This window comes from Arachis ipaensis, chromosome B3, assembly GCF_059453495.1.
Source record: "Arachis ipaensis isolate K30076 ecotype BB chromosome B3, ASM5945349v1, whole genome shotgun sequence".
In the NCBI taxonomy this organism is placed as follows: Eukaryota; Viridiplantae; Streptophyta; class Magnoliopsida; order Fabales; family Fabaceae; genus Arachis; species Arachis ipaensis.
In genome coordinates, this window is record NC_142438.1 from 45,498,195 (window position 1) to 45,561,707 (window position 63,513).

At 38.6% G+C, this 63,513-nt stretch overlaps 2 protein-coding genes across 4 annotated transcripts; both read right to left on the minus strand.

The window, feature by feature from the left end:
• Positions 1 to 27,320: 27,320 nt before the first annotated feature.
• On the minus strand, positions 27,321 to 44,150 carry GRV2 (DNAJ heat shock N-terminal domain-containing protein). Of its 3 annotated transcripts, XM_021118832.2 has the most exons (23): positions 43,192 to 44,150; positions 42,524 to 42,760; positions 42,278 to 42,365; positions 41,950 to 42,158; positions 41,370 to 41,471; positions 41,232 to 41,294; positions 38,768 to 41,002; positions 38,304 to 38,666; positions 37,636 to 37,776; positions 36,942 to 37,334; positions 36,330 to 36,824; positions 35,630 to 35,853; positions 35,188 to 35,532; positions 33,325 to 33,619; positions 32,457 to 32,900; positions 32,036 to 32,381; positions 31,601 to 31,944; positions 31,058 to 31,522; positions 30,789 to 30,913; positions 29,533 to 29,656; positions 28,006 to 28,074; positions 27,641 to 27,855; positions 27,321 to 27,461 (listed from the first exon to the last, which is right to left on the minus strand). In XM_021118832.2, the coding sequence occupies exons 1-22, from the start codon at positions 43,633 to 43,635 to the stop codon at positions 27,649 to 27,651; spliced, it is 7,758 nt and encodes a 2,585-aa protein (XP_020974491.2). In that variant the 5' UTR covers positions 43,636 to 44,150; the 3' UTR covers positions 27,321 to 27,461; positions 27,641 to 27,648. The 3 variants fall into 3 exon arrangements, with proteins under 3 accessions (XP_020974491.2, XP_088365489.1, XP_088365490.1); XM_088509363.1 differs by having other exon boundaries at positions 27,321 to 27,855; XM_088509364.1 differs by having other exon boundaries at positions 27,321 to 27,855; positions 41,370 to 41,481; positions 43,192 to 44,090.
• Positions 44,151 to 50,308: 6,158 nt separating this feature from the next.
• Positions 50,309 to 51,007, minus strand: LOC148570486 (uncharacterized). Its single transcript, XM_088507064.1, has one exon. It carries the CDS (start codon positions 51,005 to 51,007, stop codon positions 50,309 to 50,311), a length of 699 nt encoding a protein of 232 aa, XP_088363190.1.
• Positions 51,008 to 63,513: the final 12,506 nt, after the last annotated feature.

A 63,513-nucleotide genomic window follows, 5' to 3' on the forward strand; every position in this document is an offset into this window, starting at 1 on the left:
TTATGCAAAGTTGTGAAGATATGTTTAGACCATGGTTCTGTGCATCCGTTTTTGGTGCCATCGCCAGGGAATCAATTTCGAACAATAATTCACAACCTGAGTAACAATTTCGCATATCAAGGTATCAAATTGCTCGGCTCTGCTATTTTTACCAGGATGTCGTCAACATATACCTCTACCGTCTTGCCGATGAGGTCATGGAAGACTCTGCTTATCAGCCTTTGGTAGTGGCCCCTGCGTTCTTCAGTCCGAAGGGCATTACCTTGAAGCAGTAGGTGCCCCCTGGTGTAATGAAGGTTGTCTTGTCCTCGTCAGGTCGGTGCATCGGGATTTGATTGTAGCTGGAATAGGCATCCATGAAGCTGATGAAACAATATCCCACTGCCGAGTCCACTAGGGTGTCAATGTTGGGGAGGGGAAAGGAGTCTTTTGGACATGCTTTGTTCAGGTCGGAGTAGTCTACACACATCCTCCATTTCCCACTGGCTTTCTTGACTAAGACAACATTGGATAGCCATGTTGAGTACTCGAGTTCCTTGATGAACCCTGCTTCTAGCAGTCCTGCTGTTTGCTTAGCGACTTCCTCCGCCCTTTCTTGTGACATCTTTCTTCGCCGCTGAGCTATTGGTTTGGCTTCGGACTTTATGGTTAGCCGGTGAGACATGACTTCGGGATCTAACCCTGGCATGTCTGATGGGGTCCATGCGAAGAGGTCGCTGTTTGCCCTTACGACTTCTATGAGGGGGCCTTTGAGTTCATGGGGTAGGTTTCTGTTAATGAAGGTAAATTGTTCTGCCGATTTCCCTATCTGGAATTTCTCCATGTCCCCTTCTGGTTCGGGTCTTGGTTTGTCCTCCATCCTGACGTCTAGATCTGATAGGAACACGCCAGCTGCCTTCTTGGATTCTTTCCTTAAGGAGAGACTGGCGCTGTCGCAGGCGACTGCCGTTTCTAGGTCTCCCCTTATGGAGCCGATCGTTCCCTTATCCGTTATAAACTTCATTGTTAGGAATTTGGTGCATATTACAGCTGAGAATTCATTGATAGTTTTCCTTCCTAGGATGATGTTATAGGCGGTGGAGTCTCTAAGGACTACGAAGTCTGCCATAACCGACTTCCTGGCGTCGCCAGTTCCTAGGCTGATTGGGAGAGAGATCGTCCCGTCGGGTTTGATGTAGTTATCACCAAGTCCCATGACTCCGTGTTGGTGACTTTTGAGGTCGGATTCCCTAAGTCCCATGGCGTCGAACACGTTCCTGAATAGGATGTTTGAGTTGGCTCCAGTGTCGACGAGGATGCGCCTAACTATCCCTGTTCCGACCATCGCTGTAACTACCATGGGGGGGTTTCGGGGAGGTCATCAAACCATTTGTCTTCCAGGCCGAATGATATCGTGGGGAGCCTCTCGCTGGTGGTGGGGCTGTCCGTCGAGATGAAGAGCACCCGGGAGTCCTTTCTTGCTGCCGACTTGGATTTAGGGGGAATATCTCGTCCGACTACAATGTTAACTACAAAAGCTGGGGGGGTTACTGGCATCCCCTAGGGGTTCTTGTCTTGGCTTGACAGCCCGGTTTCGGTCTTCCTCGGAGCGTTCCCTTTCTCGCCTCCTCGGCTCCCTGATGAGTCGGGAGAATTCACTCAGTTTCTCCCCTCTGATGGCCTGTTCCAAAGCATCCTTGAGGTCGAAGCAGTCTTGTGTTTTGTGACCAAACCCCTTGTGGTAATCGCAGTAAAGGCTTTTGTTACCTCCCGTTCTCTCCTTCAGGGGCCTAGGTCTGGATAGGATTCCTTTGTCTGTGATTTGCTGGTAGACTTCCACTATGGGCGCCGTAAGTGGCGTGTAGTTCGTGAACCTTCCTACCCGTGGTTGCTTGGGTAACTTGTTTAGGGTGCCGTCTGACAAACCCCAACTTGAGGGTTTATCTTGTGCTGATTTCAGGGGTTTTATCAATGATTCCACACACTTTCTATGTGAAAATACAAGATTTTGCATTCCTTCCCTAGTTTTGCCTCATGAATGAAAACATGCTTGTTTTGCACTAAAATAGATACATTTCTAATCTTCTCTTGATGCCATTCGATGCCGTGACTTGTGTGTTAAGTGGTTTCAGGATATAGAGTAGGAATAGGCCGAAAGAGAGAAGGAAGACGGGTACAAAGGAAGGAAGCATGAGGATTAAGCTTTGGAAATTTCCGCATGGGCGCGTGCGCGCACCTGGCGCGCCCGCGCGGATAGAGCAACGCGAAGCCAAAGCCAAGAGCCAAGTCACGAGCCGGCTTGAAAAGCGGCTAAGCCAGGATCTTCATGGGCGCGCACGCGTACATCACGCCTCCGCGCACATTACAAGACGTCTCAACGACGCGTACGCGTACCTTGCGCGTGCGCGCCGATTTGCGAACATGATTTTTAAGAAGTCACGTGACTTATGCGTGGAGGCAGTTAAGGATCCCACTTTTGGAGAAGCACCTTGGCGGGAAAAGCTTAAGAAGACCAAAGGAACAAGGGTTAAGGACACTTTCAGTTCATTTCTTCTAGATCTAGATATTTTCCTTTTTTTTGGGGAGAAGAGAGAGTTAGTTACATTTTTTGGGAGAAGAAGAGGGAGATTCCAAGCTTCACTAGGGTTCATCCTCATCTAATTTCTGAATTTTCAATGACTTTTTGGTGAGATACACTACAATTCTCACTCCACTTTGTTCATGTCATAGATTTTCTTCTCCAATTTCAAGTAGTAGATACAATTGATCAATTATCATAGATCTAGAATTCAACTTTGTAATTTTGGATTTCATCTCTATTTTGGATTTTCATTGCTACTCTTTGAGACTTGTTGTTAGATCTTTATGTTGCAACACTTTCAATTTGACTTTTCTTCTCATTTTACTATGACTTTCCTTCTTGCTCATCACATGTTTGATAAAATGACAACACTAGCCATGGAGTAGAATTTTCACACTTGGCATAGGGTTTGGTCTTTGGAAGAAGTTGAATAGTTGTATCAATAGTTGATTTGGAATTAGGGATTGCTAGTTGGCTTGGAGTGCACTAAAGCTAGATTCCCATAAGGTGAAGCTAGGACTTGTGACTCAAGTTGATTACTTTCATTTGACCTCCCTCTACACCTAGGGGATAACTAAATGAAGCAAGGCCTAATTGTTATCAACATTGTATGGACTATAAGGATAGAATTTCCAATGCCAACCCTACGCCAAGTCTTTTGATAATTGATTGTTCGTTTCTCATTACTTTGCTAAAACCTTCAAAGAATTCCAACAAAGCTTACTAAATCAATAAGATGCACACTTTGGCAATTCCAAGGGAGAACGACTCGGGAGACTAGTACTCTCGGATATAGATTGTAGATTTGTTTGATGAAGGATTTTGCGTCGGTTTAGACTATACTACGATTGATCATTTGATAATTTCTATACCGGCAAAAAAAAAATTCATTTGTCAAAATGGCGCCGTTGCCGGGGAGTTTGCTTAGTGTGCCATGTTATTGTTTTGGATTAAGCATGTATATATGTACATAGTTGCACTTCATTGTAAATTGCTCAATTGACTAACTCCTCATCGTTACAATGAATTCCATTTCCCCTTCATTGCATGACGCGTTCACAACCGAATCCGAGCTTAGCCCTTTTTGATCCGGAAATAGAACGAACTTTGTTTCACATTAGACAAGCTCGGAGGCGGCTAAGATTTGGAAAAGGTGAAGAGGTTTTCACCACCTCAACCACCTTACTACAAGTGAACATTGAACCGTCACTCAAAGAAGGCATTAATCATACTTCCATCAATCTCACTAACAACTCTTCTTTTGTTTTAGGTACTAATACCATGGACGCTCCAAGAAGAGTTACCATCAAGGAAGCGGGTGCACCGGATTATGTCCTTCAACCCCTTCATGTAACTCACCCCAATTTGAATGCGAACTTTGAATTGAAGACCGCTTTGATCAACCTCCTACCCAAGTTTCACGGGCTTCCCGCACAAGACCCTATTCGACATCTCAAGGACTTCCACCGCATATGCTCGACTACTAGACGGGAAGGGTCCGATGAAGTTGCTATATGGTTGTTTGCTTTCCCTTTCTCTCTTGAGGACAAGGCCAAAGAATGGTTCTACACTCTCTCTAGTGAAGTTACCTCCGATTGGGACCTACTTAGAAGGGGGTTCTTGGATAAATTCTTACCCCCGGAGAAGATGGATAGGCTAAGGAAGGAAATGTCTTGTATTGTGCAAGGTGAGACGGAACCACTCTATGAGTATTGGGAACGGTTTCGCAAACTACTAGATGCATGCCCTAATCACATGCTCGACACCCAAGTATTGCTTGGATACATATGTCAAGGGATGCGAGAGCAAGATAGAACCCTCTTGGACACTTCTAGCAATGGTTCTTTGTCCAAATATAAAACCGCGGAGGAGGCATGGCAACTCATTATTGACTTAGCCGAATCCAATCAACATATGAGGCGAAGAGTCAACTGTCCAAGGACCGTGAACGAGGTATCAACTAGTAGTGAAGCCACCGCTCTAACTCAATCCTTGAATGAGATGACATCCGTCTTGAGGCAACTCCAATTGAACCAACAACAACCACAACAACCTCAATCATATCAACAACATCCTCCACCACCTCAACAACACAACCAACAATTGGTCCCTCAAAGAGTATGTGGCATATGCTCTTGCTACTCTCACCACACGGATGAGTGCCCAAGCCTTCAAGAAGACAACACTTTGGCGGCTACCCATAATTTCTATGACCGCCCTAATCAAGGGTACTACCAAGGAAGTAATTCTAATCAAGGACATCCTTATCAAGGAGGAAGCTACAACCAAGGAAGTGGACACAATAATCAAAATTGGAAAGACAACCATCAACAAGGGAATAGGGATAACAACAACAATGGAGGAGGTCAAAGATGGAATAACAACTCGCAAAATTTCTCACAAAACCGACCATACAACTTACAAAATCAACCATACAATCAACAAAACCCACAAAGAAACTACCAAACATATCAACCACCACATCAAAGACCACCACCCAACCAACCACAAGCCCTTCAACTCACATATGCAACCACCCCCTCCAACCAAGATGAAACACTCCGGACCATTATCCAAGGCCAAAAGGAATTACAAAACACACTTGCTTCCGGCCTCACCGGCCTCACCTCTACACTACAAGCTCTTCTTGCACGTATGGACACACCATCGACCTCTACTCCTCAACCCCCAATCCAAAGTGTCATTCTCTCTCAACCTCAACCAAATCCAAAAGGGGGCATCAATGCCATCACCCTTAGATCCGGTACACAACTAAAAGAAAAGGAAGCAAAGGACCCAAGTCCTATCACAACCGCCCAAGAGGAAGAGAGAATAGATATAGAAGAGGTAGTGGAAGAGGAGGTAGAGGAAGAGGAGACACCACAAGCCATAGTTGAGGATGAAGCCCAACCAACAAGGGAGACAACCAAGACCAAAAGAACCTTGGAAGAAGGAATTGCTCAACCACTTCCATTTCCAACACTTGCAAAGAAAGCTAAAAAGCGCATGGAACTCGACCCCAAAATGGTAGAAATGTTCAAGAAATTTGAGGTAACCATCCCCCTCTTTGATGCCATCCATCAAGTTCCTAGATATGCCAAATTCCTCAAAGATTTATGCATAAACAAGGATAGAATTCTTGAATTGGAAACCATCCCGTTGGGGAGTTCTATTTCCGCTTTGATGGGAACATTACCGGAGAAGTGTGATGACCCGGGCCCTTGTATGGTCACTTGCACCGTCAATGGAGTTCAATTTAGAGATTGCATGTGTGACCTCGGAGCATGTGTTAGCATCATGCCGCTCTCCGTTTATCGGGTATTGAACTTGCCCCCACTAAAAAGGTCGACAGCAAGATTTGTCCTAGCGGATAAAAGCATAATAACCGTAGCGGGTGTTGCGGAAGATGTATTGGTGAATATAAAAGGGTTGGTGTTTCCGATTGACTTCTATGTCCTTGAAATGCCGTCAAGCGAAACCGAAAGAGCATCATCTATCCTACTTGGAAGGCCATTCTTAAGGACTTCTAGATTTAAACTTGATGCTTACTCGGGGAACTACTCATTTGAAATAGATGGGAGAATTGTAAGCTTTAGCCTAGAAGAAGCAATGAAGCATCCACCGGAGAACCACTCTCTATTTCGGTGTGACCCAATCGATAACATAGTAGCCGAAGTGCATCTTGCAAGATTAGATGAGAAGTGCATGGTCAAAGAAGCAAATGAAGAGTCGAGCGAACTAAACACCACACACCATACAAACCATCCGAAAACTCAAACTTCAAAGAATGACAAGAAGATGGAATTGAAGCCACTACCACCTCACTTAAGGTATTCATACCTTGATGAAGCCCAAAAGCTACCCGTGATAATTGCTCAAGAGTTAACTCCTCAACAAGAAGAAAAATTGCTGAATGTATTGAGAAAAAACAAAAGGGCAATTGGGTGGAGTTTGGCGGATCTAGTGGGAATAAGCCCCCAAGTATGCGAGCACCGCATATTTCTTGAAGAAGGAGCAAGACCGGTCCGACAACCTCAAAGGAGACTTAACCCAACCATTCTTGAGGTGGTGAAGAAAGAAGTCACTAAGCTACTTGAAGCGGACATCATCTACCCTATCTCGGATAGCGAATGGATAAACCCGGTCCAAGTAGTGCCAAAGAAGTCCGGCGTGACAACAATCAAAAACGAAAGTGGTGAACTTATAGCAACAAGAGTGCAGAATTCTTGGAGAGTATGCATAGACTACCGAAGATTGAATGCGGCCACAAGAAAAGACCATTTTCCACTACCATTTATCGATCAAATGCTTGATCGGTTAGCCGGTAAATCATACTATTGTTTTCTTGATGGCTACTCCGGATACTTCCAAATTCATATTGCTCTAGAAGACCAAGAAAAAACTACATTTACTTGCCCCTTTGGAACGTATGCTTACAAGCGTATGCCATTTGGCCTATGCAATGCACCGGCAACGTTTCAAAGATGCATGATGAGCCTATTTGCGGACTTTCTAGAGCAATCAATGGAAGTTTTCATGGATGATTTTAGTGTGTATGGTGACTCATTTGAGCATTGCTTAGGTAACCTTGAAAAAGTCTTAGAAAGATGCACCAAAACAAACCTTGTCTTAAATTTTGAAAAATGTCATTTCATGGTCAAACAAGGCATTGTTTTGGGACACATAGTATCAAAGGAAGGCATCTCCGTAGATCCGGCAAAGATAAATGTCATATCCAGTTTACCCTACCCCTCCTCCGAGAGGGAAGTCCGTTCTTTTCTTGGACATGCAGGATTCTACCGGAGATTCATCAAGGACTTTAGCAAGGTGGCCTTACCCCTCTCTCGATTACTACAAAAAGACACCGAATTTGAGATGAGCAAGGAATGTATGGAAGCATATGACAAACTCAAGGTAGCATTGACACAAGCCCCTATTGTACGAGGACCCAATTGGACTCAACCCTTTGAAATCATGTGTGATGCTTCGAATTATGCGATAGGAGCCGCGTTAGCACAACGCGAGGGTAAGATCCCCTATGTCATAGCTTATGCTTCCAAAACATTAGACGGAGCCCAATCCAACTACACTACTACCGAAAAGGAACTTCTAGCTATCGTTTTTGCTTTGGACAAGTTCCGAGCCTATCTTCTTGGTTCCAAGGTAGTAGTATATTCGGATCACGCGGCACTAAAGTACTTGTTGGCAAAAAAGGAATCAAAACCGAGATTAATTCGTTGGGTGCTCTTATTACAAGAATTTGACTTGGAAATCAAAGATAGGAGCGGTGCCCAAAACCTAGTGGCGGATCATTTAAGTCGCCTCGAACACACAAAAGGCGACACCACTCCTATCAATGATTCCTTTCCTTTAGATGCTTTGCATGCAATCTCGGAAGTGGTTCCTTGGTATGCCCCAATAGCAAACTATTTGGTTTCACGCACTTTCCCTCCCAATCTCAACAAACACAAAAAGGATAAGCTGAAAAGCGAATCCAAATACTATATTTGGGATGATCCCTATTTGTGGAGGTGTGGAGTGGACCAAATAGTGCGACGGTGCATACCGCAAACCGAATTCCAAGCAATCTTGGACGCTTGCCATGCTTCCGAAGGAGGTGGTCACTACGGGCCCCAAAGAACGGCAAGAAAAATCCTTGATTGCGGATTTTGGTGGCCAACTCTTCTCAAAGATGCTTCCCTCTATTGCAAATCTTGTCCCCAATGTATTAGGTTTGGAGATATTTCCAAGAAGGACGAAATTCCCCAACAAAATATGCTTTTTTGCGAAATCTTTGACGTATGGGGAATCGACTTCATGGGACCATTTCCAAATTCCAATGGCTTTCTCTACATCTTGTTAGCCGTCGATTATGTGTCAAAATGGGTTGAGGCAATCCCCACCCGAACGGATGACGCTAATATTGTGTATTCTTTTGTGAGGAACAACATCATTTGTCGCTTTGGCGCCCCAAGAGCAATCATAAGTGACCAAGGATCCCACTTTTGCAACAAAAGAATAGACGGCCTCATGAGAAAATATGGCATCATCCACAAAGTCGCCACGGCCTACCACCCTCAGACAAACGGCCAAGCCGAAGTCTCTAACCGGGAAATCAAGTATGTGCTGGAAAGGATTGTAAAGCCGAATAGGAAAGATTGGAGCATTAAACTCTCCGATGCACTATGGGCCTATCGAACGGCCTACAAGACACCTATTGGCATGAGCCCCTTCCGGCTTGTATATGGTAAAGCATGTCACTTACCGGTGGAGATTGAACACAAAGCTTATTGGGCCGTAAAGGAGTGTAATATGAGCTTGGGTGGGGCCGGAGTAGAAAGAAAGCTTCAATTGGCTGAATTAGAATGTATGAGATTGGAAGCTTACGACAACTCCAGACTTTATAAGGAAAAGTTGAAAGCCATACATGACAAGAACATTAGGAGAAGGGAATTCGGACCCGGTGACCTAGTCCTTCTCTACAATTCAAGGTTGAGATTACTACCCGGAAAGCTTAGATCAAGGTGGGATGGGCCCTACCAAGTGGAGAAAGTAGAACCTTATGGAGTCTACCACTTGCGCCACCCATCAAGCCCGGACATCTTCAAGGTAAACGGGCACCGTCTCAAATTGTATCATGGTGAGCAAAGAAAGAACGCCAAGGAATTTGAGGTGTTCCTCTTGAGGGATGCAACTCTTGAACAAACACCATAAGCCACTGAAAGTCCAACTTAAGGACGTTAAACAAAAGTGCTAGGTGGGAGACACCCCACCATGGTAAGATCTTCCTTTGAGATTTGTACATAGACACTTGACTTCATGTTTGTACATAGACACTCCCCTTCATTTGTTGACTTCCTTGATAGTTTACCAAGTAAAATGCCCTGCTATAATGCTTAAGTGGCTGTATGGGGGGGGGGTTTTGAAATGTCAAAAGTGGTGTAAACACTTGCAAATTTAGAAAAAAAAACCACCCTTCTGCGCATGCGCGCACCTGGCGCGTACGCGCCGTTCTGGCACTCAACGATCATCTACGCGGACGCGCACCGTGCACGGACGCATGGATTGCGAATCATAGCCCCCATACATTTATCCGAGAGTTGCGCCCACACCATGCCAGGGCTATGCCTGAAGCACAGGAAGCTCGCGCGCACGCGCGCATGGCGCATCCGCGCACATGAGCGAAATCCGCCAATCGACGCGCAAGCGCATGGTGCGCGTCCGCGCCGATTGCCTTGTTTCCCCCCTAGTACATTTTACAGAGAGTTAAGCCATTCTCAAGCCTACACTAAGCCACCAGCCCAGCACCTTTGCCGCGTGCGCGCACCTGGCGCGCACGCGTCCATACAAAGCGAGCAGAGAATGCGCGCGCGCGCCACAGCCGCGCACGCGCCCTTTCACTCTGCACTCCTCTCTGGGCCATTTCACAGAGAGTTGAGCCCCCTCCAGGCCCCTCTCGTGCCTGGGGCACAACCACGTGGACGCGTACGCGCACTGTGCGCGCGCGCGCCAACACACGCTAAAGCAATCTCTGGTACTTCGTCCAGAGAGTTATGCCACCCCTGTGCCTCCCCTGCGCCACCAGCCCAAGCGCATGGACGCGCACGCGCACTGTGCGCGCGCGCGCTTCTAGTCCACCTCGCTCCCTGCGCGAGCGCGCACCGCGCGCGCACGCGCCGGTGATCGACACCTTCTTTAAACAGAAAGGGGCACACTCACCCCTTCATTCTCATTCCACTTCTCTTCTCCTCCCATATCCTTCTCCATCTTACAAGGTATTATACTAGGCTCCCTCTTAGTCCATTAATCTCTTGTAGTTCTTATTCATTTAGTTGCACCATCTTTTAGGTAGCTTCTTTCTTCTTTTCTCTTCTCTCTTCCCCCTTTCTCTAGTTACTTCCTTCTTTCTTCTTTGTTCTTCATGAGCACTTAGGTCCCAAACTCACTTACATGAGTAGATGAATGGTGTTGCTTACTTTTCCTGCACTCAATATGCATTATAATCATTAATAATGGATTGTGGAAAGTTACATTGCTCTCAATTTCACATAATCACATACTACTTGAGGGATGCACACCAAGTGTTCGATGAAAGGCACACTTGAATTTTGGACTTCTTGTGACTACCTTACCTCTCAACCAATCACTTTTGAGTGCATCCCCACTTTCCACAAACCATTCATCCCCATTTATGGTCCCCAAGGGTGTGTGTTTCTCATGCTTCTTCCTTGCATGCTTAAACTACCCTTGCACCACATGAAAATTATTTGCCTTGCTCTTCACACATTATCCTAGTTACATGTTGCAGCTGTCATGTAACAAAGATACCCATATTTTATGGCATAACTTTCATTACATAGCGCTCATGTACCTCCACTTCCTTGGGTTTGATATTTTCCTTTCTTGCTTCCACAGGATGGTCATCAAAAAGGACAACGGGAAAGGCCCCAAGAAGCCAGCTTCCAATAAAGCACGCCAAGAACTAACGGCCAGGCCCCTCCTGAAGAAGACCAAGGGCCCCGTTGACGTTCTAGAGAAGGACAACCCTCCTAAGGATTCAAACAAGTTTCCCAACCGTTACTGCGAACTTGTCTACTCCAGAATTATTGAAAGGAATTACCATCCGGAACCCCTCCTAGTCTTACCGGCTCACCTCAGTCCGATTGTGATGCCACACATTGACCGGAGGAAATGGAGGTTCCTATTGAGGCAACCAACGGAGGCCAATCTCTCATGGGTGGTGGAATTCTACTCCAACTTCCACTCACCTCATCTCACATCAATATTTGTGCGCCGAAAACAAGTGTTAGTCACAGTGGAAACCATCCGAGAAGTCCTTGGGATTGCACCGTCCACGGATGCATATGATGCCTACCAAGAAGTCTTGGCTACATGCGTTGACCGCGCATTCGATTGGAGCGCGATCCTCCGCGTCATTGCTTTACCCGACGCATCTTGGATCCGGGGGACCATTAAGCGAAGACCCAAGGGTTTAGATGTCCGCCACCTCACTCAAGAAGCCACGGCATGGGCCCAAATTCTAGCTCACTACGTGCTCCCAAGCACCCATGGGTCATCCATCACCGCCGAGCTTGCCCTATTGATATGGTGCATCTTGACTGAGAAACCGGTCGACGCCCCGCGTGCCATCCGCCAATCCATGGGGCGCATTCATGCCAAGGGAAATCTACCATTCCCCGCTTTAGTGACGGCATTAGTTGCGAAAGCCGGCGTCAACCGGGAGACTAAAGATAGGCGAACCTCAATACCGGTCGATGGTGATATCATTCCGACCAAGAGATGCCTCAAGCCTCCGGAAGTCACCAAGGACATTGAACTACCCACACCAACTGGCCACGCTACCACTTCATCTACATCACAAAAATCGGCCGCCCAACGCCTTGAAGACCTTCACAACAAATTAGACCGTTATGAGAGGCGTAACCAACGCCGCTATGCTCATGTGAAGAAGCTTCTAAGCATACTCACCCCACCTATGGAGGAACCCGATATCTCCACCTCCACCGCAACTTCAAGCGGAGATAGCAATGGTGTTGGAGATATGGCACACTCGGAGCTCCACCACCCACTGCGCCTAACCTCTAGCACGGAGGACCGTGCTAAGTTTTAAGTGTGGGGAGGTCGGCCGACCGATCTCCGTAGGTAACATCTGAATAAATCTGAATAAATTAGGATAGGTTGCATGATTAGGTCTTAGTTGTCACCATTCGCATGATAAGCCTGCTTGGTTGGAACAATGAAATTCTCTCTTAAGAAACCAACACTTTGGGACAACCGTGGCATTGCAAATTTTAAATGCTTTGATGCCAAAGTTGCATGAAGAATTATATTTTGGAACATGGTTTTGAGCTAAGAGCACAAGCTTGTGAGATTTGAGCCTAATGGTGTGGTTACATCTTATAACCACTTATTTTTCCTTCTTGTGTGCATTATTCTCCTTCTATGATTGTGATCTTTGATTTGTTTGACTCTTTATGTCCATTATTTGGTGTATTCATGCATTTATATGATTGAGGCCATCATTTCATTAGCTCACTCACCCAAACGGCCCTACCTTCTATCTTCCTTTGTTAGCCAAACTTGAGCCTACGATTAACCCACTTTGTTCTTAATTTAGCACATTACAAGCCTTAAAGCGGAAAACAATAAAAGTCCTTATTTGGATCTTTGATTAGCTTAGGCTAGTGTGTGTGAGTATCATTCAAGTGTGGGAACCTTGGGGCATTGGGTGGATAAAAGGGTATTTTGTATTATTATTGAAATATTGGGAATTGGGTACATACTCATGAATTGATCAAATGTAAAAACTTATGCATTGACGCTCTTGTATAAAAAAAAATGAGAAAAACAAAAGAACAAAAGAAAAAAAGAAGAACAATATGGAAAGGAAAAAATATATAGAAAAAAGAAAGGAAAGAAAAAAAAAAGGGGACAAAATACCCCAAAGTGAAACCCAAGAGGAATCAATGCATAAGTATTGTGAAACGAAAAGAAAATGCATGAGTATGTGGAAAAGTGAGGAATGGGTAGTTAGGATAGTACTTAATTGTATAGGTCATTATATAGGTTAGGTGGGAAAGTTTAAGTTAATCAAGGATTCAAATCCTAAGCCCACTAACCATATACGACCCTACCTTGACCCTAACCCCATTACAACCTAGGAAAAGACCTCATGATAATTGTATGCATGCATTGAACAATTGTTGATTGTTAGATGAAAAGCAAATCTTGGAAAGCATGATTAGGGGAGAATTGAGAGAATAAACCCCAAACACCGAGTGATTAGAGTGCAAACACTTCCGGTGAGGGTTCGATGCTCAATCCTTTGATTCCCGGCTCTCGCGAGCATTCCTCATGCAAGGTTGCACATATTGCATTTGATGCTTAGAAAGTGGCAAGCCCTATGCTTTGACCACCATCATTGTACCCCATGTGCTTGCATATGTCCTAAGAAGATTAATTTGCTCCCAACCAAGTGGATAGTGGCACTAGTCATAGTTGCATGCATATAAGTAGGTTACACTTCATGAGTCTTATAATTTTGCAATCCCTCGGTCTTCTGTGTTTCTTTGTATTTCTCTAAGCATGAGGACATGCTAGGATCTAAGTGTGGGGAGGTTGACAAACCCCAACTTGAGGGTTTATCTTGTGCTGATTTCAGGGGTTTTATCAATGATTCCACACACTTTCTATGTGAAAATACAAGATTTTGCATTCCTTCCCTAGTTTTGCCTCATGAATGAAAACATGCTTGTTTTGCACTAAAATAGATACATTTCTAATCTTCTCTTGATGCCATTCGATGTCGTGACTTGTGTGTTAAGTGGTTTCAGGATATAGAGTAGGAATGGGCCGAAAGAGAGAAGGAAGACGGGTACAAAGGAAGGAAGCATGAGGATTAAGCTTTGGAAATTTCCGCATGGGCGCGTGCGCGCACCTGGCGCGCCCGCGCGGATAGAGCAATGCGAAGCCAAAGCCAAGAGCCAAGTCACGAGCCGGCTTGAAAAGCGGCTAAGCCAGGATCTTCATGGGCGCGCACGCGTACATCACGCCTCCGCGCACATTACAAGACGTCTCAACGACGCGTACGCGTACCTTGCGCGTGCGCGCCGATTTGCGAACATGATTTTTAAGAAGTCACGTGACTTAGGCGTGGAGGCAGTTAAGGATCCCACTTTTGGAGAAGCACCTTGGCGGGAAAAGCTTAAGAAGACCAAAGGAACAAGGGTTAAGGACACTTTCAGTTCATTTCTTCTAGATCTAGATATTTTCCTTTTTTTTGGGGAGAAGAGAGAGTTAGTTACATTTTTTGGGAGAAGAAGAGGGAGATTCCAAGCTTCACTAGGGTTCATCCTCATCTAATTTCTGAATTTTCAATGACTTTTTGGTGAGATCCACTACAATTCTCACTCCACTTTGTTCATGTCATAGATTTTCTTCTCCAATTTCAAGTAGTAGATACAATTGATCAATTCTCATAGATCTAGAATTCAACTTTGTAATTTTGGATTTCATCTCTATTTTGGATTTTCATTGCTACTCTTTGAGACTTGTTGTTAGATCTTTGTGTTGCAACACTTTCAATTTGACTTTTCTTCTCATTTTACTATGACTTTCCTTCTTGCTCATCACATGTTTGATAAAATGACAACACTATCCATGGAGTAGAATTTTCACACTTGGCATAGGGTTTGGTCTTTGGAAGAAGTTGAATAGTTGTATCAATAGTTGATTTGGAATTAGGGATTGCTAGTTGGCTTGGAGTGCACTAAAGCTAGATTCCCATAAGGTGAAGCTAGGACTTGTGACTCAAGTTGATTACTTTCATTTGACCTCCCTCTACACCTAGGGGATAACTAAATGAAGCAAGGCCTAATTGTTATCAACATTGTATGGACTATAAGGATAGAATTTCCAATGCCAACCCTAAGCCAAGTCTTTTGATAATTGATTGTTCGTTTCTCATTACTTTGCTAAAACCTTCAAAGAATTCCAACAAAGCTTACTAAATCAATAAGATGCACACTTTGGCAATTCCAAGGGAGAACGACTCGGGAGACTAGTACTCTCGGATATAGATTGTAGATTTGTTTGATGAAGGATTTTGCGTCGGTTTAGACTATACTACGATTGATCATTTGATAATTTCTATACCGGCAAAAAAAAAATTCATTTGTCACCGTCTCTTGGAACTTCTTTGTACCTTTCGGTCTGATGTGCCTGCCAAGCTGGCGGGTTGGGGGGTTGGCGTTTATTGGCTGCCACGTCCTGGCTAACCTCTTCATCATTAATGTACTCTTTGGCTATGCTTTGGATTTCCTGCATGGTCCATACAGGCTTGGTTGTTAGGTGTCTCCTAAAGTCTTCATTCAGCAGGCCATTTGTTAGGCATAGGCTAGCGACTGAGTCCGTGAGGCCGTCAATTTCTAAAAATTCGTCGTTAAATCTGTCCAGGAATTTCTTGGTCGGCTCACTGGGTTTTGGGTAACACCTAACAAGTTAATCGGGTGCTTTGCTTTGGCTATACGTATCGTGAACCGTGCTAGGAACTTATGGGATCTGTCTGCGAAGGTCGTGATGGATCCTTGTGGGAGAGTGTTGAACCATCGGATCGCCGGACCGGCCAGGGTTACGGGAAACGCTCGACACCTAACAGCGTCGCCTACTCCTTCCAGATTCATCCTTGCTTCAAAAGCTGTGACATGTTCCTGGGGGTCCTTGGTCCCACCATATCTCATGTCCGTCGGCTTATCGAAGTTTCTCGGGAGCCGGACCTTGAGAATTGAGGGGTGAAAAGGGGTTGTTCCGATGATGACGGGATCTTCTTGTCTCCTGGCCTCTTCTTTCTGGGACTGCCAACAGCTTTCCGCCTTGCTTCGAGTGGGTCTGGAAGTTGCTTGCGTATGCACCTCTTCGTGCCTTGTTAGGCTTCTACCTTGGCTATCGTGCGCACGGGAGGGAGAGCGGGTGTGGGCGTGGGACCGGATGACACCGCTGTGTGAGCGGTTGACGTTTCCCTGGGATTGGTCCCTCGCCGCCAATTTCCGCTCGAGGTTCTGTACCCTGTGCCTAAGTTCTTGCATGATCTTGGCGCTGTCGGCCCCCGTTCCTCCGAATGGGTACCTTTCGGGGGTCTGGGTATACATTTGGTTGGGCTGGGCGGATGGTCTCGGGTGCTCGGCAGCGCGGCCTGTTGAGCTTGCTCTGCTTAAACGGGCTCCGCCTCCTTCGCGGAGCTCCTCCAAAGTGATGTGTCGCTCCATGTCTGCGTCGGGTCCCCACAGACGGCGCCAATGTTCGTTACCTGGGTTCTCGAGTTATCGGTAGGTGATGACTAGGAGAGAGAGAGAGAGGGAGGTGATAAACCACTATTTTATGGTTTATCTTGTGCTCAATTGAGTGGATTTTATCAACTCTTTACCAACTTATTCATAATATTTGCATGGTTTTATATTTCCTTCCTGATTTTGTGCTATGATTGAAAACATGCTTCTTTGATCTTATAATTGCTTATTATTAATCCTCACTTATTACCATTAGATGCCTTGATATGTGTGTTAAGTGCTTTCAGAGATTATAGGGCAGGAATGGCTTGGAGGATGGAAAAGAAGCATGCAAAAGTGGAAGGAATACAAGAAGTTGGAGAAATTGCTAAGCTGTCCAGCCTGACCTCTTCACACTCAAACGGCTATAAATTTAGCTACAGAGGTCCAAACGATGCGGTTTCAGTTGCATTGGAAAGCTAACATCCGGGGCTTCGATTTGATATATAATATGCCATAGTTACCCTGACGCTAGGCGACGCGACCGCGTGCTCCATGCGGCCGCGTCGCAGTGACAGAAATCAGCGTGTTGAATTCTTCTCCAGCGATTTCTGGGCTGTTTTCGACCCAGTTTGCGGCCCAGAAAATACAAATTAGAGGCTATAAAGTGGGGGAATCCATTCATTCATGGCAAGCTTTCACATTCACAATTTTAGGAGTAGATGTAGTTTTTAGAGGGAGAGGTTCACTCCTCTCTCTTAGGATTAGGATTTAGGACTTCTCTTAGTTTTAGGAGTGACTCTCAATCCCAGGTTCAATGTTCTTTTACTTTATATTTATCTCTTACTTTCAGATATTTTAATGCTTATATTAGTTATGTTACCTATTTGGCTTATGCTACATTCATGTTATGATTTTCTTTGAATTAATATTATTTGAGGTATTTCAGTTATTATTGCTTTCTTTTATTTACATGATTAGTGCTTCCCATCTAAAGGCATTTTTATTCCAGTAGATTTACTTTTTCCCTTTTGGTTTTGGTTAAGAAATCAGTAACTCAGGAGTTATCCAATTCAACAGCATAATTGTTATCTTGCCAATTGAATTGAACTTCAATAATCCCAATCTTTTCTTAGGAAATAAATAGGATTCGAAGATCAAACTAATTAATCCCTTGACTTTCCTTTGCTCTAGCAAAGGTTAACTAAGTGGAATTAAGATTCGACTTTCATTGTTATTGATAAGAATAACTAAGTCTGGACTTCCAATTTCTCATACCTTGCCCAAAAGTTTGTTTTACAGTATTTATTTATTTTTAATTGCCATTTAAATTATTTGTCATATAACATATTCCCACCTTACTTCCAAAACCCCAATTTACAAACTCATAACCAATAATAAGAACATACCTCCCTGCAGTTCCTTGAGAAGACGACCCGAGGTTTAAATACTCGGTTATCAATTTTAAAGGGGTTTGTTACTTGTGACAACCAAAACGTTTGCACGAAAGGGATTTTTGTTGGTTTAGAAACTATATCTACAACGCGACTGTTTTTATGACATTCTTTACTGGCAAAAATCCTGATCGTCAGGAGGTCCCGAGCGGGCGTGGAGCACGTGTGGGCAACGTCGGAGGGCGGACGGAGCAGGGGGGTGGCCACCTGCAAGGACACTCCAACGATCAAGTCAGAGTCCGTACTGGGGGTGGCAGAATTAGGTGAGGGTGTGACGTACCTTGGGGGGAGAGCTGTCCTCTCCCCTTATATACCGTGCTGGGTGGGCCTAGTGGTGGCCTAGCCCATTAGTTGAGGTGTCGAGCTGTCTCCTTCCACGTGTGCGGGTCGTCCGTACTTAAGGTCGGTACTCCAGATACCGACCCTGGGGATTCCGACCCGAATGGTGGCAGGCTCAGCGTGGTTAGTTGGATCCTCGGGTCAAGCGTGGCCAACCGACCCGTAGGGATTTGTTACAATTTTTGGGCCTGGGTGGGGCGGTGCCCCGACCCGACGACTTCTTGGGCTGGGCTAACAGCCCGTAACAGTATGTATGTGAGGATGAGGACAAAAGAAATGAAATGCTGAGACAAGAAAAGATATGGAACCAAATAGTGGGCAGCCATGATGTTAATTTTTTACATAGTACCAATTAATTTGTTAATTGTTATTTCTTTTAATTTTTAGGTTTAAATATTGATTTGCAAACTTTTAATGATGATGAAGATGTTGAAGGTGATCAAGAATAAGGGTTGAAGATCCTTTTATATCTAATATTGTAATTTTTTTATTATGGTGTTAAATTTGTAATGATCTAATAATTTTTTTTTTAATTTCAACTTATTTTAGCTAATGACATTGTATGAATTTTATGTTTGTATTTTAATTTATCTATGAATTTTAAATTTTTGTCTTAATTTATATATGAAAAAGTAAAAATTAAAATATTTAATTTTTATAGGGGTGGGGCGGGTACCCGCAAGGGCGGGTTCGGATTCTATAATTTACTACCCGCGGGTAGTGATGGGGTGGTAGTATATGAGTAACAGGACGGCGGGGCGGGATCAGGTAGGGCAAAAATCCTCCCATACCCGTCCCACTGCCACCCCTACATACACCCCAAGGAGCATCCGGTTCCGGCACACAGCAATATCCTCCACATTTGTCAGCGTTGAACTTGGAAACCATTGCCGAACAGCGAGAGATGGGGGAGACGTATGTGGGTCAGGGTCTGCATGATGGATCCGGTTTGGCAGAATTTTGTCTCAGCCAATCATTCGAGAGTAAGAAAGAAGCCGTGCTGAGTGTGAAGGATTACAGCATCCGGCGTGGAGTTAAGTACCGGGTGATGAAATCGAACCATTTGAAATACCAAGGGAAGTGCAAGGAGTTTGGAAAAGGGTGCACGTGGATGATCCGTATCGACACAACTAAAAAATTAATTAATTAAAATATTATTAAAATTCTAATATAAAATAAAAGAAAATTATTAAAAGTATAATATAAATCTTTCAAAATTACTGTTTCAATAGTTCAATGGTCCAATCGTGGTTGAACCGTCATCGAATCGATTTTGTTAAATATAAAATAAAATATAAAATTTCATAACCTACCCACTAACTAAACTAGATTTCATGGCTAGATGACCGGTTCCTGATTAACCCGGTTGAACCGGCCGGTCCGGTCCAGTTTTAGTAACATTAATCTATTCTAGCATCTACACCCTACATTTAAAATTTAAATTCAACCATTCATATAATAATAAAATATAAAATTTCCTAACCTACCCACTAACTAAACTAAATTTTATGGCCAGATGACCGGTTCCCGGTTAACCCAGTTGAACCGGCCAGTCCGGTCCGATTTTCATAGCATTAACATATTCTAGCATCTACACCCTACATTCCATAACCTATCTAACAGATGTTATTGTTGAGATAAATAACATAAAGCTAACCTCGTCAGCAATGGCACCGGCAACACCATTCAACCGGTACAAGCTCTGTTCGTCTGCCATGCTCTCTGCCTCAAGTCAGCGCTCGAAAAATTCCAATGGCCCTTTGCTCCAAGTGCTCCTCCTTCCCTCTACAAGTTTTCTCTCTCTAGGCAACCCCACAAATGCACAAATGAAATCCGCGACTGCAAGTCACAGATTATATAGACTCCCCCTTCACGTAAACCGCTACTGCCTCTAACGGTTTACATTGCTTGCTCCCAATGCATAAATCGCTACTGCCTGTAGCGGTTTATGGTCAAATACTGCTGCACAAAAATCGCTACTGCCTATAGCAGTTTCTTTTAAAACGTCCTTATTCGTAATCTGCTGCTGGCAGTAGCGGTTTTTATAGATTGGTGAAAAAAAGTAATTGTGTCTGAATTTCTGAAAATATGTAATCAGGTAAATATGAAAGCCATTTTATTTATTTGAGAAAATTGCCCCCAATTAGTGAAACCCAAAAACAGATCAAGATGATTTGAAATTGATGTATAGGTGGTTGGTTAGTCGCATATTGCATTCAAAAAGTTGCAGTATAATTAATTTCCTCCAATTTTCATTTTTTTTCATTCCTCCTCACTCTACCCTACGTCCCTACACTACTGCATTTCATATATATTATTCCATTCAATTCCCAATAAGCATTCGTTATCCAAACACAGCATTGGATAATCCCAACAGGGGTAAACACAACGTATAAATGCGCACATAAAGAACTTTCATAATCCAAACTCGGCATAAGAAGGGTGACAATGACACAAGGTGAGCTCCTTTTCCAATAGAGAGCTAATCTTCAGCTCTTACTACAACCAAGCAATCCAAGAAGAAGTAAAATGGCAAATAAAAGGTTTATTGTGAGTTAATAATTACTTAAATTTATTCTTGAAGTTATACTCTAAAATTTATAATAGTGTCAAAAATATTTTTTGTTCATTGCTTACCATCAGAATGTTGAGATAAATTGAATACTGCCACAGTGGCACTCTAATGGTTAATCGTTGTGGTTATTTTGACAATTTAGTTTTTTTTCCCGTTTTTAAATCATAATTCCTAAGTTATCTTCACTAGATCCTCTCCTCATTGTCTTCTTTTTTTTCTTCTTTAAATCCATTTTTTTATTTTTTCAAATTCAATCATCACTGCAACAATATCATCAAAATCAGTAAAAAATACAGAATAAAAAACCAACAATCACAAAAGATCACACAAAAAAAATAGCAATAATCGAAAAAGATCAATTTACTTATACAGCAAACATCAATTAACTTAAACACCAATAATCACAAAAACATAGCAACAATCAGAGAAAAAAAAGACTAGCAACAATTACAGAATAAAAAACAGTAAAAAATTAACCATTACAACTACATTAAAATATGATCAGCAATAACAATTATCCAAAAGATTAAACAATAATGATTGAATAACTAAAAAAAATTCATATTGACTGCAAGCAAAGGGAGGGAACCGAGCCAGAGAAGAGGGAGGTAGAAAGAGACAAAAAGGAGACAAGAAAAGAGTGCAGACGCGTGAGCAGTGACGGCGACGAGTAGAGAGGGAGGTTGTAGTGAGTGATGGGCAGTGAGGGCAATGAGTAGAGAATGAGGCAACAACCAAGAGTGAGGGCGAGCAACGAGACAATGCAGTGACACAGAAGGGTCGGCGAGCGGCACAACGACAAGATGGAGGTCGGCGAGAGGCGACAATAGAAAATGTTGAGACTTTGAGCTCTGCCTCTGTTGTGTTTGTTGTTGCAATGATGATTGAATTTGGAAGAGTGAAAAAAAGAAAAAGAAGATAATTCAAATATTAGGATTTTAAATGAGAAAAATGGATCAAATTGTAAAAATAAATTTTTTTTCACCACATTAGTTAGCTATTGTAGTGCAAAAGTGGCAGAAAATAGTCCAGTTCAATTTTTTTATGACAAGCAATGAATGAAAAAGTGCGTTAGAAATTACTATGAGTTTCGAAATGTATTTTAAAAAACTAATTTAAATAACTACCACTTTAAAAGTTAAAGTGCAATTTAGAAATCACTTTAATACTTAACTCACCACACCAACCAAGAGATGCTATGCAAATGTATGTCCCAAAAATTCCATGTACATAATTAAAAGTCTAAACCAAGAAGGGTAGGAAGAAAATTACAAGATCATGCACAATGTCAATGCCTGGAGCACATAAATTTGTGAATTTTTTGGGATTTTTTTTAAATTAAATAAATATAAAATTTATAAAAATACATAAAATACAATGTAATTATATAAATATATAATTGGCCAGAAATTTTGAAAATTCAACCCATCTCAGATACTGAGAGTTTGAAACTTCAGTTTGTGTTAAAAATATTAAATGGAATCTTAATACTCGAGATACAAGCAAAAATAGAATATAGACTTAGTATCTAAAATATGTACAATGTGTGAAATGATGACTCAGTATCCGACATATGGTCATCTATTTTAATTCAGATAATTTTAAATTTTAAAATTATAAAACTATTTCATTTAAAATTTAGATAATTATAATTTAAATTAATAATTCAATAAAAATAAATATACTTGTATTGTTGTACTAATTATTTATGAGTACTGCAAAATTAATTTTAAAAAAATGACATTATTAAATTAAGTCATGCGTGTATAAAAATAAATTGACTACCCTCTACTGACATACTTAGGCTTGGTTTAGTAAAACTTTTCGAAAAGGTGTTTGTGCTTTTTAAAAATTCAAACTCCTCATTTTGTGTTTAGTAAATCAAAAAGATCATGTACTTTGCTTGCAACTTTTAAAAGATCGAGGTACTTTTAAAAAACACCCATGATAGAGCTTTTCAAAATTGACTTGTACTTTTCAAAATTTAAAAGTCTAATATAACATCATATGTTAATTAATTTTCAAATTTAATACTTACATTTATGTCTATTATAGTATTTTTAAATTTTAAAAGCTATTTTACCAAACGTAATTGATGTTGCTTGTGTTTATTAAAAGCTATTTTTTATTTGATTTTAAATGCTACAACTTTAAAAAAGACATCTTTTAAAAGTTAACTTTTATAAGCTACTTTTGAAAAGTAAAAGTTTTACCAAACTAAGCCTTAGTCTAATAACGCCATCTTCTATATTAATATAGTAGGATAGTATTTATACCATATAAAATTAATCTAATAATATCACACAATACTACCTAAGAAACAATAATTTTGTTAAATATAATACTCTTTTAAAATAATCATAAATAATATTTATAACAATTCATTCCTATGTAAAGGTTTCAATTAATATGGAAGATAAACGATTTTAATGGACGATTTTAACTCAAGTGATGTAATTTGAAATTATCTATTTGAACGCATAATTTAAAATTGTATATTTAAACCATAGCGAATTTAAAACTACCATCACATTATTTAAAAATTTTAATATAATTTGAACTATATAATTTGAACATTTCAAAAAATTTAAAAAGTTTGATAAACAAAATTTAAATGATATATAATTTAAATTTAAAAATTTTAAAATAATTTAAACTATATAATTTGAACATTTCAAAATAATAGAATATATGAATAATCTTTTCATAGACCCCATTTAACTCTTCTGCTACAAATTAAGATCTATCCGAGATGTATTCAATTTTTAAAATCCTTCTCAGTATTCTGAGATGTGGCCAATTATGTATTTATGTAATTACGCTGTACTTTATTTATAAATTTTATATTTATTTAATTTAAAAAAATCCAACTTTTTTTTTAAAATAAAAATAAATAATAAGGAGCTAATGACCAAAGTCCATGATCATATATATTAATATATAGTACACAAGAAAATTTTGAGCTGCATTTCAAGGAAAGAAAAGAAAATCCTTATGTAAAATTGGTTATATAAAGACCTACCAATGCTACAAGTGAAGTATGCTACAATATAGACCAAACAATGAAGCCTAAAATTGTATTTCACAACTAAGGGAGATGGCATACTCAATCAAGCTTTTTAGCCTCTCTTTCACAAATCGGAAGGGAAGTCATAAAACTGTTACTTGTTTATTCAACTAGCAAAAATGCTCCAAGCAATGCAATGGAGTGAGTCTAAAGCACAAGTACTTGAACTTCTCTACTTGCCTAATCAACAGAAGTTGTTCCGTAAGAAACTCTGAACCACATAGATACAATATGTTGGCCACTCAAACAAGTGAGCACCCCTTTCCCGTAAAATCTTGAACTGCAGAGTTCTTCACCAACTTTACAATGGTTATATTTACTTCTGATGTAGATTTTCAATTGCCGACATTAACTCGATAAACCAGTGCACGCAATAATGTTAATAAATTTTTGAAAACAAAATATGTTTCTCAAGCTAGCATTAGATTGAAATCCAAAAGGTTCCAAATATCCGAATACGTAGTAGAAGTTAATTGAAAATGAAAAAGACATGATAAGTTGCAATGCTACCTTATCTTGGAATCAAATCATGACAACCCACATGCAAGTAACAACAACGATAATAGTTACAAGCAAAAACCCGATCTAAAGCGGTGAAATCGGGCTCCCTGGATAGGCGGCCAAACAAAGGCGTGATGCATAAGAGTGTCATGCACGTGGTCCAAGGAGTAGGCACTTTTACTATGGACAGTCACTTGCAAGAAATCTCGCTCCATGGGGGAGGAGACTGTGAAAATGGATATGCAGAGTATCCGTTTGTGCCGCTCCATTGTATAACCAAAGAGGAGTGCACACAACTTCCCATCGCCAAGGTCAAGAATCCTGAATCTAATCCTATGGGTTCGGTACAGCGTGGGTCTTATCCCCTCAAAACACTTATCAAGGTGTTCATAAGTGTGTGAAAGGGCAATTGACCCTCCTCAACTTCCATTGGAATTACTGGAGGTTCAACATACGTGTGTGAAAGGGCAACACTGTAGTTGTTGTTGAGCCCTGGAACGGACACCGCAAATTGAGGTAAAAAAGTATAATACAGCTGGTTCCAATCAGGACGTAGTAACCTGCATATATTATAATCACCATCTCATCATCTGGCTTATCCGTCCAAGACTTCGTTATGGGGTCGAACAAAGTCCAATAGGAATGCTGGGAAAACGACTTTCGCTACGCAGAAAAGGAAGAGTCGGGCGCACCAGTTCCCAATCTTTGATAACGGCAGAAAGAACCATCAGTGTAGGTTGATGGCCTTCGAATCTGGGATCCACATAAAAGTAAACATCACCACAGCCGGAGATGTTCGTGACAAATGATGACTTTGTAGGTTGATGGCCTTCGAATCTGGAATCCACATAAAAGTAAACATCACCACAGCCGGAGATGTTTGTGACAAATGATGACTTAAAGGGTACGGGTGGCTGATTAAGGGATTCCGTAGGCTTGATTTCTTCCTCCTCAAAACCGGCGCCATATAGATCTTGGAGTCGAACTCAAAAGGACACAAATACTCCACTGGAAGTTTCAAAGAGAAATAGAAGTTTAGTGGAGATAAACTAGTCCAGTCCTTCACCTCTTCTTGTTTTTCCAGATTGCTTAACTCGATCACGAACATGTCTTCCGTTGTCATAAAGCAAAGGTATGATCCACCCATCTCTTTCCGGTTGCGCGCCCAATTCCGCCATGTCTCTCTCATCCATGCAACCGTAGTGCGGCGCCAGAGCAGTGTAGGCGTAGGATTAAATGAGGGCCTTATTTATAAATGTATAACGATTAGTGAAGAATCTATTGATTGATTTGATTCTATTCGATCTATTTTATTTATTATATAATTATTTTTTTGATTTTTTTTTTTAACTCAATAGATATAATTTATTATGGTAAATTAATTTTATAAATTAATTTATTTAATTAAATATTTAAATATCACACAATTTATTATATTTATATTAATCAATTAATTGTAATTCATTATATCGATTATTTTGATTCATTAATTTATAAGATACATAATAAAATAAATAATTTGTTACTTATTCTAAATGAATACAATAAATACAGATTAATTTGGTTAAAAAATTCATTATCTCTTAAAGAGAGTATTTTTTATTTATTTTTTTAATTCATTAAATTTAATCAATTATAATAAATTAATTCAATCAACTATTTTTGGATTTATTTTTTTAATTTAATAAATCAAATTAAATCAATTATACTAATGAATTGTATCAACTAATAGATTTGATTAATTCTTAAAATATTTTTATTTAATTTGTTTAATTTATTTAAATATATTAATTATAACTAATCATTTAATTTTATTAGAATAAATATCAAATTCTATTCTTAACATAAAAAAATAAAATTTTATTCCTTTTATTTTTATTTTACCACTATAAAAAGTCATATACTAAAGAGAAACTTTTTTTTTGTCAATTACTCTTTTATGGGGTAATTTTACAGTAATTTATTTTCCTCCAATGAGACACTGATATAAGAAGGAAACTTGTGGACACAAGCAGCCACACCCTCCAACTCTATTATTTGAATGCTTATCACTCGAAGCTATATATGATATGTTAGTCATGAAATATTCATAGATCATAATTAGTCATGCATAAATAAAAAAAGATTTTATAACAAACTTGCTTAAGTCATTTATCTATTTGTAATGTGTATCATAATATAAAATTACTTTTAATTTGTATTGTGTAATAATATAATGATCTAATTTAAACTATTATTTTAAAATTGTGTTATAATTTTATCTCATATTTTTACGTATTTTTATTTATTATTATTGAAATGAATATAATATAAAATTTAGAAAAACAAAAAACTCAGATTCATTATATCATAATCTCTCTCTTCTTCTATTTCTTTTATTTTCTTCTTATCTATTTAAGCTTTTTTAATTTTTTATTATTAATTTTATTATTTTTATCTTTTATATATTAATTTATTATAACTCTTTACATTTCACATGCTAAATCTTTTCAATATTAAAATCATGTCCCTAATGTACTTAATTTTATTGATTTATTAATAATGTAAAACCAAATTTAATTGTTACCAATCCTAACATCCAATAATACAAAAATGATAAATTTCTTAATTTTATTTTTTATTAATTTTACGACGAGTCAATAACATTATAAAGTATGAATTGCTAGAATAAAATACCATTTTATAAATACAAACAATTAGGCATTAAATAAAACTTGAAACCTAAAGTTTCCGATATAAAATCTAATATATTCATTAAGTTTCACAATTTTCCCTTTAAAAATTTTACCAATTAGTAAAACCCAAAAAACAGATCAAGGTGATTTGAAATTGATGTGGTTAGTTACATCTTGCATTCAAAAAGTTGCAGTACAATTATTTTCCTCCAGCGCTATTATGATTTTTTCTTAGCTTATCTAGCATACCTAATTTGCTAATCAAGTGGCGCACGTACGGACCAATCAATTTAAAACTAATTGGAAACGAAAACGTGACGTAATTTATTTAAGAAAAAAGAAGCAAAAACAATAGACCTATAAAAGAGGGAAAAGGTATGTTGAATCCTTGCCGCAAGTGTGACTGAACTTCACGAAATGCACATACCTCGCTATTTTCGTAGCAAATTAGTAAATACACCATCCAATTTACAAGGAAAAAGGGAGAGAACCTGGGAGAGTCCCTCCTGAAAACAAACGAATAACGAGAGAAAAATTTCACATGCTTCCATTTGGGCAACCCAGAAGCATGTAGACAAGAAAACTGTACAGTGTACTATACAGGTGAGTTACAAGTATAGGCATATATATATATATATATATATATATATGCTCTCCATCAACCTGGTTGAAAAAATGGACTTACTTTCTGTACTATGAGAGTTCTTGCTTTCCATGGAAGTCGGATGTGGATGATGGGGGAGGTCTAGAAGTAGATGACTGCAGTGGAGGTGCAGTAAGGGCATACGTGAGTCTTGATGACGATGAGTTCTCGATCAAACCAGCAATTCCAGCGGCTGCGGATTGTGCATTTGAAGGAAGGAAAAGATCATGCCTTTGATCTTTGTATGCACTCCAAACCTATACGACATGAAAGGTAAAGAACATCGTAAATGGTGATTTGGCTGGTATATATTTGCAATAGGCACACGGCAAACCAACATTTGAAGTGCCACCAGGCAAAACGAAAACAATCATATGAATTTATTAATCCAGATGTGTTAGACTCACGTCAGAATTGTTCAATATTTCTCGGACTTTAGTACAGTGGGCTCCTTCAGTAGCAAAGGCATGCAATACCTGATTCAGTATATAAATGCACCTTGTCAGTGTAGATGAACTAACAAATTCAGCTCAAATCAGTAAAAAAATTCTTGCAGAAAGAAATACAAATATTATGGACTCAAATAAATGCAACGATTCTCATTTTGAAGTTGAAAGGTTAGACAATCACGATAAGATCCAAGTCATTTAACAGTAAAATCAGAGGTAAGAATCAAAATGGTCCCTCTATCTTTTATCAAAATGATCCCCCATTTTTTACATAGATGAAGTTAGTCCTCTGTCAAAAAGCCACTTGATGTGGAAGGTTATCTGCCTAAGTCGCCAAACATTAGGCATGCAAGGTGATTCAATCAATCTGGTTCAGACCAAAATTGATCAAATCCAACAAATATATAATTAACGCTATCAAAGGGAATTTGATGTGGAAGGTTATCTGCCGAAGTCGCCAAACATTAGGCATGCAAGGTGATTCAATCAATCTGGTTCAGACCAAAATTGATCAAATCCAACAAATATATAATCCACACATTGCATCATCTTCCTTCCATAACCAATCTCTCTTCCTCCTCCAAGATATAAAACCTTAAGAGGGTGGTCACCATGATATACAACCAAAATGATGATGTAAATATAGTAAAGAAAGGCAGGAATAAGACCAATTATGGCAATCCAATATGTGGAAATCTCAATCAAAGCCAGTATACGTCAAACCCCAATCCTTATCAAATGCATGAAACCTAAAACCTAAAGTCTAGCAACACCCCACCCCCAAAAAAAAATATTCTTGCAATCCCTCCCTCCCAATGATGGAATACCCCCTCTGTTAAAAAAAAAAAAAAAAAAAAAAAAAAAAAAAAAAAAAAAAAAAAAAAAAAAAAAAGAGTAGAGGAGCTTACCTTGCAATGGCAAAATTGGGAAGGAATTTTTTTTAAAAAAAATTGGACGCTTTTGTGTTATTGTTTTTTAAATTGAATCCACGTCATTTTAATTACTCCTCCTAATTACTAAGGTTTCAAATCTTGGAGGAGAATGAAAGAGAGCTTGGTTGCAAAAAATAAGAGGGAAGAACACGAAGGTGGTGATGATGCAGTGTGCAAGTTATATGTTCTTTGGGTTTGATCAAGTTGATAGAGACCAAATTGAATGAACCAACTTTATGCCATGTCAGGCATGCCTAATGCTCTGCCACATTTGCAGTTAACGGTCCACGTTAACAGCAATAATTCGCTATTTGAAGGAAGGACTAACTCGATCTAAGGACCATTTTGATTGTTACCTTTAAAAAAAATGACACAAAACAAAAACAGGAGAACAGGGTAGTCTTTACAGAAGACCATTATGATTAATTTAAAAGACTAGGATAAAATATGCAGCTAGGATAATAGTCTTGTATAGAGGGAAATAACATAAACCAAACAAAATATGCAGGACTCATTACTTGAGGAAGAAAAAAATCGATGACGAGACTCTAACCTCAATTGCAAGCACTCTGCCGATAGAAGCTTCAGATTCATTCCAGTTCATTTGAGAACAAAAACCATTTCTCCCTCCAGCCCTCCAATCAAGCAGACCAAGAAGTACCTCAACAAGACCAACTCTGCATTGTTTGCAAAATTATTGCTACGGTTAGAGACAAATGTACCTCTCACAACAATAAATACAAAATATAGCCTTGAAGCATTCACCTCTACAGACAAAATAAATCTGACATAAATTTTATTCATCTCTATTGCATTGAAAGTAGGAATACATTCAAGTCAATATCCTCGAGATTATGAAATCACAATTGAACTTCCAAGATATATTAATTGGTCACAAAAATTGTTCAACATATTCTAAACGATACAAAATAAGCGATTTGTCAATTATTCAAACAGTCTCATGTTGGAAAGCCAATCCATACTGTATCACAGGATGCGTTGGAATTTACTGGACTTTATATCCAGATACACCAGGGAAAAGTACACTGAAAGGGTAATTCTATCCACAGAGAAAAAAATTGATTGTGTCCCTTGGGCCTTAATAATTATACTCAATGGGGCAAAACCATACCCAATCTAACAATTTGTTAGATCCATATATGGCCGCGTTTGTTTACCATTTCAGAACAATGAAGATAAACACAGACATACATGCACACAGACCAAAAAAATGAATACATGTAATCTGTTTGGTTGTTAAGGCACTAATAAAGAGACATGAGCACATTTGTTATTAGAAGCAAATTTTACCTCTAGTAAGGAAGTTCTTGGTGATCAACGTGATGAGGGTAGAAAGTGGAATTTTAAAACTTTTGAATGAAAAAAGTGTAATAAAAATCTGTGTCGTGTCTGATGTGTCCTAACAATCTGATGAAAAGATACTAAATATATGTATTTTTATGTCGTGTGTCAGCACATCCTTCGTAATTTGTGTCTTATTAAACCATTAATGGACCTATGTCACTGTGTCCATGTCTTTGATGGACATGAATGACAATCAAACACAGCCAATCATCACAAAAAACATAGCACAATTTTATGATCAGAATTATTAAATGTTATACGGACTATGGAGATTAGAGTTCAAAACAAGCTACACGACCTTCCACACAAGCACATCCAACTTCCTCCTATTTAAATTATTTTTCCGATTAGCATAGAAGTTTTTATTTTATTTGCATTTTTTGGCAGTTTTAATCTCCCAAGTAAAAAATATTGGAATGATATAAAAAACTTGAAGGTACTCACTTAAGTCCTTGTGCAACAAGAGCATCCCTTGCTCGGTTTCCAGCAACCACAACACGCTTTAAGGTCTCGAGAGCTAATATGCTTCCACCTTGCCACCCTATAGCTTTCATTAACAGTGGTACAACCTGGAAGAAGAAATTTGAGAGGGAAAGGAATATATATATAACTTCGTTTTATATAATATGTATAAAGGTAATCTCACTCACATTCTCCTCTCTGTCTCCCACAGTAAATACTTTTTAGTCATTCTAGAATATGTAATCTCATACCTGAGGGGTTCCTACACTTGTTGCTGCCATAGCTTCTGCACATGTGGTACTAGCTGCAAGTTGATGCAAGACACGCAAACAACTCAACCGCACACGTTCTTGAGGAGTTTGTGTGTGCTCTGTTGATCCATTATCAGGGTCATATGTTTTATCTGCATTTTTTCCAATATTCGCATCACCTGATGACATTGTTTCTCGCCTTCCCTCAAATGCAACAGCAGCAACTAGTTTTGGCACATATCCAAGATATCCAACGTGATCAGCTAGTGCAGGATGAACACGAAGCAATGAAACTAATGCAGCTGATAGAAGCAAAGGCAACTCTGGGTCAACAGCCTGAGTGTCATAATGTGTGGCAGCAATGGATGACAAATACTGATCTAGAAGGCCTTCCAAGAATCTTTTAGGATTTCTCAATGGAAATTTGGGATCTTTCAAAAACAGACGAACATAGATGCCACCAACCTGAATCAAAACAAAACTTGATTCCACTCCACAAAATAACAAAAAAAAAAAGTCTAAATTACATTTATTAGGTCATACCTGTGGCTCATCTCTCATTTCCTGCTGTCCAGATGCCTGCTCAGGTACATCCCAATCAACAACACGGCCTTTCACCTGCTCCCGATATAATTCTGATGCCATGGTTGAAATCTGTGCAGACAAGGAAGCTGCCATTGCTGGCGTCCACACAAGTTCTGGTGTCTCGGTAGTCTGCTCAAGCGCAACAACAACAGCTTCACCAGGTCCATCCCTAATTACTGATACAAGGCCATCTGGAAGAAACCTTGCAAGTGTTATAGCAACTCTTGGACCATGCATTGGTTGCCCAACAAGTTTCCCCAACAAGGAGGCTGCCATAGCTCTTTGTTGGAGTGGAATTTCTTCTGTATGAACGATTTTTATCATCAGCATTTAACAATCTGCAAGCACCTTCCAGGAATGAGGGAAAAAAATATAAAACAATTAAGTTCTTACCTTTCAAAGGCAACAGTAGTTCAAGAATGTAGACAACACCACCATGCTTGGCAGCTGCCCAGGCCAGTTCAGGTGTACTTGCCAATGCATAGAGAACATGGAGAGCCCCTTCACGACAACTTGGGGATGAGTGAAGCATTTGTAGTAAAACAAGGAGACTAGATCCATCTGCAACCATGGCTTGCAAACAAGGAGCATGTGCCGTCAAGAGTGACAGCACTCCTAAACAAAGTTGAGGGATGTTGCTGTTTGATGTTTCAGGGACAGAAAAGCATTCAAAAAGAGGCAGTAACTTGTCTTTATTGGAAAAAATGGATGCCAAATTTGGATTATTAGTCAATAGGTTCTGCAGAAAATAAGATAGATTAGTCAAACATGCTCAGAAAGTATTACAAACAAGTAAAGCTGTTAAGCAGTTAACCTGTAGGGAGATCAATGCGGAACGGAGACTTCTAACTAGCTCGGCTTCTTCCTTCCCAACAACTTGCTCCTCGGATATTGTGCTAGAATTATCTAGGACAGGCTGTTCACTCACAAATCCATCAACAGCATCCTCATAATTCTGAGCAGGAGAAGAGATGCCATCAACATATTGATCAGCATCCTCAAAAGGATGGTTGTGCACAACATAAGATATAAAATCAACTAGAGCAACACAAAAAGCTTCTGGTTCACTAATTTCAAATTCTGGCTGATCATTGTAGACCCTCAAGTAAACATTGCCAATGAACAATTCCTTTGATAGTGCTTTATAGGCAAAGTCATGTGAATCTCTGATATCGTATGAACCATCAGGACCTTGAGCTGCACGCTGCTGATCCACAAATTTCAGCAGCTCTCCCCGTGTTGAAGAATTCCATATAATCTAAAAAAGTAGATTACAAAATAAAAACATAGTATTAATGCAGTAATCTTAGAAGCAGAACAGCAGCATTTTAAACCAAGCATAATTGATAATGGATTGTCATTAACCACCATAATCAGTCAGCATATAACCCTACTTCCGTTTTCAGGTTTTTTCCCACCAGGGGCGGGGCCCAGGGGGATGAATGGAGGATGAGCAAAAAAAAATTGAAATTCTCACTACTGCAGCCATGAATTACGAGTATGTTATCTGCTTATTTGCACATTTTGGTACAAGGAATAGAATTGCTTAACCAGTTTCCAAATAGGAACAGAAGCTACAACCAAGCATATATTTGTATTTTACTTTTAACCGACTCAGCCTTCAAAGTATGTTCAGATAGATTAAAACCTAGCTAGAAAGAAAGTAGCGGGGGGGAACCCACCTCTGGAGACTCCAGGTTTGCATTCAACTTGGACAGCAAATCTTTAGGTAATTGATCTCGTAACATGCTAGAAAGCTTAGGTGTTAGCAAAACTCTGAGGGCATTTGCTGCCGACCAATTGTAAGGAGTTGAGCTCTCATCACCACACAAACCACTGAGCCTTGACAGAGCCTGGGCTGCCCGTATGGCATGCATGTTTTTGGCAATTTGAACACTGGCACCAACACCATGTGATTCTGTTGCATCCGGTTCTTCAGCAGTTGCATCATACTGAAGCAGCAGCGGCAATAGGTACCTATCATGGACCATGGACCATACTAAATGACTTAGTCCAACAAATATTCTGTGAACATATAACATAATTGGAAAAGTCATTTTCTGAAATTAACACAAATATGTACTATCCACATATACAAGTTCATTAGGTATCCACAGCAGAAGTCACCACTAGATCAAAAGGATTAACTGACATACATTAAGGAATGAAAACCACACAGGTCAACCACGTTTTTTTTTTGTTTGGGGGGGGGGGGGGTGTTCGGTAAGGGATCCCCTATACAAAAGCAAAGGCAAAGAAACTTTAGATTTATCTATAAAGCATAGCTTTTCCAATCTCTCAACATTGCCACAAAAGTTTTGCCTCCTTTCTACTACGAACCCAACAAACCTAGTCAATAGAAATCAGTCAAGGACTAAACAGCGCGCACAGCATTCATCAAAGATGATAAACAAATCGCTCCATAAGAAAACAGCTACTGGGCAATGCAAAAAAAGATATGAATTTGACTCTGAGCTTGTCTCACACATAACACACACATCTAGCCTTATGTGGCTTTCAAACCTGCAACAAGACATCAGTATTAGCTATGTTAAGCACAGCTGACCCATATAAAAAATTTGAATTTAGAGGAAGCTTGGGACTTACAAATGGGTTTGTCTAGACCAAAGTTGTGATAGAGGAGTGAGTAAAAATTGGAAGAGGGATTTACAGCTAAAACTACCAGAGGAATCAGGAGACAATATCCTTTTGTCAGGGGTTAGAAGACAGAAAAATCATCAAGGATACCTAAGAAAGCCAAAAGTTGAAATGATTCCCTATCATTAAGGTTAAGAAAGAAATGGAAGTCCCAAGAGGAAGAGGAACCCAGGATCAAATCGACAATGATAAAGACAAGGAAAGGCTAGGTTTAAAGAGGTATCTCCTATCAAATGGTCTGCCCAAAACCCACAAAAATTATGATAATACTACAAAATAGAATAGCTAGACAATTCCAAACTAGACACAACTCTAATAACAAAAAAATGATACGGGAGATAGTATGATCCCTCAATAAATTATCATCGAATTATAACTAGACTAACATACATCATTCCCTTTATAGCTCCACCGATATAGGAGCGGACAGATCGTTTTAAAATAGTTGCCAATAATATGCCAGACATTTCTCAAAAAAATAACCATTCTAGTGCATAAGTAATTTTGGTATTATCTGCTCCAACAAGAGCGCACACATGAAACATCTTTGTCACGTATGGATGAACTTTGTAAAATGGGTTTTGAACCCAATCAGATGTTGAGATTAGTTTCATAAGTAATATATATAAGCTTTGAAAATTAAGCCTTTGCAAAATCTAGAGAGCTTAGTAGATAGCTGTTTACAGAATTACTTTCATACACAGTAAATTTTCACGTAATGGTAAAGCTCATCTTACTCAATAAGTACTTAAGCTATTTGGCGACACAGGCACACAAAAACACTAAGTTTGCCAACTAAGCCTAAATTCACATGGAACATCCTCCTGCATACCTATAGTTGAGAGATAAATACCAAGCATTTTATCCAAAAAAAATAATTGACATACCATAAAACACCAGCCCTCAATAAAGCATCCTGCAATTCAGATGAAACAGAAACATTGGCAATAGTCTGTAGAGCAGCATCAACAGCTCCTGGTACAAGCTCAAACTCAGTGCAGTGCACAATGTCTGGAACTAGCCCAGAAAACTCGAGTATCTCAGATCTGGCAGCCTCAAATTGACTAAGAACTGAAAATGTTCGCATGATGTTTGTAACAATAATGGCAGATGGTTCATTTCCAGGAGTAGATGGCTGAACAACGTACATGCAACGGGAAAGAAGAGTTGCAAGAAGTTGCACTCCTCCATCTCTTACCAGCTCTTCTCCATTCAGTGAAGAAGATGCACATCTGACCACAATAAAAATCAATGTGCAGCATGAGTTAGAATGGTATTCAAAATATTTTAGAAAATAGTGAAGCCAATATGAAAGAAATGGAATTTTACGTCAGCCAAACAAGCTCTGATGCTGCAACAAGGAGAGGTGCTCTATCTGAAGAAAGAAAATTGTTATCATCCTTGTCCACAGTAACAGCACTTAACAACATGGGATAGCCAGCATATTTGAATGGCTCCAATATGTCTCCATATCTTCTGTATAAAATGCATTGTCCCTTCAGCAAAAGAAGCAATCTCCAAGGCTGAGGACCTTGCAATCCTTGCATTGTAGCCTAAGATACAGTCCACAAAAGGTAAATATTTTCAGTGAATTAGAATATAAAAATCTACTGTTGCAAGCAAATGATATTATATCGCATAAATTCACTGTAAACATCCACCCAAGAAGCAAAATGAAATTTTAACATACATCATGATTTTGCCATCCCAAATCTGTGCATGCATATAACTAAGCCTGTCTATAGCTGGCTTGCAAAAGGAGAAAAGAAGAACAAAACAACAGCATATGCATCTACAACACACTCCCAATCTGAGTGACAAGGGGCTATCACACCATTTCTCACACTAAAGAAAGTACATGGACTTGTTTGCATGATTAATATACTTACATATCAAAAATTAAGAAGTTAAGACAACAAAACATGTCCCCATGGCATTTGAAGACTTCAAAATAACTAGAGTTTGTCCATAAGTGACTTCTATTGACATATGAATCCAAATAAGCTTGTAACATGCAAACTATGTTTACCTGGAGGCGTTCATAAGCCTTCTGTATAGCAAGAAACTTCTCCCTTCCTTCAGGGTTTTTGTCAGGATGATATTTCATAGCAAGTTTTCGATATTGTCGCTTTAACTTTTCCTCGTCAATATTTTCAATTTGCTTTGATAAGCTAGATGTTTCATCTGATACCTCCGAAGAGTGCTTTTTATTTACATCATCACCAGATACATCCTCCAAGGATATTTCAAGGATCTTGCAAGCTGCTTCTTCAGAAAGATCCATAGGTTTTCTCGTCAACTCTTCACGCCACATTACAAGTAAGGACTGCAGAAACTCTACATGCTCAACAATAGGCCAATTTGGAAAGCGGATCTCATCGCATAGATTCCTCAGGTAATAACGATGACACCACATTTCATCTCTAAGTTCAGGGTATGTAACTGGAGGCATTGGGGCATAGTCATATAAAACATGGCAATGCTGTGACAATTTCTGTGGAAAATCACCAAGGTGTTGCAAAACCTGATAAAGACAGTGAACAGGGATATATTGAACCGCATGAACAATATCGGAAAGGTAGTTTGGGAAGTACACTTGTATTCTATAAAAATATACACATCAGATCTTAATTTGTAATACCTGACGTATTAAATTTTCTGCCCTCATTTTATGAGTCCATATTATCTCAGGAGTGTCAGAATCAGATACCATTGCTGCAGCAAATGCTGCTGGACCACTGCGCTCCAATACATACAACAAAGATTCAGGAAGAAGTCCACCAAGAACACTACGTTTTGCCAAAGGCAATGAAGTTGAAACCGCAGCCTCTTCGCCACCATGAAATGCTTGGTGGACATGGGTGACAGCAAAGAGTTGCCCAATTGAAAGTAGATTAGATCCTGGATAAGCCAGTGCAAAATAAAATGCACCGGTGCTGTATAGACGTATCATGGCTTTGGGATTCCTGGTAACAATGGCCTTCAACAATGCAGCAGCTGCCTCAACAATACTTGGTTCCCCAGAGAGAATGGCCTGAATTCATAAAACAACCCACCCCCCAACACACACACAACGAAAGAGGGAAAAAATGAAAAGAAAAATAAAAACTAGATTAAAATATTATATTAATGAATTATTTGGAAGGGTAGAAAATACTAAAAATCAACTGAAACCATACTATCACATAGCAAACAACTTGAACTAAATATGATAAAGTTAACAAGCAATGAGACAATTCCTATAATCTTTGAGAAAGAAATTTTATTATAGTAGTATATCAGAACAAACATATTTTCATACATGGCCAAATAATAAGGAAAAACCTTTAAAGTACCTGTGCAATGTGAGGAAGGCAACGTGGACTTGACAAGATTCGTTTTACTCTAGGAGTTGGAGTAACAATTTCTCCAGCATCATCTAAATCTGAATGTGCAGACACCATGCTATGCAATATGGACAAAGCTGCATCTCCAACCTGAAGGCAAGAACCATGGTCAGGAAAGCACCATGAAAATATAATGAAAGCATAAATAAGACATATACATGTTCCAAGAGAAATGACATCTTTCCAGCTAGCAACATGCCAATTTTCAGAAGAATATAACAGGCACAGAAACTTGAGGTTTAAAAAAAAAAATTGCTTCATCTAAGAAGGTTGGGTAATTTTTTGCAAATGTAAGCAAGTTAAAGATAGAATTGTAATTGGTAAATAAGTTATTATAGGAGATTGAAGATAGTGGCACTGGCACCTAAACATATGTTGCTTTTCTCATTAGATTTTTTGTACCAAAGATAAATAAATAAATAAATTCAAGTCATCAAGAATAATAAGTAAGGTTTCAGTTCATGAAAGATTAATAGCATAAAAAAAACCAATTCATGCCACATATCATGATATCAGACAAGATATAATCAAGAATTCGAGATAGAGAAAAATATTTACAGAACAATTGATGTTTATATGAATATAACATTATCTTCCACCAAAGATGATGGCTCTACCTGAGGTGGGGTAAGGACAGGAACTCTAAGGGCAAGTGCCCAGCGAAGCTCACGAATATCACGCAACTTCTTCCAATCTAGCATCCCAGAGGCCCAACACCTTGTTGTCCAATCAATAGCCTTCTTGGACCATAACCTTCTAATAGCATCTTTTTCCACAGGTCCAATTTGAGCACCTTCTCTGTCGATATACATCCATTCCTTGAGTGGCTCCATGAAAGCCGTAGCAGCAATCAAATTTGATTGCAAAGGAATAGCTGTCCTCTCCGAAGCTTCATGGACCACTGTAAGAAGATCGACAGCTAATACACAGCCTCCAACTAGAACACAAGCCTCTACATTAGCTAAATCCTTCATCAAAGCCTGAAATTGAGTTAAATTAACTTTGAGTAGAGCTAGTAAAGTGAAATCACCAAAAGGAAAGAAAAAACAAGAAAGAATAAGTAGATTAAATTTACAAAGACCTTCAAAAGAAAAAGAAGTCTGTGTCTCAGAGCTCTGTCATCTGTCCTGTCCAGGAGAACAGTAATGTGAGCAGTGCCTGAAAAAGGACCAACAGTCTTGTAGTGCTGCTCATATACAATTGCCATTGCCCTTGCACAAAGCTCTCTCACTGATGAACCACCACCGCCACCAAAACCATCTAGTCTACCCATATCACACCAATCATCTGATGCACCTAGTTCATCAGGAACAGCCCCATCTACAGTAAGCCCTGTGTCTGCATCACATAAAAAACGATGGTAAAGTGCTCTAAAGAAAGCATCTGGATCACGCAACGGGAAGTCTTGTGCCCTGCCACCACTGCCACTCTCAAGCAGGAGACGCAGATAATATTGGCCCACACAAACTTCTTTTGACAGGCTTGGGTAACGAACGGAAAATTCAGCATAGTTCCAAGATATTTGCGGGACATTCTCAATCCCTGTTGCCATTTCAAGGATAGCACCCCCAGGAACAATATCTTCAGTACGCTCTTTTTCAACATCTAGTTTATGGACTTCAGCTTGCAAAGATTCTCTTAACTCTTGCCTAGTACGCTCATTCCAAATCAAATCTGCACGATTGTGATCAAGACCAAACGCTCGCCAGAATTCAGGCCAGTTACATAGAAGCCGACCAGAACCCACGGGAGTGTTCTCCACCACAACTTGAGCAGGAGCTGGAACATCTGCATTCTGCAAGCCAACTGCATTGCCATCAGGATCAACTGAATTTGATAAATCAGGTACCTTTGCTTCATTTGAGTTTGCAGATGGACAAGTAGCTGAGGCCACAACAGTTGAATACCCATTTTGTGTGACTGCTGTAGGAGATCCACTGGACAAATTTTCATTAGTATGAACAACAGAAGATTGAATATCTGAAGCCTGTCCAGAGCTTGGCTCAAGAGCAGCTCTATGGTAGTTGTCTGAGCCCCTAATAATGGCACTCCCTGTCTGCCTACCCGAATCTGAAACATCAAAATTATTAGCTGAAGCAAAGGGTTGTTCTTGAGAGGTTAGTCCTCTCCCGATGCGACTTTTCCTCTGCTGAAGTAAGCGTCTTTTTCTTCTCCCAATTGATGACTCCTCTTGATTCGTTTCTTCATCTTGAACTCCATCAGAGCGTGTATGCAAATAAGCAACAAGTCCAGGAGGCAGAATTCGAGACAATAGCTCCAAAGCGGGTTGATAGGAATCCGCCCAAAGAGCAACAAGTTGTCGACTAACTTCACGGCGTTCACCAGCAGGAAGGAAAAAAGCGTGCAATAAATGCCTCAACAAAGCACCATCACGCAGAGAAGCCTCTCGCATGGACTCCGCAGCAATAGCATCTTCTTCAGCAATTGATCGCATAATAACAGCTACTGTTTCTCTAACACTTTCGGCAGGATGACCAAATAGTGCAAACAAACGACGCTTTAACCCAGCAACTTGGCGCAACAACTCAACAAAAACATTATATTGAGTAGTTTCCCCAAGTGGATCACAAATCATAGCCTCGAGCACTTCAACCACAGCCATTGACAGCAAAGGTGATACTGACATAGGCTTCAATCTGTTGACAAGAATAATGACATAACTCTGATTAGCAAACAATACTGACTTCGTATGCATAATTGTTGCGTGCCACTCTCCTTTAGAATCCATCACATTAGCATCACCAGGCCCACCACCAATGAGTGCTGCAACAAGCCCGGCAGCCTCCGATGCAACACCCTCTGAACCATTTCTAAGCAAACCCATTATCCTTCCAACTGCTGCTGGAAAAGACATCACGTGTGATGCGGCACTTCTTGATGCAAGTAGTCGATGTAAACAAGCAATAAAACCCATCACAGTTGCAGCAGCTTTTGGTGACGGGGGTGGCAAAGGAGGAGATTCTGGAGGAAGATTTGAGGCCGCAGGAAGCATAGTAATCAAGGCCATCAAGGTAACCTCTGGCACTTCAATGTTTAAAGGCACACCAGTAAAAGGTATACATGCATTGAACTCCCTTATTCTTCGCCATAGTTTAGCTCTTGATCCAGGAATGGAACCACCTTCAGCAACAGCATCCTTGGCAGCAGCTGCTAAATGTTTCAAATGCATTGAAGCACTTTCAGCATCAGCAACTGGCTTTTGCTGACCATATTGCAAATAAACTCTTCCACAGGGAGGATCAATCCGGTGACCAGGCATTGTCAGCCTTGGCAATACAGGTATGGCACATTGACCCTGCACAAAACATCACCAAAAGTCAAAGATGCACTTAGACAATGCAGGATTTCTTTATTTTGGAAAATAAAAATATACCATATAGCCATTTGCTTCAGTATGGTAAAATGTTTAAAATTGATATGAAGATTCTAAGCAATAAACTAGCAAATGAACTGCCATACTTTACTTCCATCTATACATGCCATAGTAGGAAAATTCTTAACCAAGATGAGATACATCTACCTACTTCAGTTTGAATTGCATCACGAACAGCTGCAAGTAAGCTATCGCGAGATGTGCTTGCATAAACCTACAATCAGTACCATACAAATGAGAAATTTCAGAGCATAAAATTTCATAATTGCAGTAGCATAACATCGCTTACATGGATAGGACATCCATCACTGAATTCAACTGCAAACATCTGGGGCTCTTCAGCAAACCGAACAAGGGCGCTTACTGAAGACAAAGGACGAACAGTAACAGCCTGCACACATCTAGTGAAAATTCTCAATATATGATATAAGCTTTCCAAGTAAAAATCATCTTACATGGAGATAGAAATGTACTGATATAAAGCAGTTCAGTCAGATACGTATAAAGACTACATAAAACTATTGATATACACAAAACTGTACATTAATTGAACTTGTATAAAACTTCCATTCTTCCATAAATTCTATTTTGCCCTGGACAAAAAAAGAATGATGCTTCTTGCTACATGACAACTTAAATATGTAGGCTCCTAACAATACACAAAATAGGGGGTCAAGAAATCTGCATGTACTTCAAATTATAAAAAGCTGATACTGTTTGTGTTATTCTAGATAAAATCAGAACTAAATTCCAGAAACTAGTTGTGCAACTCAATGCATACATTCTTGTGTCAGAAGTTGATAGATTTCCCAAAGCATTTACACACATTTTTCTATATTACTAGTTGTCTTAACAAATGCGTCACTTACTTCGTAATTCTCAGGACGCCTTTCCACGAGTGACACTTTTGTAAGAATGAGCTGTCGAGATACAGCATCACCATGTTCACCAAGTCCTCCTTTCGGACCAACTCCTAAGCTCAATCCTGGAACGTTCAGAGTTCCATGGGCAGCAGAACGCAACCTAGTTACAGACCAACCTCCCAAAGGGGTATCTTCGGCTCCAACTGCCTCTTTTGCTGCATTAGATTTATACGCTTAAGGTTAAAAAACCAAAAAACAAAAGAAACTCACTACAGGCAATAAATAATTCAAATGTGGAAGGAAGATTAATGATGTCATAATTATAACTGGATACCCCTTTGTTTTATATACTCAGAGATTGTAAGAGTTTGGGAACTCTCCACAGACAAGGACAACCCAACAGTGGATTTTGCAGTTTTTGTCTGCAATAAAAATTACTCTGTTACTACTGCTGATATGTTAAGTTGTGTTACAAGACAATACATAAATCATCGCATTATCTCAATATCAAATGGTAACATGAATTAAGATGCCAATATCTAGGAGAACAATTGTTTAGGCTTAAAGAACATCATCATACCAAGTTTGCAATAATAGCTGAATTAGTGCACCCAGAGGCAGCTTGGAAAGCTTTAGATTTCCTTCCATATAAAGGGCAAAGGATAAAACCACTCCCATGATCAACATTTTTCTTACCAAATGCATCACAAAGAATAATAATTGCAGGAGAATCCATGTCTCTAAAATCCAAGCACCAGCGAAGGTCACCAGATTTTGTGTCAATAAGTTCAACACCAACATAAGTTATCTTAAGTTTCTGTAAGTGTCAAGAATCATACAAAGATAATTAGTTTCACAGCATATACATTTCTTTTTCTGTTTTTTTCTTTGCATTTTTATACAGCGAAGCTCATCACACACTTTATCAAGCATATAAAAATTCAATCAGATTTTTAGAAAAGCATCAGCAACTCATCCTAACGTGTTCTATCCCCCCCCCCCCCCTTCTTTTTTTCTCTTTTTCGGGGCCTTCCCTCCCCCTAAATATAAAAATCGTTGTCGTCTAAATTACTTGAAAAATGCAAGACACGTTCACATCCTCAAACTTCACCATAACCAGCAGCTAAAAATATAAAACATATGACGACTAAAAACCAACAATCATACACCCTTCACCATCCCAATCAAGATGCAGCCATGCATTACACCATAAGTAGCAACCAAAACAGCGTGCCCAGAATAACTTACAAAAGGAACCCATTGAGACGCCCGCCGTCGAAGATGCAGCACCGGGAACTCAGCCACCGGCGCCAACCTATTCCACCTTATCCGATGCATCTCTGTCAGAATACTCGCCCTATACCTCGACGAGAACTTTATCGCCTTGAACTTCCCCCTTCCATCGGTTCTCACGCTCACACTGAACTCATTCGAATTATCGTCACGTCCAAGGACCGGCGCGGCACCCTCGAAATCAGTGGCGACGTCGTATGAGTTCGTAACAGAGAGCGAGGACGGGTCGAGCGTGACAATGGAGACGCTGGATACGCACAGTATCCGCTTATACCGGCCGCGCCAGGAGTGCTTCACGACCATGTACCGGCAGAGGTACTCGGGCTCCTCGAGTGGAGCTGGTGCGGCCGAGCCGGAGGACGAGCGCGCGGCGACAACGCCAGCGGAGGCAGATTCCATGATGGGCGGAGGACGGAGGTGGACGGGGCGGTTGAGATCGGAGGCGTAGCGGGTTACGGATTCGACCTGGGGGAGGTAGGCGAGAGTGGGGACACGTGGCGCATGCTGAAGGCTGCTGAGGAAGGACCAGAATCCCTGCTGCTGATGCTGCTGCTGCCGCGAGGAGTAGTACAATAGTGCTGCCGCCTCCGCCGGGGTTCGGTGAGGCCGAGACTGATTCGCCCCCAGCTCTGAAAATTTGGGGAGAGAGATTTTACATTCAATTCGGTCGTTTTCAGATCGAATCGAAAACCCTAACTAATCTGCGATTGGTTCAGCGAATGCGAAAATAATCCGAATCGGAATTACGGGACTGGAGAATAAGAGCGGATGTTTATGCAGGTGAATCAGAGAAACCGCATGGCGAAAATTGAATCCAAGATAGAGATCAAGGAGAAGTTTGGCCGAAACGGAGCGAAAGAGAGAGAGAGTAGTGGAAAGAGGGAAGGATAGCGATGATCCCACGGACCGCATCTGACTACTTAGGATGACGTGGCGTGCTCTTATTTGTTAACACCGAAACCGACTTTCGGAGTTAATACTTTCACATTTTGTGATATTTCATTTTAATTTACATTTACTGTTAAGAAGGAAAAAAAAAGAATTTACACCTATTAATAAGTTATAATTCAAATGGTATTAGTTTTTCATATTCATTTAAGAGATTGTGTGTTTGAGTCTTTTTTTTTTTTTAGTAAAAAAATAATTTATACTTTGTTTGAATATTTAATAAAAAATGAGAAAAAAAATAAAAAATAAATAAATTTTTTGCACGTTGTTTGGATAAAAAAAATTGATGAAAAAAAAATAAAAAAAAAATAAGAAAAAAAAATTTTTGTTTTGACAAATTATAATAGAGTAAAATTATCTTATTACCTTTATATATGTTATATATAAATTATAATTTATTAATGTATTTAAAATATTTTTTTAATAAAAAAATTATCCAAATTATTTTTTAAGATTTTAAATGTCATAAATAAAAAGATATATCTTTATTTTTCAAACAAATACATTATAAATAAATAATTATGTAAACGAATAATAAAAATTACTTCATAGGTTACGTCATTAATTTCTTTAACTATATTGTAAGAAAAATATCAATAAATTATCGTTAAAAAAATAAAATAGTCAAAAGTTGCAAATTCTTATACAATTCTTATAAACACATAAATATAATAAAACACCAAAAGAGTAACATATAAATATAATAAACATATAGCATAATAAGTCAAGGAGAACAAAAATTTATACAAATCTGCCAAACCAGATTCTGGTTCAAGAATTCACCAAAACATGTTTCTATGTAATTCGAAACAGTGCAATTCGAACTCCAAATTCATATAATTTGAATCAACATGATTCGAACTACGTTGACATGCACACACCCATGTAATTCGAATCCATCTTATTCGAATTACACACTAATAGTAATTCAAATCAGAGTGATCCTAAGTAATTCGAATTTGACTGATTCGAATTATTCATGGTAAAATTTGAATTATACTGTTAAAAAATTAATAATTTATTAAAAAAATTAATAATTTAAAAATTAAAAAAATATATATTTTATTTCATACGTTAAAAAAAAGCTAAAAAAATATTTAATTACGAGACTTCTTTAAAATATTAATGAGCTATCAATTCGAATTCCATACAATACTCTTTTGTCCATTTTTAATAGCTCATGAATATTTTTTAACAAATTTTTTTAATAAATTTATTTAAATTATACTACAAAAAATATTTTATTCTATGCAAAACAATTTTAAAAAAAATAGCTTAAAAAATATTAGGAGTACTATAAAAAATTCTAATGTTCTAATGACTTAGATAAATACATGCATGTACTCAAATTTTAAATAAAATACTCTACATAGTCAATTTTAATTTAGAAATTAAAAAAATATTTTATTCCATACAAAATAATTAAAAAATATATTTTATTCTATACAAAATAATTTTTAAAAAAATGGCTTAAAAGATGTTATGAGTACTATAAAAGTTTGTAATATTCTAGTGATTTAGGTAAATACATGATAAAAATATATTTTCTTTTATTTCTAAATTATTATTGATTATGTAGAGTATTTCTTTAATATCCTAAGTCATTAGGACATTACAAATTTTTTAATAAATTTATTTAATTATACCACAAAAAAAATTATTCTATGCAAAATAATTTAAAAAATGGCGTAAAATATGTTAGGAGTACTATAAAAATTTGTAATGTGCTAGTGAGACATTAAAGAAATACTCTACATAATCAATAATAATTTAGAAATAAAAGAAAATATATTTTAAAGAAGTCTCATAATTAAATATTTTGTTAGCTTTTTTTAATATATGAAATAAAATATATATTTTTTAATTTTTAAATTATTAATTTTTTAATAAATTATTAATTTTTTAACAGCTGATAAAATCTACAATAGTATTGCAGAATTTGAATCGGGGAATGAGAACAGAGTGAAATGCAGAATGAACTTGAGAGAGATTCAAAAATGGAATTGTGATTATGGTTAATCTGATTTACTTGCAAATGACTAGTTCTATATTTATAGATACTAGAAAAAACTGAACCACACTAATTTAGCACTCTGCTAACTAAATGCTATGAGTTAGGAGCCTCTAACAAACTTAAGTAACAACTCTACTAATTTAAAGATACAACTAATTAGCTATATTAACTGCATAGCCTTATCATCCAACAGCCTCCCTCAAGCTTGGAGTGCATATATCAACCAATTCAAGCTTGCGATAAAATGATGCAAATGGTCCTGGAGCTAAGCTCTTTGTGAGCACGTCTGCTATCTGTTCTCCACTGAGGATTGGCAGTAACTTTAGTGAACCATCTTGTACTCTATCTCTCACCGTATGACAGTCTATCTCGATATGCTTCGTTCTTTCGTGAAATACAGGGTTGGCGGCTATATGCATTGCGGACTGGTTGTCGCAGTAAAGAGTGATCGGTTTGCTCAGTGGGGTATGAAAGTCTCGAAGTATGTAGCTAAGCCACCTTCCCTCACATGTTGCCAAAGCCATAGCTCTATACTCCGCTTCTGCTGATGATCTCGCAACTGTAGTTTGTTTCCTACTTTTCCATGACACAAGAGATGAACCCAAAAAGAAACAAAATCCAGATACAGATCTCCTTGTGTCTGGACATGTCCCCCAGTCGGAATCTGAGTATCCTGTGAGCGACAAATCTGATGAGGCAGTAGAGAATTTTATTCCACTGGCTGGTGCACGCTTTATATATCTTAAGATGTGCAAGGCTGCTTTGAAATGATCTATTGTAGCGCAGTCCAAGTACTGGCTCAACTTGTTGACGGCGAATGAAATATCTGGTCTTGTATTTGTGAGGTACAGCAGCCTCCCAACAAGCCTGCGGTAAGGAGTCAAGTCAGTTAATACGGTGCCTGAAGATTTGGACAGTGGAATTGTGTAGTTCATTGGCGTAGTCGCAGGCTTGGCATTTGTCATTCCAAATTCATGGAGGAGATCAGTAGCATATTTTCGCTGATTCATGACAATTCCTTATTTGCTCCGTGCAATTTCAAAACCCAGAAAGTACTTAAGTTTACCTATGTCCTTGATGTTGAATGCATCATCCAACACCTTTTTCATCCGATTTATTTCATTAATGTTGTTGCCAGATAAAATCAGATCATCCACATACACAAGAATGCAAGTGAAATCATCTCTGGTGCCTTTGGTAAAGAGAGATGTATCTGCCTTGGATTGAATGTACCCTGAAGCTTTGAGAACTGAGCATAATTTGTGGTTTCATTGACGACTAGCTTGTTTGAGCCCATAAAGAGATCTTTCAAGCTTACAAACACTGTTGGGAGGAGCCGATAAACCTGGAGGAACCTGCATATAAACTGTCTCAGGGAGATCACCATGTAAGAAGGCAGTGTTGACATCAAATTGGTAGAGAAACCAACCCTTAGACGCTGCAAGTGCTAACAAAACTCGAAGAGTAGACATTTTTACCACAGGAATGAATGTGTCAAAGAAATCAAATCCAGGAATTTGAGTATAGCCTTTTGCAACGAGCCTTGCTTTGTGTCTTTCCACTGTCCCATCTGCTTTGAGTTTGGTTTTAAAAATCTATTTGCACCCCACTGCTCTCTTTCCTTTAGGTAAGGATGTAACAGTCCAAGTTTTATTTGCTTCAAGAGCATTGAGTTCTGATCTAATTGCTTTTTTCCAACAATCATGTTGAATTGCTTGTTCATAACTTTGAGGTTCAATGATAGAATCAATAGCTAAAAAAAGAATTTTGTGTGTATGTGAAAAATTATCATAGGACATATATTGAGAGAGTGGATATCTTGCCTTGAAAGATGATTGGGATTCATTCTGAGTTGCTGTGCTGGTTTGGAAACATTGGAAATCAGACAAATATGCTGGTGGTTTTCTAATCCTACATGATCTCCTAGGAACTAAAGTTGGTGAGACAGTGGATGTATGGGAAGAGGGAGGAATGGGATTTTGAGGATGATCAGTGTGTGCATCATGAGGTGTGGATGGGGTGATGAGATGTGATTGTGAGGAAGGTGTATGTGAAACATGATTTGGTATGCTAATAGTAGATTCTGGAACATGAGCTAGTGTTTTATTTGTAATAGGCATAATGGGTGTATGTGCTGATATGAATGTGTCATCAAAGAGTAAAGCATGATTATTTGAAATTTGAGTATTATTAGTAGATGAATTGTTAGTAAATGAGGAGTCAGGGGCATCTTTAGTGTGAAAAGGAAAATTTCTTTCATAGAAAATAACATTTCGTGATAAAAAAAATTCATTAGTTTGCAAATCCATAAGAAGATATCCTTTAGTGCCAGACTTAAAACCCAAAAATACAGCTTGTTTGGCTCTTTTTTCTAATTTAGTTCTATGAGCAGCCAAAGTCGAGGCAAATGCCAAACAGCCAAAAATTTTAAAATGTTTGATGTAAGGGAGTTTATTAAACATGACTTGATAGGGGCTTTTTAAATTGAGAGAGGAGCTAGGAATTCTATTAATGACATGAATGGCATGAGCAGTAGCTAAATGCCAAAATTTTTTAGGAACGTTACTTTCAAATAGAAAAGCTCTTGTCATGTTTAAGATATCCTGGTGCTTCCTCTCTACTATACCATTTTGTTGTGGGATTCCACACAGGTGGTTTGATGTAAAATACCTTTTGAATTATAAAAATCATGCATGATAAACTCCTTACCATTATCTGATCTTATACATTTCACTTTCTTTTGAAATTGAGTTTCAATCATTGTGATAAAGTTTCGAAGCAAATTAGAGGTTTCTCCTTTGGTTTTCATAAAATAAGCCCAAGTAAATCTACTATAATCATCTACTATAGTGAGAAAATATTTGTGACCTTTGATAGATTGAATTGCTAAAGGTCCCCAAATGTTAATATGCATCAAATCAAAATAATTTTCAGATTTATTAATGCTTGTAGGAAAAGGAATACGTTTCTGTTTTGCAAAATGACAAGGTGCACAAGGAATGCTTGCATTATCAGAAATAGAAAAGTCATAAGCTTTCTTTATTATGTCTAATCTCTCAGAAGAGATGTGTCCTAACCTACTGTGCCAAATATCTCTAAAAGCAGAATCTGCTGTGAGTGCTGCTGTGAGTGCAGGTACAGATTTATTGGTGAAGGAATGCAAATCCAAATCGGTGTGAGTCTTGAATTCCAATGTATACAATCCAGCCTTGGCTTCAGCAATGCCAATCATCTTCAAGCTCTTTCGATCCTGTATCTCACAATGCACCTCGTCAAACAAGAATTTATATGGTAAGTGTTTTGTGGCTTTGGAAATTGAAATTATGTTGAAAGAAAAGGATGGAGCGTAAAAGACATTTGTGAGGTTTATATTATTTGGAAAAGAGACTGTTCCACAAATAGAGGAAACAACCTTTGAACCATCTGGTAATTGAAGCATAATTGGATTTATTTTATGATAATTTTTGAAGAATTTTAATGAAAAAGAGACATGTGCAGTAGTACCACTGTCCAAAATCCAATCATTTGGTTTCAATTTATGTTTGGCAAAAGAAAGAATGTGGTATACACCTAGGGATGGGACTTATGCCTCAATTGCCAGTGTTGAGTTATGAACAAGATCCTCTTCATGATCCTGGAATAAAGCAATGAGAGCTTGTTTTTGCTCTTTGGAAAATAAAGAACTTAAGCTGTTACTATTCTTTCCTGAAGGAGAGTTATTGATTTTCTCAATTTCATCATTAGTAGTGACATGATTTATGGTTCTTGAGCTTGAATCTTGTTGGTAGTGTGGAGGAAAACCATGCTTGTGATAACATGTGTCAACCAAGTGGCCAATTTTGCCACAATGAGAGCACTTCTTGATCATTCTTCTTCCTCCGAAGCCACGGCCTCTACCTCCACGCCCTCTCCCTCTTCCTCGTACGCTCATGTTGCCTCTATTAGTGTTGAAGTTGTTGTCAATTGCAGCATTTACTAATACCTTGCTTTCTGCATGATCTGAACTTGACATTTGCCTTTCTTGTTGCAATAATAGCGAAAAAACAGTATTGACATCAGGGAGGGGTCTCATTAGGATTATTTGTGATCTCACATTTCCGAACTCATCATTCAAGCCTCTAAGAACCTAACCACTTGCGACTGCTTTCTGTATCCTCTAACAATCTCTAATCCACATGTGCATGATCCTGTGCAATTGCATGATGGAATCGGTTGAAACTCTTCTAATTCTTCCCATAGTCCTTTCATCTTTGTAAAAAATGAAGTGATTGACAAATCTCCTTGTCTTGCTGAGTACATTTCTTCTTCCAACTCAACTATTCTGAACAAATCTCCTTCATAAAATCTGTGCTTAAGATCTTTCCATAACTCTGATGCCACATTACACCACATCACACTTTGCAAAATCTCACTACTTAGGGAAGCATGCAACCAAGACAGAACAAAAGTGTTGCATCTATCCCAAGCTTCAAATGTGCAATCAGATTTCTCGGATTTTGGTAAAGATCCGTCTATGAAACTAAGCTTGTTCTTCGTCTTCAGTGATATCCAAACCGATCGGGACCATGAGTGGTAATTCAGTGTAGTTAGAGGATTTGGAGTGAGTGAAATACCTGGATTTTCACTCGAATGAAGGTAGTATGGAGATGCACGATCTTGCATCAAATTCGTGCTTGGTTTTGCAGATTGAACGATCTGCCCTTGCAACGTTGCTAGCTGGTTCATCAATTGAGCCAAATTTTGAAGATCCGAGGCTGAGAAAACTTGAGTTTCCACGTTTTGACATGGGCCTTGCTCTTGATCAACCATACTTTCTGCTAATTTGTCAAAGTTGGACAGAATTGCAGATTTTCAATTCCACGATCTCTTGACCTTGCAATGGAGGAGATCCACCAAGGTGTCACCGTTTGCACATCCACGCTCACCGCACCATGATAAAATCTACAATAGTATTGCAGAATTTGAATCAGGGAATGAGAACAGAGTGAAAGTGCAGAATGAACTTGAGAGAGATTCAAATATGGAATTGTGATTATGGTTAATCTGATTTACTTGCAAATGACTAGTTCTATATTTATAGATACTAGAAAAAACTGAACCACACTAATTTAGCACTCTGCTAACTAAATGCTATGAGTTAGGAGCCTCTAACAAACTTTAGACTCTAACAAACTTAAGTAACAACTCTACTAATTTAAAGATACAACTAATTAGCTATATTAACTGCATAGCCTTATCATCCAACAACAGCATAATTCAAATTATACCATGAATAATTCGAATAAGTCAATTTCGAATTATTTAGGATTGCGTGCTAGGGAGTAATTCGAATCAGATGGATTCGAATTATATGAGTGTGTGCATGTCAAGGTAGTTCGAATCAACATGATTCGAATTATATGAATTTGGAGTTCGAATTGCACTGTTTTGAACTACATAGAAACGTGTTTTGGTGGATTCTTGAACCAGAATCTGGTTTGGCGAATTTGTGTAAATTTTTGTTCTCCTTGACTTATTATGGTGATTTGCCCAAACATATAATAAACCAAAAACATTTCTTTCAATACATCTATCTAATTACACATAAATTTAATGGTCAAGTTATTTTTGTCCTAAAATATAAAAACTCTATTTGCTTATTATTAAATTTATATTTTTTTATGGAACAAGTTTGTATGCGCTAATATATTTATATATTAATTATGTCATAAGGCATTTATTAAACGGGTCAAAATTAATAAGTACATATGTTGAGTTAAGAAATTAATTAAATTATTTAGTGATGACAAACATTATTTTTGGGCAAAATAAATAATTTGTGTTGAGAAATTATAAATTAAATATTACTAATTATTTATTGTTGCAGGCCAAAATTCAATTTTATAGCCCAAATGGAATGTAAAGCAAACAGCAAGGATGGTGGGCTGAAAGCAAAACTTAGAAGCCCAAGGAAAAGCAAAGAAAGAAGCCAAAGGAACCAACAGGCCAAGCTAATCAAACACGATCCAAGCCCGTGTCCATCAATTTAAGTTGATCCCACCAAGCTTCTCATACAAGATTGAAGCCTTCATTCCCTCTCACTTGCTTTTACCAATGCAACGTTCTTTTCTCTCTGACCATGTCAAATCACAGAAGCAAGAGAAAGTGCTTAGCTCCTAAGCTATTCAAAGAAGAGGAAAGAAAGAGAAGGTTAGGCAAGAAAGGCTGAGGTCAAATCAACAAGATCAAACCAAATCCAGCTTAGGTTAAAGGTAACCCATTTCCTTTTACATGCAACACACTTTCTTCTCTTCATATTCAACTCTCTGTCACTCCGTTTTGAGCTATATGGAAAAGAGGATTTCTGTTCCTCTCTTCTGTAAATCCACGGTCTCAAACATGTCTTGGGGACTAAGTTGGTTTTCAAGGGCTCAGATCAAGTTGACCATTGGAAGACTCTTGTGGTTGCTGCTTTATGGCTTTCGGTCAAGATGGGTAAGTCAGAAGCAAAGTTTCTACTCTAAGGTTTAATGAGAAAAAGTTATTCTGTGGGTTGGTGAAGCTCAAGGCTCAAGGTGTTGACCTTGGAAGAAGAACCCAGCAACATGCAAGGAGATAAAAGAGGTTTGCTGCTCATTCAGAAACTAAGGAGAGAAAACCAGAGTTTGAGAATAGTGTTCTACAAAGAAGTTTCTCTACTTGGATAATGCTTTCTTTCAAAGAAGCATTCGGCCAATACTGAAGAACTGTATCTGAGGTTTGCGAATCTGGTTTTGCACATAGCAAAGAGGCTGCTGATGAAGTCAATATCCTTCATGTTTTACAGATTGTAATGTACTTTTCTATGTTTATCTTTCTGTAATTTCTTGTGAGAAAAGGCATTGTGAGAAAGCTCAAGTAAAAGCCATGAGTGGAAAAAGGATGAGTGATACACTTGAGAGAAAAGCCTAGAGTTATTTTCTGATTTCTTTAGGTATGTTTATGTCTTGTATCTTGTACTTGTGAGGTATCCCTTTCTTAGTTGGGTTAGCACTAAGAATGAATAGTTAGGTATTAGAATAGCCAATGTCAAGTTAGGTTAGAACTTGAGTGTGAAAGGATTGGGTCAATCCTGTGAAATTGGTGTATGTAATACTGTTAACTATAGTGAAAATTCTTCCACAGTTGTGGAGGAGACTGGATGTAGGTTGCATAGCACAAGGCAACCGAACCAGGATACATGCTGGTGTTAGCTTTTCTCTTCTCTGCTGTGTTCTGTTTTCTGATATTCATGAGACAAAAATAAATTGTCTCATAAATTTCCGCTGCTGAATACAAACAAAATCAGAATTGAAAGTTGTTTTAAAGGGTCATAACAGCAACTTAAAAGGAAGGCATAGATTCAACCCCCTTCTCTAAGCCTACCAAAACCTTCAATTGGTATCAGGAGCTAAGGTCTCAAGAAACAAGCTTAACCGCTTGGAGCAAAGATCCAATGGCGAACAACTTGGGCACAACCACAGTTGCCTACACCTTCACTGAAGGCCAGTCAAACAACCGGCCACCTTTCTTCAACGGGAAGAACTACTCCTACTGGAAAGAAAGGATAAGAATTTTCATCCAATCCATTGACTACAACATATGGAAGATTGTTGTGAGCAGTCCCAAGATCCCAACAAAAACAAGTGATGATGGAGTGGTGACTCTAAAAGAAGAAGCTGAATGGAATGAAGATGATAAGAAGAAGATAGAGCTGAATGCTAAAGCAATCAACCATCTTCACTGTGCTATCAGCTTTAAAGAGTACCAGAAGGTGTCTAGATGCAAGACAGCCAAAAAAATCTGGGAAAAACTCCAGGTTACACACGAAGACACTAAACAAGTCAAAGAAACGAGGATTGATATGCTGCGAAAAAAGTACGAGATGTTTAGCATGAAGGATGGAGAAAGCATTGATGAAGCGTTTGAAAGATTCTCAATCATAATCAACAACCTTGATGCTATGGGTATAAATTATGCAGAACAAACCTTGGTAAGAAAACTCCTTAGAAGCCTCACAAAAGAATGGGAAACCACTACCACTGTCCTAATCGATAGCAAAAACCTAAGTCCCATAACCTATGATGAGCTGAGAGGAAAACTCTTTGCCTATGAAACCATATACACAAACACAGACTCAAAGAAAAAGGGAATAACCCTCAAGTCACAAATAGAACCAAAAGAGAGTGAGTCTAGTGATGGTATTTTAGATGATGAGCTTTTGTTTTCTGCTAGGAAATTTAGAAGGATGATGAAGAACAAAGGAAAATACAAGGGTTCAAGTTCAAAAGAACACAAGATCGACTTGAGCAAGGAAACGTGTCATCATTGCAAGGAGGCTGGACATTTCAAGCTAAACTGTCCAAAGCTCAAAAAGGAGGACAAAGGAAAGAAGGAAAGGAAGAGAATGCTCATGGCAGCTTGGAAGGATCTCGAGAACGACTCCAATGAGGAAGAAGAGTCTGAAGGTGAAGACAAAGAATGTTTCATGGCTGGAAACAAAAATTTTGATGAGGTAAATTATTATGATTTGACCATTGAGGATTTACATGCTATTATTGACCTCAAAACTACTTGACAAGTACAATGAATGCAAATCTGAAAGAGATGTGTTAAGAGCTGAAAATGATTTTTTAAAAGAAAAAGTGAAGGAAACTGAATGTGCTTTAGACATCATTGAAGAAAATAGATTTCTAAAATCTGAACTTGAAAAATTAAAAGGAAAGCACATTGTGGATCCTTCTCATGAGTTAATTGCTGAAAATGAAAGATTAAATGATATGATTAAAAGGCTGAATGGTGACTTAGCAAAATTTGCTCAAGGTTCTAGTAACTTTGACAAACTACTTGCAAGTCAAAGACCATTATTTGAAAAATCTGGTTTAGGCTACATAGCTAAGGAAGATGCAGTTTCCAACACTTCTTCTATAAAATTTGTGGCTTCTTCATCAAATACTAAATCCATACCAAACAAATCGGGTATTGGATATGTTTCAACTTTTGAAGAAAAATTTGATGAAGTACACACAAGTGAAACTGAGCCTTCACCAAGAACTGATCCGAGTTCAAACCGGCCAGATTTGGGTTACATTTCGAAAAATGAGCCTATTTTCAAGAAACCACCATTTTACAACAAAATCTCATATTTGAAAGGTAAAAATGTTCAAAGAAATTCTGGTGAAAATGCTTTTGCAAAGAGGAATAACTTTAATAAAAATCAGTTTGTCAAAAAAAATGCATCTCCTCCAAAAATCAGAAAATTTCGACCCTTTGATCATTTCAAGCAATATAACTCACCTCAATTTCAGTGACACACATCTGAAAATCATTGTGTCAATTGTAAGAAATTTGGTCACTCATATGCACAATGTTTCATTGAAAAGAGAGTTGTAAGAAACAAAGTTTACAATGTTGTTTGTGATTTCAATGCACTTGGGCAACCAAGATGGATTAACTTCAAAGGATCCAAATTAATTTGGATACCTAAGGCTACTTGAAACTCTTCATGCAGATTTGCCTAGCATCCAAGAACAAAATGGACATGTGGTACATGGATAGTGGATGTTGAAGGCACATGACTGGAAGGTCAACCTACTTCATCAAACTAAATAAGTATGACGGAGGTTTTGTGACCTTTAGAGATGATGGTAAAGGTAAAATCATTGCTGTTGGAAAAGTAGGTAATGAGTAATCTACTTTCATTGATGATGTACTTTTGGTATGTGGTTTGAAGCACAATCTTTTGAGTATAAGTCAGCTGTATGATTTAGGACATTTAGTAATTTTCAAAAGACTTGAATGCTGTGTTGTTAATGAAAAGACAAATGAAGTAATGTTTGTTGCCAAGCGTTTTAATAATATATATGGACTTACTCTTGATGAACTAAAGGATCAAAATGTAGCTTGTCTTCACTCTAAAGAATCTGAAAAGTGGTTATGGCACAAGAGATTGGGCCATGCAAGTATGTTTCAAATAAACAAACTTGTAAAGAAAGAATTAGTAAGAGGCCTTCCTTTGATAAAGTTTGACAAAGACATCACTTGTGATGCTTGCCAAATGGGAAAACAAACAAAAAGTTCTTTTAAACCAAAGGAAGACATCTCTACTAAAAGACCACTTGAATTGTTACACATTGATTTATTTGGTCCAACAAGAACTCAAAGCCTAGGTGGTAAGCATTATGGTTTAGTAATTGTGGATGACTATACTAGGTTTGGTTGGGTTTTATTTCTTGCACACAAAAATAAAGCCTTTTCGGCCTTTGAACCTTTTTGCAAGAAAATTCAAAATAAAAAGGATTTAAAAATCTCTTCTATAAGAAGTGATCATGGAAGTGAATTTGAAAATAATTTATTTGAATCATTTTGTGAGGAATTTGGAATATCTCACAACTTCTCTTGTCCAAGAATACCACAACAAAATGGTGTTGTAGAAAGAAGAAATAGAAGCATACAAGAGATGATAAGAGCTATGCTTTGTGAGAGTAATGTTCCAAAATTCCTTTGGGCTGAAGCGGTTAACACAGCTTGCCACATTTTGAATAGAACAATCATAAGGAAATTTTTGAAGAAAACCCCTTATGAGCTTTGGAAATGTTACCCACCAAACTTAGACAACTTGCACATCTTTGGATGCAAATGTTTTGTTTTAAATAACAAGGACAATTTGGGTAAATTTGATCCAAAGGCGTATGAGTGTTTGTTTGTAGGATACTCCACAACTAGTAAAGCATATAGGGTTTATCATCAAGAGGCTAGGATTGTTGAGGAGTCCATACATGTTACATTTTGTGATACTAACTTGGTGCAAAGTATTCTGGAAGATTGTGATGCAGGAAATCAAGAAAATGGAAATTCTGTTCAAGCTGAACCAGAAACTGCTGCTGCTGAAAATTCAAGAGACAATTCCATTTTGTCTCATGAATCTGAAGGAAACCCTGAAACTAGCAGCTCCCAGATTCCCTTGGTATCTGAATCTGCCTCCAAATCTACCAGACCTCGTGAATGGAGATTCTTAAAGAATTATCTTGAGGAATTTGTCATTGGGGACGTCTCTCATGGAGTGCAAACACGGTCTTCTACTAGAAAGGCAAATGAAGGATCAAACATTGCCCTTCTTTCACAAATAGAGCCTCAAAACGTCAAGGAAGCCCTTAGTGACCCCTCTTGGGTTAAAGCTATGGAGGATGAGCTTCTTGAGTTTGAAAAGAATCAAGTGTGGACTTTGGTTCCAAGGCCAAGTGGAAAGAAAGTGACCGGCACCAAGTGGATATTTCGGAACAAGTTGGGAGAAGATGGTAGCATTGCAAGAAACAAGGCTAGGCTAGTGGCACAAGGATATGACCAAGAAGAAAGAATAGACTTTGATGAATCATTTGCCCCTGTTGCCCGAATGGAAGCCATAAGACTTCTCTTAGCTTATACTGCATTTTGTGGTTTTAAACTATATCAAATGGATGTGAAATGTGCATTTTTGAATGGTGTGATAGATAGAGAAGTGTATGTGGAGCAGCCTCCTGGTTTTGAAAATAAAGAGCATTCTAATCATGTTTTCAAATTATCAAAAGCTCTTTATGGTTTAAGACAAGCTCCTAGAGCTTGGTATGAGAGACTTAGCTCGTTTCTTTTGAAAAATGGTTTTCAAAGAGGCACCACTGACACAACTCTATTTATCAAAAATTCTAATGATTCTTTTCTTCTAGTCTAAATATATGTTGATGACATTATTTTCGGATCATCCAATGAATCCCTCTGTTCTGATTTTGGAAAACTCATGACAAGTGAATTTGACATGAGTATGATGGGTGAACTTAATTTTTTTCTTGGGCTACAAATTAAACAAACTAAAAAAGGTATTTTCATTCATCAAGAGAAGTATGCCAATGAATTAGTTAAGAAATTTGGTATGGAAAATGCCAAACCTATGGGAACTCCCATGCATCCTAGTTCAAAATTAGATAAGGGAGAAACTGAGAAAGATGTTGATGAGACTAGGTATAGAGGAACGATTGGTTCTCTTATGTACTTAACTTCCTCTAGACCCGATATCGTGCAAAGTGTTGGATTGTGTTCTAGGTTCCAATCCAAACCAAAGGAGTCACATCTTTCTGCAGTTAAAAGGATCATTAGATATGTTCATAACACATCCAATTTTGGTCTTTGGTATCCTAAAATTGATAATTTTTCTGCAGTTGGTTATTGTGATGCAGATTTTGCTGGTGATAGAGTTGATAAAAGGAGCACTTCAAGCTTATGTTGCTTCCTTGGGAAGTCCTTGAATGTTTGGTCAAGTAAGAAACAGCCAACAGTGGCTCTATCCACTGCTGATGCTGAGTATATAGCTGCTTCTTCATGTTGTTCTCAGCTTTTATGGTTAAAAACTCAGCTTGCCGATTACAAATTAAATGCTGAAAATATTCCCCTGCTGTGTGATAACATGAGTGCCATTAATATTTCCAAAAATCCAGTTTTGCACTCTCGAACTAAACATATTGAAGTGAAATTTCACTCAATTAGAGAACATGTCCAAAAAGGGGATATTAGCATTCAATTTGTTAAATCGGAGGAGCAATTAGCAGATATTTTTACAAAATCACTTGCTGGGGACAGATTCTGCATGCTTAGGACTAGCCTAGAAATTTTAAGCTATGATTCATTGTTTGAAAATTACTGATATGTTTGTTGAAGTCTTTGTCTCATAGGTTCGGATGAGAAAATTCTGGGCAGAAGAAGAACCATCACTCTGAATTTTATCTCCTGGGCTCTGAACTTTCTTGGAATAGGGTTCTGAACTTTCTTTTTCCAAGAACACTCTTAACTTGCTGCAATTACAAACCTATTCATGTATTGTGTATGTCTCTTAACATTTCTCTTTATCATCATTTCAATTTTTGGAAAACTGCAACTTCTGTTTTAATTGTGCTAATGTCTTGTTTGGGAATTCTATTTTGCAGGTCAAAGAGACATTTGTTGAATAAGAAATGAGAGATATAGTTTTTGTAGTGTAAAAATGGACATGGACCATGCTTGAATCTTATTATACATGTGGCCTTTTTTTTTTTTTTTTGAAACCTTCAAGTGATATGAAACTCTCTTTTTGGTTCTAATGCAAGTATTGGTCTTTGCACATTGTGAGTTTTGTTATATAACTATGGTGTTGCTGGTTGAAATATGATCTTTATTTCTCTTCCGAATTTTTTTTAGTATTTCAAAACGCAACACTTAGCTTTAACATGCCTCTAACACACTATTTTGCAGGTTTTGTTTTGTTTTATTTCTCCCACCTTGATAACAAAAGGAGAGAAAAATGCATATATCAGGTTAAGCGACATTCATATCTAAAAGGGGATGGTTCAGTGAAACAGCAAAAGAGACCCACTCATTCAGAGAGAGTGGTATTGGATGATGATGATGATGACTTTATCCCTGAGGAATCTCTTCCTCCTTCCACCGAGGGTACTTCCATCTCTACTGGCCAGAAATCTGCCCTGCTGAATGTTGTCAAGAATGTTGTTCAGGAGTTTGTCTCTCAATCAAGTCACTTGATTACTATGAGCAAAGAGCAAAGGAAGCTAGCAAGCAAGCACAAAAATTTCCTCCGTAAGTCAAAAAATAGAGTGGCTGTGTTCATGACTTTCATTGATAACCTTCAAAAGGATGAAGACCATGCCACTGATACTGATGAAGAAGTTGATTCAGAGGGAAATGGCTCGGATGCCTAAGAATTGTTTCATGAAGCTGCTACTGTCTGCTCATTTTGTCTGACGAATTCTGTTTCTTTTGCTACTGTTGAACTATTTTGTTCTCTTGGATGACTGTAATAACTTTGGATAACATTGCACCTTTGTTAATTCATTAGGACTGTGCACTAACTCTCTTCTGCAGGTTATAAGGTGCTGTTTTTGCTGATCTTGTAACACCCTAACTACCAAAGCTCGCACTTCCGGCTGCGCGACTCTGATAGTTCGGACATTACGACGACACTTATATTTATTAATACTAAAATATGAGCCTGTTTAAAACTTTAAACCGCAATACCGCTCCCAAAGATACTTTCGTCCGATATCATACATCCATAAATACCATACAACTTACAAAACTCACAAAGAGTACATCCATATATATACATACATATATATAAGTAATATTACAACCATAATCCAATACAATCCCTATCCCTCTTACAGAATATATATCAAGATAAAGGCGAGGGTACAATAAACCATAACTAAAACAATACAGAGCATCACAACAACAATTAAATAAGCTCTTCGTAACTTCTGCGCCCATATCCTGAAAGGGGAAAAATGTAGGGGGGTGAGAACATCATCCTCGAAAGGGTTCTTAGTAGAGGGTTTTTGGGAATTACTGTAATAGGATACATGAAGATAACTGCACCAGTGATTCATAACCGTCTTATGCCTCTTTTCAAAAACAACGGTTTACAATGAAAGTAAAGTCAGAAATCTTTTCTAAAAGGGGAACCGTTCAATTCTCAAAACTCAAAAGCCTTCCAAAACGGTTTATTTATGTTGAACCAAAATAGCCTTTCATATTTTATTCCAAACCAGAAACACAAAACCGAAATCAACCATCAGTTCATCTCTTTCCAACCACGGCCCTAGGCCCAAACAATCCAACCAACAACCAATCACCACCATCCAACAGGGTCCCAAATGCAAACACAGATAGGAAGTTCAAGCACAAACAAACAGTTATTACAAGTAGAACAGTTAGCAATTAATCACATAGGCAAACCAAGTATAATATGCACACCCAACCAATGTCACACAAATGCATATGATGCATGCCTGTCCCTAGTGGCTGATGATATCATCTGTCGGTTATAGAGCCAACCCGACAAGTCCTGGTAGCTAACCATTGGACTGTCCCTCTGTCGTGCATCCCCAACTCGAGTTATACTCATCATAAACTTGATCATAATCATGATCCATATCCATCACCCTCACTGGTGAATATTTATGGGGGCGAGCTCATCCGGGCCTTTCACAGTGCCCGGCCACACTTACGACATAGGGTCAACAGAGTATCAAGTCTCGACCTGGAGCACGTGGTGGCTAGCCACTGCTACTACCCAGGGAAACTCGTATCTCAGATAGTGGAAGTGCAACATTTACATTTATCAATGATTCAGCATAAACATGCATTCAATCTCATCCATGGATCAACATCCATCTCAGCCCTCCGGCTCACGGTTCAGTCCAGAACCAGCCAATACTCATATCATACACAGCCATTCCGGCTCACGGTTCAATCCAGAACCAACTAATGTGTATAATCATACACAGCCATTCCGGCTCACAACAAAACAGCACTTCCACCATTCAACATCATTAAATTCATAAAGTCGGCATTTAAGCCATAAATCATTTTTTTCAATTCATTTCACTTTGAAATCGAGTTTCAACTCTTTTCAGCCCTGGCTTTAGAAATCTCATTTCTCAAATCATCTCAGGCTCATAAGCCGAATTTACTCAAAGTGAGTTCCCTTTTTAAAACAAAGCCACTCTCGGCATTCTCTTTCCAAAACTTCCAAAACCATGGCAAGTTAAGGATTTGTTTCACAGTATTCAAAATCATCCATCCAACGATGGGATTTTTATAACAAAAGTTTTTCGGCAGAGTCCCAAGTCTTTAGGGAAGGTCATCTTACATCAATTCTTTAAAATTCATTGAAACCCTTAAAATCATAGATTCTCGGTTCAAGTAAATAAAACTGAATTTATTATGAAACTGAACCATACGAAATCACAAGTTCCAACCCGGTCCAAAAATCAACTCATTTGAAACGGAACCGGTTTATTTGAATCAAACCGCTTTCAGATTTCTTTTTGGAACCCATTTTTTTCCAACTCTTTCAAAATGCCTCAAACTTGATTACTCAATCAAAAATCTAGGTTCCTTTAAAATCACTAAAAAAAAACTCCTTTTTATATTGAAATCGATATTATAGCATCATTCTTTCCTTCAGTGATTCAAACGGTAAACATAGTTCAGTTCTAAATAAACCGAACTCAACGTATAAGGTTCATCAAATAAATTAAGCTGGAAAGCATAATTATCCTCTTAATAAATCAAATAATACAATTTCTCAAATCCAAATCTTTTAAATAACCTTTCAAACAAGACTTAGATTTTATAGAAATTTCGGCAGCACCTCCCCTAAAACTTGGACTTTTGCCACCCGGTTCGGGTCCCAACTAAACCGTTTTCTCATTCCTTTTTAACAGCTCAAACCAGAAATCAATTCAACAGCAAGCTAAATCCAACAGTTGCCTCAGTGGCATATCTCAAGAAAACCATTTCAAAATCAACTCAATATCAACCAATTTAACTCATTTCCAAATCTTTAAAGAATCGGTTCACTAACAAATCATTTATCAAAACCAAATTAATTAAAGTAACCCAGGCTGGATTTCAAGAGTATTCTATCTTTCACATCATCAAATAATTGACTCAATTCAAACCAATCCTCAACGGATTAAACTCATTTCAAATATTTAAAGAATCAACTCCAAACATTACGTTTCACAAGCCACACAACAATTCAGCCAAGCCAACATCCATAATCGTTCGAGTCAATCAAATAATACATAAGGCAGATACAATCACTAATTACACCATATCTCACATCAGTACCCATATGTAATAATTCCAACAATAAACTGTAGTTTTTAGAAAGCGCCCCTACCTTAGAACGCAATTCCATAACCCAAAAACGTCACAGGAACCTCCTCTCCTAAACCGGGATCACCAACAACCGCAACCTCGGCTCCAAGCTACTCCCGCGGTAACCATAGCAACACTAATCGCAGCATATAACAATCAGGAATGACCCCACGTTACCAAAACTCATATTCATTAATCAAACACAACCGAATACTAACGCGAGGCTTTTCGAAACATAAATTACTTACTGAGCTAGCGAAACGAAGCAGCCGCGAACTTCGAGCACGACACGCAAGCATCGATATACAACCCTGTGACAAATAACGCTACAACGCCTCAGCCGAAATTATTAGAACAGCGACAAAAGGCTCCTCGAACCAAAATGCTTACCAAGACTGAGGGAGAATGGCTGAACCGAATAGCGACGGTCTCCGAACCGGTTTGGCGGCAGCCCGGCAGCCACCTCAAGCGGCAGCAGGGACCTGAACAACATGTAGCGACAATGAAGTTCCCAGAAGCTCAATAGAAAGGAGAATCAACTTAAAACCCTTACCATCATAATTTTCCGACGACGGCAGTGGCATTTTCCGGCTGCCAGGCACGGCGGCGCGACTGATTTCTCCCCCGGG

What these genes read in the sequence shown, in the direction of transcription:
- GRV2 (XM_021118832.2), bottom strand. Translation starts at nt 43,635, where the DNA reads ATGGAATCTGCCTCCGCTGGCGTTGTCGCCGCGCGCTCGTCCTCCGGC. An exon ending in CTTGTTGCACAAGGACTTAA is followed by an intron (nt 29,657 to 30,788) that starts GTGAGTACCTTC and finishes CAAACAATGCAG; the next exon opens with AGTTGGTCTTGTTGAGGTAC. An exon ending in AAATATTGAACAATTCTGAC is followed by an intron (nt 27,856 to 28,005) that starts GTGAGTCTAACA and finishes CATGTCGTATAG; the next exon opens with GTTTGGAGTGCATACAAAGA.
- LOC148570486 (XM_088507064.1), bottom strand. Translation starts at nt 51,007, where the DNA reads ATGGTTGATCAAGAGCAAGGCCCATGTCAAAACGTGGAAACTCAAGTT.